Genomic DNA, 72,089 nt, shown 5'->3' with positions numbered 1-72,089 from the left:
AACATTTCCTGGTGCAACTAGGATTTCTTGAGAATGAGAGATTCCTTATCCATTTCGACTTCTCGTAATGACCATATTGCCCCTGGGGTCTCCTAGTGTCACTAGGACTCCTTTCCCTAGTTGGGTTAGGTTTCCTAGTTCAACCAGGATTTCCTGTTTGAATCAGGATTTCACATTTCTGGCTCCGCAATGATGGTTCTAGACTTGATGTTTCCTAGTGTGACTAGGAATCCTCATTTGACTAGGATTTCTGCACTTTTCCTGGTTTGACCAGGATTTCACTCGTTTTCCTGGTTTGACCAGGAAATGTCCCAAAATGGCTCCATTTGCTTCTTTTTCTCATTTTTTCTTCATTTGACCTGAAAACACAAAAACAAGACAAGAAACACAAAATAGCGAGTTCTAACACTCTAGGTTAAGGAATTAGTATCATAAAGTGATGCAAAATGCACACTCATCACACCCCCAAACTTAGATTTTGCTAATCCTCGAGCAAATAAAGGAAAGAAAAGACTCAAGACTGACTCCAACATCCCAACAACTGAATTCATGCGCACAACCATTAATCACATAGGAAAGCAAGGCATATAAATTGTATTCTCCAAATTCTAATAACATTTCAAATAACATACCTCGCTCCTCTATTGTCATATAGGCTATCCTTGACACAAATCCAAGTATTAGACAAACAAAACTAAATCAATACATACATAATAGATTCAACTCCAATCCTCACTATGGCATACTCTCAATGATAAACACTCAAGAATTGGGTTGATATGTGCACTCAAAAGTATATGTGAGAGGAATTATGTAACAAAAACAATTAGCTCACATATGTACATGAAATAAAGGCACATTTTAGAAAGAAATACTGATCTCATGAAAAGAATACAAATGCTTGAAATAGAATCAATAGCCATAGGCTCCCTTCTTAAATAGACTCCACATAAGTATAATACACACTCTTGAGATCAGCTAGGGCTTTAATAGGGTTATAATGAAGGCTTAGGCTAGGATGGGGTATTGAAATGAAAAGGAAACACAAAGAGCTAATTTCATGGAATTGCAAGCATCAATAGAACATTCTGAGGTACACTTTGCTTTTTTGCACTTCATAGCTCAACTTTGACTCTTTTTGCTCATTTTTTTTTTTTTCTTTTCTCTTTTGAGACCGTCCCATCTCTTTTCTTTGATTTCTTTTCTTTTTTCTTTTCTGTGGGCACGGTATACATACTTTTATGACACCTTTTGTATAAGCTATGCATTTTCACTTCTTTTTCACCTCAATCAACATATAAACAACTTGCAACACCATAAAAAGGGTAAAACGGATGAAAGGGGTGGTACACCCCCAAACTTAGGGTTTGGTTTATCCATTTCGACTTCTCGTAATGACCATATTGCCCCTGGGGTCTCCTAGTGTCACTAGGACTCCTTTCCCTAGTTGGGTTAGGTTTCCTAGTTCAACCAGGATTTCCTGTTTGAATCAGGATTTCACATTTCTGGCTCCGCAATGATGGTTCTAGACTTGATGTTTCCTAGTGTGACTAGGAATCCTCATTTGACTAGGATTTCTGCACTTTTCCTGGTTTGACCAGGATTTCACTCGTTTTCCTGGTTTGACCAGGAAATGTCCCAAAATGGCTCCATTTGCTTCTTTTTCTCATTTCTGCTTCATTTGACCTGAAAACACAAAAACAAGACAAGAAACACAAAATAGCGAGTTCTAACACTCTAGGTTAAGGAATTAGTATCATAAAGTGATGCAAAATGCACACTCATCACATATTCCAAGCAAATGACCAAATGAAAGAAAATGAGATCAAAGCAACGACTTATATGACAACAATAGAATTAGAGTGGTGCGCAACACTCAAGAATTTAAGAACAGGGCTCAAAAGCTCACTTAGGTCATGCAAGTCTACTCTATTATGCATATAATCATTAGTAATGCAAATCACCACCTAAATTCCTATCAACAAGGCAAAATGACATAGAATTGCAAGATATGTTACGGAACACTATTAGAATGAAAATAAAACCATTTATACACACAATACTAAACATGCTTATAACAATCTTGCACAATCAAATTAATTAGTTGGGGACTCAAAACTACCCAAAACAAACAAAAAGACTCAAAAAGTTTGTTTTTAAAACAATGTCGCACACTTCTAAATATTCAAATTCATCACTAATGTAGATGAAATCTAAAGAAAAAGTGCATTTTGATGTGGGTTTGACACCATAAGTTTAAAAACAAAAGTAAAAATATTTCCTAACCTAAAAACACCAAATAAACGAAAATATTATTATTATTATTATTATTATTTTTTTTTTATCCTAAACACACTTAAAACACTTGTTCTAACCTAAAAACACTAACAAATGACAAATGCCTTTCCCCCACACTTAAATGATACATTGCCCTCCATGTATAAGAAATAAATGCATGAATGCTCAAATTAAGCGAAATGGGAAATTGCAACTATCCAAAACCAAATAAACACACCAAAATGAAAATTGTCTTATGAGGCGAAATAAGGAAACTGTTTACTTGCGGCTGCAAGTGTGGACACTCCAAGGGTAGGCGCGGCCTCCTTGGTCTTCAACGACTCCTTCTAGATTCTTCAAACAAAAACTTGGGTTGCCTATCAACGCTTGTTTTTCTGTCTTCAGCCTAACACTGCCACTCCTCTACTTGCGTCCTTTCCTCTTCTTTTTACCACTGCTACTCTCGACACTCCCCAAAAACAGGCTGAAGAAGTTCTCCATCTCTGATTTCTCATCTCCATAAAAAGTGATCTCCTTGCTCTGCGGAGGCTCGGAAGTGAGACAGTACACCTCTTGCTTGGTGTTGTGACGAATCTTCATTAAGCACTCCATCGCTTTGTCTCCATGTTAGAGGTGCACAAAAATGGTCTCCCAAGAAAGATAGAAACGTCACTCCATCGCAAGGAGAATTCGGCTGGTGCAAGAAGTATGAAGTGAGATCCCTAGGGTTCTGAATTAAGGGGATATATATAGAGGTGCAATCCTTGAGAGGCAAGGAAGAGAAAACATGCGGCTGCTAGGGTTTCTTCTCCTTGTAGCTTGCGGCATCAGCTAGGGTTAGAGCTTGTGGGATTGCGGCAAGGGCTTGGTCCTTTGGGCTTAAGTGGCGCATGCAAGTCAGCTAGGCCTCCCTCCCTTGCGCATGGGCTGCTGGTCTTGGACCTTGATGTGCATTGGGCTCGCATGTGTTGGGCTGAAGTGGCTTGCACAAGATGGGTTAGGGTTTCACTCCATGGGCTTCCACCTTGGGCTTGCATCTTGGGCTTGCGCATGGGACTCCTTGGCTGCGAGGGTTTGCATGGCATGCATGAGCATGCATGGGCTGCCATCTTGCTCCTTACGCATGGACTTTGGGCTGCTAGGGTTTGGGCCCATGCAAGTGCATGCATGGCCCATCTTGGTTCGGCATCCCTAGGGCCCATGGGCCCTTGACTTTTGACTTCCGATTTTGCCCCTCATTTCCATTTGAATTCAAATTCATTTCTTCCCTCCATTCATTTCCATGGATGTCCACCACCTTCTAGAAGCTTCTGGAACCTTGACTTTGTAGAGTTGACTTTGACCAACATTTCCTGGTGCAACTAGGATTCCTTGAAAATGAGAGATTCCTTATCCATTTCGACTTCTCGTAATGACCATATTGCCCCTGGGGTCTCCTAGTGTCATTAGGACTCCTTTCCCTAGTTGGGTTAGGTTTCCTAGTTCAACCAGGATTTCCTATTCGAATCAGGATTTCACATTTCTGGCTCTGCAATGATGGTTCTGAACTTGATGTTTCCTAGTGTGACTAGGAATCCTCATTCGACTAGGATTTCTGCACTTTTCCTGGTTTGACCAGGATTTCACTCGTTTTCTTGGTTTGACCAGGAAATGTCCCAAAATGGCTCCATTTGCTTCTTTTTCTCATTTCTGCTTCATTTGACCTGAAAACACAAAAACAAGACAAGAAACACAAAATATCGAGTTCTAACACTCTAGGTTAAGGAATTAGTATCATAAAGTGATGCAAAATGCACACTCATCACACCCCCAAACTTAGATTTTGCTAGTCCTCGAGCAAATAAAGGAAAGAAAAGACTCAAGACTGACTCCAACATCCCAACAACTGAATTCATGCGCACAACCATTAATCACATAGGAAAGCAAGGCATATAAATTGTATTCTCCAAATTCTCCAAACATTTCAAATAACATACCTCGCTCCTCTATTGTCATATAGGCCATCCTTGACACAAATCCAAGTATTAGACAAACAAAACTAAATGAATACATACATAATAAATTCAACTTCAATCCTCACTATGGCATACTCTCAATGATAAACACTCAAGAATTGGGTTGATATGTGCACTCACAAGTATATGTGAGAGGAAATATGTAACAAAAAACAATTAGCTCACATATGTACATGAAATAAAGGCACATTTTAGAAAGAATACTGATCTCATGAAAGGAATCCAACTGCTTGAAATAGAATCAATGACCATAGGCTATTTTCTCAAATAGACTCCACATAAGTATAATACACACCTCTTGAGATCAGCTAGGGCTTTTAATAGGGTTATAATGAAGGCTTAGGCTAGGATAGGGTATTGAAATGAAAAGGAAACACAAAGGGCTAAATTCATGGAATTGCAAGTATTACTAGAACATTCTGAGGTACACTTGCTTTTTTGCACTTCATAGCTTAATTTGAGCTCTTTTTGCTCACTTTTTCTTTTGAAACTGTCCCATCTCTTTTCTTTGATTTCTTTTCTTTTTCTTTTCTTTGGGCACGGCATACATACTTTTCTGACACATTTTTGTATAAGCTATGCATTTTCACTTCTTTTTCACCTCAATCAACATATAAACAACTTGCAATACCATAAAAAGGGTAAAACGGGTAAAAGGGGTGTAACACTCCCAAACTTAGGGTTTGGTATGGGGTAACAAAGAAAACGGCTTAAAAGGCTCAAAATGGGTAAATAAGGATAAAACATGTAATGGGTAGGCTTTCAGGCTTTGGGGTACACAAACAGGGCCTAAATTCATTTCTCAAGAGTTATGCATATGCCACATGCTTTGTGTACACAAGAAAAGAGTTCTAGCTCATTGATTCAAGATTATGCATATTCCAAGCAAATGACCAAATGAAAGACAATGAGATCAAAACAACGACTTATATGACAGTGATAGAATCAGAGTGGCGCGCAACACTCAAGAATTGAAGAACAGGGCTCAAAAGCTCACTTAGGTCATGCAAGTCTACTCTATTATGCATATAATCATTAGTAATGCTAATCACAACCTAAATTCATATCAACAAGGTCAAATAACATAGAATTGCAAGATATGTTATGGAACACTATTAGAATGAAAAGAACACCAAATATACACACAATACTAAAACATGCTCATAACAATCATGCACACTCAAATCAATTAGTTGGGGACTCAAAATGACCTGAAACAACCAAAATGACTCAAAAACTCTTTGTTTTTAAAAACAATGTCGCACACTTCTAAAGAATCACATCCATCACTAAGGTGAATGAGATCTAATGAAAACGTGCATTTTGATGTGAGTTTTGACACCCTAAGTTTAAAAAGTTTTTTCCTAACCTAAAAACACCTAAAAACACTAAAAAAGAAAATTTTTTTTTTTTCCTTTTCTAAAAACACTCAAAAACACTCTAAACACTTGTTCTAACCTAAAAACATTGACAAATGACAATTGCCCTTCCCCCCACACTTAAATGATACATTGCTCTCAATGTATATGAAATAAATGCATGAATGATCAAATTAAGCGAAATGGGAAATTGCAAATATCCAAAACCAAATAAACACACCAAAATGAAAAATTGCCTTATGAAGCGAAATAAAGAAACTGTTTACTTGCGTACGCAAGCGTGGACACTCCAAGGGTAGGCGCGGCCTCCTAGGTCCTCAATGACTCCTCCTCCATTATTCGAAACAAAAACTTGGGTTGCCTCCCAATAAGCGCTTGTTTTTCTGTCTTCAGCCTGACATTGCCTTCTCCTTTACTTGCGTCCTTTCCTCTTCTTCTTGCCACTGCTACTCTCGCACTCCCTAAGAAGGCACTGAAGAAGCTCTCCATTTCTGACTTCTCCTCTCCATAAAAAAGTGATCTCCTCGCTTTGTGGCATCTCGGAAGTGAGACAATACACCTCTTGCTTGGTGTAGTGCCGAATCTTCATGGTACTCTCCATTGCTTTGTACTCCATGTTAGAGGTGCACAAAAATGGTCTCCCAAGTATAATAGAAACGTCGCCCGGAAGTCTCGGCACATCTTGCACTATGAAATCAGAGGGGATTAGTAATTTACGACATTTAACCAAAACATCCACAAGCATACCACGGGCTTTCTCGACTGAAGAGTTGGCGAAGCGAATGTTCAAATCAAAAGGTTGCAAATCAGCCTCCACAAATCCAAGCCTCTTGATCACAACCAGCAGCATGACATTGATAGCTGAGCCATTGTCAATTAAGGCATTGGCAATCTCATACTCCCCTATGCTGCATGGTATGACCAACGAGCCCGGATCCCTCTTCTTGCTTGGAAAAGATGCAAAGAGATAACCACAAATCTCCCTAGGAACGTTGTGACTATGCCCCTGCTCCTCAACCTTCTTCTCAATAGACTTCAACTCCCTCATGGTTGTTGGAAATTTGGTGATGTCGATGTCCGGAATGAGGGGAATCACACGTGTATCAGCTTTCTCCTCAATCATTTCCGGATCCTCCTCTTCCTCACTATCCATGATCTCAATCACCTCCTTAGTCTTGACCACTCTAACTCTCTTTCTTGGAGTAGTCCTCAAAATAGCATTTACATGCTCCTCATTCTTCGGGTTGACGATGGGCTGACTTGGAAATTTCCCCTTCTCTCTCTAACCCAAAGTAGTGGCAATCTGACCCATTTGACTCTCCAAATGTGCAATAGCCTTCGAATTGGCTTGCATCTGCTGCTCGGTACGGTTCATGAAGGCGTTGGTGCTCTGAGCAAGGGAAGTGGTGCTTTGAGCAATCTGAGCAATCTTGTCCTCCAAACTAGACCTCTCGGCATTAGGGTGCATATATGGCTTGTTGGTGCTCCCACTAGCTTGCTGTCCATTGTTGTTGCTCCACCTGAAATTAGGGTTGTTCTTCCATCCAGGGTTATAAGTGTTAGAAAATGGATCGTATGGCACCCTAGGATAATTCCCAACCTGATTCACGTGTTCCACATCACCTCCTTGTTCTTGCATACCCATCATCTTCTCTTGAGCCAAAGATAACTTCTGCACCATAGTCTTGATTTCCAAAATCTGTCCCTCCATGGTGTTTGGCACATCAGCAACCTCATACAACCCTCTCTTTGGTCCTCCTCTCGAACGATTGGAATCCCACTGTTGAGAACTCAAAGAGAGTGACTCAAACAAATCTGTAGCCTCATCCTCCGTTTTTGACCTGAACGCACCACCACATGCCGAATCCACCTTGGCTTGGTCTCTCTCCAATAATCCCTGATAAAAACAACAAATCACATACCAAGGAGATAAGTTATGGTGTGGGCAGCTAGTAAGTAACTCATTGAAGCTGTCCCAAGTCTCATGGAATGGCTCGTCCGCTTTCTGCACAAATCCAAGGATCTCGTTCCGAATCGAATTCGTCTTGGAAATGGAATAGAACTTGTTCAGGAACTTGCTCGAAAGATCATCCCATGTCGAAATGGAACCACTGGGCAGTGAATACAACCACCTCTTTGCCTTGTCCTTAAGCGCAAAAGGGAACATCCTCAAACGGTACTGATCGGCATTCAGACCCCTCAACTGAGCGGCTTCACAAACCCCGAAAAACTCCTTCAAAAAGTGGATCGGATCCTCCCCATTCAGCCCATGGTAGCTCGGCAACAAGTGAATCTGACCACTCTTGATTTCGAAATCAGTGGCTATGGTTGCATACCGAATGCAAGATGGTTGAGTGGGCAGCGAAGGTGCTGAAATATGGCTCAGGGGCTGCGGCATCATCTCGTTTGGCTCAGCCATGTCGACACTCTCAGTCTCTTCACTACTCAAATCTGATGCACTAGGTTGCGGGCTGACTTGTGATGTACATAAAGTCTCCTTTTTGAGCCTCTCCAACCTTGCAACAAGCTCAGGGTTCATAAACACACCTAATCAAGAGAAAACACACAATCAGTAGAAAGAATGCATATAAAGGCATGGCATTTATTAAAACTAAAAATTAACCAAAAATGAAATCTAGCTAATATAACCTAATTCTAATGACTAATTAAATCAATTCATTGATATTAGACACCATTCCCCGGCAACGGCGCCAAAAACTTGTTGATGTGTTTTCTTAGAACAAAATAAACAATTATCTCATTCTAAGTATACTCGCAAGTGCACGAATCGCATCAGTAGCAAAGCGTACAAGCACGAGGTCGACCCCACAGGGAATGGTTAATAAACAACAAATCAATGCAATTAATCACTAGAATAACTAAATGGGGGGTTTTGGAAGGTGGAAACACACGCACACATCACCACACGCACACACCCTTTATTCTATCTTGCAATGTCTAGTTTTTAGTTTCAAATCAGATAAGCATGCAATAACCATCCAAGGCTAATGATAGTTAATTTGAACACAACATATTAAAGTTTGACTGCTAAAAAGGTTTGGCTAGTTACTTTCTCGCAATTGTTCTCCTAATGCATAAACTAAGAGCTTCTTGGGCCTTCCTTAGCCAGTTAACCTACATGTTCCCTAGTTCAAGCTAAGGCAGCTGTTACCCATGCAGGAGTCATTAAGTTTTATGAGAACGTCAAACATGCACAACATATAAGCTTTGACTATTTCCTTATAGAGGTCGCCCAACCCCACTACCAAGAATAATCCCTTATTCCCTTGTTACTTGTGGTTTAGTGTCTTTGACTATTTCACAGCTAAACCTAACAAATAAACTAGATGCAATTACCCTAAGGTGGCCAGTCAAAGGATGCAAACAACTAGTGACGGGTTCTAATAGATAGTGGAAATTTAATACATGCAAACATCAAACTAACAGACCAAGAGACGGATAAACGATTTGTTAGAACATGCAAATCCATTAATCGACCTACGACTAACATGCAAGATAGAATAACTAACCTACATAATTAAATTAAATAAATAAAAACAGCAACAATAAACAAAGTCCCAATTCATGCTTGCTAAAGAAATCAGAAACGCAAAGTACACAAAACTAAAGGCATAAACTAAACAACTAAATTAAATTGCATAAACTAATTGAAATCAGAACCATGCACTAAAGAAAATCAGAATCATAAATTAAATAAATTCAGAAACCAATATACAATAATAAACTAGAGAACTAGAACGAAAAGTGAAGGAAAACAACAAGAGGAGCTGCAGCAAGACAAGGGAGAGAGGCACCTGCACAAGCAATTGGCTCACGGCTATGGTGAGCTAGGGCTTGCGGCTTAGGGTTGCTCTTCCTTGCAGCCACGCCACTCTTCTCTCTCTCTCGCCCTTCGGCTAACCCTCACAATAATCAAATTAAAAGCTGAAACTAAAAAAAACCTAAAACAGAAAAATAAACTGGAGGCAAGGAGAATTTGGCTGGTGCAAGAAGTATGAAGTGAGGTCCCTAGGGTTCTTAATTAAGGGGATATATATAGAGGTGCAATCCTTGAGAGGCAAGGAAGAGAAAACATGCGGCTGCTAGGGTTTCTTCTCCTTGTAGCTTGCGGCATCAGCTAGGGTTAGAGCTTGTGGGCTTGCGGGAAGGGCTTGGTCCTTTGGGCTTAAGTGGCGCATGCAAGTCAGCTAGGCCTCCCTCCCTTGCGCATGGGCTGCTGGTCTTGGACCTTGATGTGCATTGGGCTCGCATGTGTTGGGCTGAAGTGGCTTGCACAAGATGGGCTAGGGTTTCACTCCATGGGCTTCCACCTTGGGCTTGCATGTTGGGCTTGCGCATGGGACTCCTTGGCTGCTAGGGTTTGCATGGCATGCATGCGCATGCATGGGCTGCCATCTTGCTCCTTACGCATGGACTTTGGGCTGCTAGGGTTTGGGCCCATGCAAGTGCATGCATGGCCCATCTTGGTTCGGCATCCCTAGGGCCCATGGGCCCTTGACTTTTGACTTCCCATTTTGCCCCTCATTTCCATTTGAATTCAAATTCATTTCTTCCCTCCATTCATTTCCATGGATGTCCACCACCTTCTAGAAGCTTCTGGAACCTTGACTTTGTAGAATTGACTTTGAGCAACATTTCCTGGTGCAACTAGGATTCCTTGAAAATGAGAGATTCTTTATCCATTTCGACTTCTCGTAATGACCATATTGCCCCTGTGTTATATGTTTTCCTAGAGCAATTATAATAAACCTTTTTAACAACTCTAGGTTAACTCGCAAGTGAACGAATCGCGGAGTAGCAAAGCTTACAAATACGAGGTCGATCCCACAGGGAATTGTACCAGTGTTATGATCACTAACTTAATTAAACTAGATTAAATCAACTCTGACTCACACACGCAAATGAGGGGTTTTTGATTGGTTTTTGAGACTAGACAAACTAACAGATAAATGACAAAACTTTAAAATAACAACTGAATGAATTTGGATAAAACAATAATAAGGAAACATTAGGGGTCAGAATCCACCACTAGCATACCATTCACTCTACTATGGATATTAACAATCAATAAATAAACATGTTGACAAAGGTCGTCTACTAAAAGGTTTGGCTAGTCACTTTTAGCAATTACTCCCCTTACTGTGCATAAACTAAGAGCTTCTTGGGCCTTCCTTAGCCAGTTAACTTGCATGTTCCCTAGTTCTAAGCTAAGGCAGCTGTTACCCATGCAAGAGTCGTTACGATCTGTGAGAGTGACAAACACATAGCGCATGGCTCCAAATTAATGTACTGTATGTCATCTATGATCTCTTTTCTCATGAATATTATCTTAGGATACCCACTTGTTGCCTATTGAAACTATCATCCTTTCGAGCTTATTTAGTTTCACAACATAATTCTAGATGCATGCAACCTGAGGTGATCAGTCAAAGATGCAAAACAAATAGATTCAATTTAAACAGAGATCCAAGATTTGTCAACATGTAAATAATTAAAAATCAATAATCCATAGTGAGAGTAAGCAGCATTGCTAGGGCTTCATCCTAGCCCTAGCCCAATATTCAGTTACACATAATTAAATCCATAAATAAATAATGCATAATTAAAACAATTAAAATAAAAGAAAGGGAAGAAGAAATCAAGCCGAGGCAGCAAGGTGAAGGCGAGATGACAGCATGAGATGATGCGGCTGCAAGGGTGGTGTCGCAATGGTGCTGCTCGGCCTTGGGCTCCACGGCAAGGTGGCTGAGGTGCTCGGCAAGGTGGCAGCAAGGTGGAGGCGTGACTAGGTGGTGGTGGCTGCAGCAAGACTTGTTCCTCCTCCTTAAGTTCAGCACAAAATAAAAGAAAAACAAAGAAAGGTGGATGTAGCAGAAAAATAAAGAGAAGAGAAGATGGTGGCTGCGGCAAGAGAAGAGAAAGAGATGTGATGGTGGCTGCTAGGGTTTGCTTCAGAAAGATAAAAGGAAGAGAGAAAAAGGACAAGGGGTGTGCGGCAAGGAAGAGGGAGGCTAGCTAGGGTTTCTCAAAATTAAAGAGCAGGAAGCCCTTTCCTTGAGTTATAAAGATGTATTTATAGAGGAGAGTGGGGCTGAGATTTCTCTTTCTCTTTCTCTTCAATGTGGGATAAGTGCATTCCTTGCACACCAAGACTTATAATTTTCGGCCAAGCATGGGCCTTGGGCTGATTTGGGCTCTTTTTGGGCGTAACTCCCTTTTCAGCTCGCGGAACTGCTGCGCTACCTCCATTAAAATGGCCATATCTTGAGTTAGAAAACTTGGAATCGAAATCCGTAAAATTTCCTGCGAAGCTAACATCCGTATCTTTCCAACCATATATGGCATGCTACCTGATTCGTTCTGGAGAATTACAGAATTGCTGTCGAAATTAGTGCTCTATTTTCCAGGGTTTTGACTTCTTTTTTCAGCTAGGATTCCTTGGGAGGCAAGAACAAGAAAGTGCAGCAGCAGCTAGGGTTAGGAGAGCATTGGGCTTGCGGCAAGGGCTTTGGCTTTGGACTTAAGTGACACACGCCAGCCCCTAGGGTTTAGTGCATGCGCATGGCTGCTAGTCTTGGGTTGGCGCATTGGGCTTCCTCTTGGGCTGGCGCATGCATGCATGCATGGCCCCTTCAGATTTCGGCATTGCATAGGCCCATGACCCATTTGACTTGTTGACTTTGTCATAGTTGGCCCTTGACCATTAACTTTGACTTCCCATCTTGCCCCTCATCTCCATTTGAATTTGAATTCATTTCTTCCTTCCATTTATTTCCATGGATGTCCACCACCTTCTAGAAGCTTCTGGAACTTTGACTTTGTAGAGTTGACTTTGACCAACATTTCCTAGTGTGACTAGGATTTCTTGTAAATGAAGGATTCCTTATCCATTTCGACTTCTCGTAATGACCATATTGCCCCTGGGGTCTCCTAGTGTCTTTAGGACTCCTTTCCCTAGTTGGGTTAGGTTTCCTAGTTCAACCAGGATTTCCTGTTCCAATCGGGATTTCTCATTTCTGGATCTGCAATGATGGTTCTGAACTTGATGTTTCCTAGTGTGACTAGGAATCTTCATTCGACTAGGATTTCGGCCCCTTTCCTGGTTTGACCAGGATTTCCCTCGTTTTCCTAGTTTGACCAGGAAATGTCTAAAAATGGTCCTTTTGGCTTCTTTTCTCTTCTTTGCTCATTTTATCCTATAAAAACAAAAACAAACTAACAACACACGAAATATCGAGTTCTTGCACTCTGAGTTAGGGAGTTAGTATCTTAAAATAGTGTAAAATGAGCACTCAACTAGGAATCCTCATTTGACTAGGATTTCTGCACTTTTCCTGGTTTGACCAGGATTTCACTCGTTTTCCTGGTTTGACCAGGAAATGTCCCAAAATGGCTCCATTTGCTTCTTTTTCTCATTTCTGCTTCATTTGACCTAAAAACACAAAAACAAGACAAGAAACACAAAATATCGAGTTCTAACACTCTAGGTTAAGGAATTAGTATCATAAAGTGATGCAAAATGCACACTCATCAACAATGTAATGAAAAGAGGAAGGGGAAAACAACAAATAAAACAAAACTACGTAAATGAGCAAAAAGAGGGTGAAAACGTATCTTGGCTGGTGTGAAAATGGCTTGCCCACGCACATGTACCAAATCACTGTTGGGTCCTTAAATGTTTGCATTTTAGGCCCTCTATCTTCATGTATTTAGTGCTTAGTCCCTATATTTTATGTTATTTATTTGTGTTTTTCTCTTTTGTAGGTGGAAAGCCCATAGGAATTAAATGGATGCAAATCAGCCCATTTTGAGCTTAAATGAATATTTGCTATTTAAAGGGAAGCCCAAGATCAAGAGAGGGTCCAAGAGCATGACGAAATGGAAGCCCAGCCCAAACCACATAGGAAGTGGCGTGTGTACTAAGAGAGAAGGGCTGGTCGCACCTTGCAAGGCTCTCCTTTCCTAATTGGGCTCTAAAAAAATCAGATTTGATATTACCCTAGTTATTTCATTTTAATTCTGTTGAGTGCTCATTTTACACTATTTTATGATACTAACTCCCTAACTCAGAGTGCAAGAACTCGATATATTGTGTGTTGTTAGTTTGTTTTTGTTTTTATAGGATAAAATGAGCAAAGAAGAGAAAAGAAGCCAAAAGGACCATTTTTAGACATTTCCTAGTCAAACTAGGAAAACAAGATTAATCCTGGTCAAACCAGGAAAGGGGCCGAAATCCTAGTCGAATGAGGATTCCTAGTCACACTAGGAAACATCAAGTTCAGAACCATCATTGCGGAGCCAGAAATGAGAAATCCCGATTGGAACAGGAAATCCTGGTTGAACTAGGAAACCTAACCCAACTAGGGAAAGGAGCCCTAGTCACACTAGGAGACCCCAGGGGCATTATGGTCATTACGAGAAGTCGAAATGGATAAGGAATCCTTCATTTACAAGAAATCCTAGTCACACTAGGAAATGTTGGTCAAAGTCAACTCTACAAAGTCAAGGTTCCAGAAGCTTCTAGAAGGTGGTGGACATCCATGGGAATAAATGGAGGGAAGAAATGAATTCGAATTCAAATGGAAATGAGGGGCAAAATGGGAAGTCAAAGTTAATGGTCAAGGGTCAACTATGAAAAGTCAACAAGTCAAATGGGCCATGGGCCTATGCAAATGCCGAAATCTGAGGGACCATGCATGCATGCATGCACCAGCCCAAGATGAAGCCCAATGCGCAAGCTTGAAGGTGGCAGCCATGAAGTGAAACCCTAGGGGGGCTGGCGTGTGGCACTTAAGCCCAAAGCCAAAGCCCTTGCCGCAAGCCCAATGCTCTCCTAACCCTAGCTGCTGCTGCACTTTCTTGTTCTTGCCTCCCAAGGAATCCTAGCTGAAAAAAGAAGTCAAAACCCTGGAAAACAGAGCACCAATTTCGACAGCAATTCTGTACTTCTCCAGAATGAATCGGGTAGCATGCCATATATGGTTGGAAAGATACGGATGTTAGCTTCGCAGGGAATTTTACGGATTTCGATTCCGAGTTTTCTAGCTCAAGATATGGCCATTTTAGTGGAGGTAGCGCAGCAGTTCCGCGAGCTGAAAAAGGAGTTACGCCCAAAAAGAGCCCAAATCAGCCCAAGGCCCATGCTTGGCCGAAAATTATAAGCCTTGGTGTGCAAGGAATGCACTTATCCCACATTGAAGAGAAAGAGAAATCTCAGCCCCACTTCCCTCTATAAATATATCTCTAAAAATCAGAAAAGGGGTTCTGTTCTGAAGTTTTCTTCTATTTCTTTTAATTTTTGTAGCCCTAGCAGCCTCTCTCCTCTCCTCTTGCCGCAAACCCTAGCAGCTTCCCTCTCCCTTGTTTTTCTTGTGCCGCAGCCACCTTCTCTCCCTTCCTTTTTATTCTTCTTCTTTTCTTTTGTGGCCGAACCTAGCAGCCACCCTTTCTTGTGTGCTTTCTTTTATTTTGTGCTGAACTGAAGAAGGAGGATCAAGTGAAGCCGCAGCCACCTCCAGCAGCCAGCCATCACCACCTTGCTGCCACCTTGCCGAGCACCTCAGCCTCCTCGCCGTGGAGCCCAAGGCCGAGCAGCCCCATTGCGCACCACCATTGCAGCCACACCTCCACCTTGCTGCCCCGGCTTGATCTCTTTCCCTTTCTTTTATTTTCATTATTTTAATCATGCATTATTTATTTAGGATTTTAATTATGTGTAGCTGAATATTGGGCTAGGGCTAGGATGAAGCCCTAGCATTGCTGTTCACTTTTACTATGGATTATTAATATTTTGATTGTTGATATGTTGACAAATCTTGGATCTCTGTTTAAATTGAATCTATTTGTTTCGCATCTCTGACTGATCACCTTAGGTTGCATGCATCTAGATATTTGTTGTGAAACTAAATAAGCTCGAAAGGATGATAGTTTCAATAGGCAACAAGTGGGTATCCTAAGATAATATTCATGAGAAAAGAGATCATAGATGACATACAGTACATTAATTTGGAGCCATGCGCTATGTGTTTGTCACTCTCACAGATCGTAACGACTCTTGCATGGGTAACAGCTGCCTTAGCTTAGAACTAGGGAACATGCAAGTTAACTGGCTAAGGAAGGCCCAAGAAGCTTTTAGTTTATGCACAGTAAGGGGAGTAATTGCTAAAAGTGACTAGCCAAACCTTTTAGTAGACGAACTTTGTCAACATGTTTACTTATTGATTGTTAATACCCATAGTGAAGTGAATGGTATGCTAGTGGTGGATTCTGACCCCTAGTGTTTCTTTATTATTGTTTTATCCGAATCTTTCAGTTATCATTTTAAAGTTTGTTATTTCTTTCTCTGTTTAGTTTAGCCGTACAACCAATCAAAACCCCCCATTTGCGTGTGTGAGTCAGAGTTGGGTTAATTGAATTTAATTGAGTTAGTAATCGTACGCTAGTACAATTCCCTGTGGGATCGACCTCGTATTTGTAAGCTTTGCTACTCCGCGATTCGTACACTTGCGAGTTAACCTAGAGTTGTTAAAAAGGTTTATTATAATTGCTCTAGGAAAACATACAACAAGTTTTTGGCGCCATTGCCGGGGAATTGTTATTTGTGTTGATTGCTAGTTTAATTATCTTTAGTTAAGTCATTTTAGTTAGGTTTTATTTTCTGTTTTTATTTTTGGTTCTCACTGATTTCTCTTGTTTCTAAGGTACAATGGAAGAATCAAATTCGAAGATCACTCCTCTTTCACGCGTAGAAGGCCAAAAGGTGTTGAGTGCGTACAAGGGAAGGCCGAGACTCAATCGGACACCATTAAGGATGAGGTCGACTCTTGTGTCGCCGAGAGGGAGTGAATCTGAAGAAGCATACGAAGAAGAGAAATCAGAAGAGGAAGTCGAGGAGACCCTGCAGTCGAAAGCCTCTCAAATGAGAATACCTTTGAGTGATTATTCGTCTCCAACACTTCTAGCTCAACCAACGTGCATTGCTTACTCTCAAGTGGAAGCTGATTTTGAACTTTCAAGTGGGACAATCAAACTTCTTCCATCATTTCATGGGTTAGAAGGAGAGGATCCCTACGTGCATATCAAGGAATTTCATGCAATATGCGAGATTGGCAAGCTGAGGGGGTTGAGCGATGATCAAAGGAAGTTAAGGTTATTTCCATTCTCTCTTAAAGATAAAGCTAAACAGTGGTTGTTTTCCTTGCAGGTCGCTTCAATTACCACATGGGAGGAACTTGCATCTAAGTTTCTTCTGAGGTTCTATCCAGTTAGCAAGACTATCATTATGAGGAAGCAGATCTTAGGGTTTACACAATCAGAGGACGAAGTGTTTCATGAGAGTTGGGAAAGGTATCAAGAGCTTCTGACTTCGTGTCCGCACCATAATCTTGCCCCGTGGATGCAGATTGAGTATTTTTATGAGGGTCTGTTGGATCAAGATCGTAATATGGTGGATATGACATGTGGAGGAGCACTGAAAAAGAAGACTTTTGAGGAAGCATGGACACTCTTTGACACATTGGCGTTGAGTTCACAGCAGTGGAATAGACGGAAAAGAGTGGAAAAGAAATCAGCTATGGAAGCTGAGATGTCTGAGCTTAAGCAGATGATGCAGGTTCTGATGGCAAATCAGGAAGCTAGGCCATCACATGGAGAGTCATGTTTCGAGGTTGAAAGAGTTCAAGCTAGACCGAGTGTACAGTCCCCAGTTAAGCAGCGAAGTACTTATTTGGAGGACATGATGGCTGCATTAGCTCAGAGTACAACTTCGATGTCTAATGATACTAAGACATTTATGAATAAGACTGAGGAGCAGTTGAGTGTCACAGCTAAAGCTATCTCGAATTTGGAAGCCCAATTGGAACAAGTGACTTTGACCTTGGACAAAGTGGTAAAGGGTGCACCAATTCAGGATAAGGCCGAAGCAATCACTACTTTGAGAAGTGGGAAAGTGATTGACAACAAAGTGGGCACTACTCAAGATGATAATGCAGGCAATGAGGATGAAGTTGAGATATTAGAGCCTGAACAAATGGAAAAGTACAAGAGGGATAAAGTTAAGGTTAAGGATGAGGAAGAGGAGGAAAGAAAGAAGCAAGAAAAGCACATTGCTACACGTGCTAGCAAGAAGGCCGAGATTACTTCCTCTATTCCAAGAGCTCCGTTGCCTTTCCCTCAACGTCAAAGGAAGCAGAGTAAGGACGAGCAAGCTAAGCAAATTTTGGAGATGTTTAAGAAAGTGGAAATCAACATTCCTTTGCTTGATGCCATTCAGCAGATTCCTAAGCATGCCAAGTTTTTGAAGGAATTGTGCACACACAAGAGGAAATTTAAAGAACATGAGCAGGTGTGTCTGAGTGAAGAAGTAAGTGCGGTTTTGCAAAGGAAGTTGCCGCTCAAGTTGAAGGACCCTGGCAGTTTTACGATTCCATGTTTGGTTGGAGATCATAAGTTTGAGAAGGCATTGCTGGATTTGGGAGCAAGTATAAATTTGATGCCGTATTCAGTTTTCGCACAGTTGGGCATAGGAGATCTTAAACCTACTAGTGTTACTCTTCAATTGGCAGATCATTCAGTTAAGGTTCCAAAAGGTGTGGTTGAAGATGTGCTGGTCCGGGTTGCAAATTTGATCATGCCCGCTGATTTTATCATTCTTGAAATGGAGGACACCCCAATTAGAGGGAATGAGCTACCGATCATATTGGGAAGACCGTTCATGGCCACAGCGAACACCAAGATTGATGTGAGTAATGGGAAGTTGACAATGTCTGTACGTGGTGAAACAGTTGAGTTTGATGTTTTTGGTGCAATGAAGTATCCAAAGGAGGAGGATGATTGCCTAAGGATTGATAGTTTGGACCCATTGGTTGAGGAAGTGGGCGAAACTAATCTTGCAGAAGATACATTGGAGGTTGCTTTGGGAGCACTCGAGTCTAGTGAGCTGGATGAAAACGTGGAAACAACTCATACACGTTTGGAGGGCACCCGACCTCTCAGAAATAAGTGGTTTAACCAGTTTGAAATGCTAGTACCCACTAATCAGAAGACACTTCCATCTATTGGGCAAGCACCTAAGTTGGAGCTGAAACCGTTACCAGAGCATTTGAAATATGCATTTTTGGGAGAAAATGAGTCTTTGCCTGTGATTATTGCAGCTAATTTGAGTGCAGGCGAGGAAGAAAGACTCCTGAGAGTTTTGAAGGAAAATCGGTTAGCATTGGGGTGGACCATAGCCGATATCAAGGGAATCTCACCCACAGTGTGTATGCATAGAATTTTACTTGAGGAGGAATCTAGGCCTACTCGTGATGCTCAAAGAAGACTGAATCCAACTCTGAAGGAAGTTGTGCGTAATGAGGTCATCAAATTGTTGGATGTTGGTATTATTTATCCTATCAGTGATTCGAAGTGGGTTAGTCCTGTTCAAGTGGTGCCGAAGAAAAGTGGTATTACTGTGGTGAAGAATGAGCATAATGAGTTGGTTCCACAAAGGACGCAAATCGGTTGGCGTGTCTGTATTGATTATCGAAAGCTTAACACCGCAACAAGGAAGGATCATTTCCCTTTGCCATTTATCGACCAGATGTTGGAAAGGTTGGCCGGCCATAGTCACTATTGTTTTTTGGATGGGTACAGTGGGTACAATCAGATTGCTATTGCGCCCGAGGATCAAGAGAAGACCACGTTCACATGTCCATTTGGTACATTTGCTTATAGGAGGATGCCATTCGGATTGTGCAATGCGCCTGCAACATTTCAGAGATGCATGATGTCTATCTTCTCCGACATGGTGGAACGAATCATTGAGGTATTTATGGATGATTTTTCTGTTTTTGGTTCGTCTTTTGATGCATGTCTGGATAATTTGTCTTTAGTTCTGAAAAGATGTCAAGAAGCCAATCTAGTGCTTAATTGGGAGAAATGTCACTTCATGGTTCAACAAGGGATAGTATTGGGTCATGTGATTTCAAAGGAGGGCATACAAGTTGATAAGGCCAAGATTGATGTGATACAGAGATTGCCGCCTCCATCAAGCGTTAAGGAAGTAAGAAGTTTCCTAGGCCATGCTGGGTTTTATAGGAGATTCATCAAGGATTTTTCCAAGATTTCCAGGCCTTTGTGTACCTTATTGCAAAAAGAGGTGAATTTCGAGTTTAATGAGGATTGCTTGGTTGCCTTTAACAAATTGAAGAAGCTACTCACTTCCGCTCCGATCATCATGCCACCCGATTGGAACTTGTCGTTTGAGCTTATGTGTGATGCAAGTGATTATGCTGTTGGAGCTATTTTGGGTCAGAGAGTTGAGAAGCTGCCACATGTGATTTATTATGCAAGCAGGACTCTGAATGATGCACAGTTGAACTATTCTACTACAGAGAAGGAGTTGCTTGCTGTGATCTTTGCCTTGGAGAAATTTAGAAGTTATTTGATTGGGTCTAAGATCACCATCTACACGGATCATGCCGCTCTCAAGTATCTGCTGAATAAGAAAGATGCCAAGCCGAGATTGATTAGATGGACTCTGTTGCTACAGGAATTTGATATTGAGATCAAGGATAAGAAAGGGTGTGAGAATGTGGTAGCAGACCATTTGAGTAGACTCGTCAATGAGGAACAGTCTGAGGAGGACACACTACCGTTACGAGAGTCATTCCCGGATGAGCAGCTCTTTGCCATCTTGACTACTCCATGGTATGCTGACATAGCTAATTATTTAGCAAGTGGAGTGTTGCCTAATGATCTGACACACTACCAAAGGAAGAAGTTTTTGCATGATGTCAGACAATATGTGTGGGATGATCCTTATTTGTTCAAATATGGGTCAGATCAGTTGATAAGACGATGTGTACCGGAAATGGAGCAGAGGAATGTCATTGAGATGTCCCATTCTAAAGAATGTGGAGGCCATGGTGGAGGAACTAAGACCGCTTACAAGATTCTTCAAGCAGGTTTCTTTTGGCCCACTATTTTTCATGATTGTCATCAGTTTTATCTCACATGTGACAGATGTCAGAAGATGGGAAATATTTCTGCTCGTGATCAGATGCCGCTAAACTTTATGTTGGAAGTTGAGATCTTTGATGTTTGGGGTATAGATTTCATGGGACCATTTCCTTTTGGATATGAGTACATTCTGGTAGGAGTTGATTATGTGTCTAAGTGGGTGGAAGCTGTCGCTTGTAGGACTAAAGATGCTCGAGTGGTCTTGAATTTCCTTAAGACCAATATCTTTGCACGATTTGGTACCCCAAGAGCAATCATTAGTGATGGGGGGTCGCATTTTTGCAACAAGCTGTTTGAGGCCGTGATGAAGAAATATGGAATAAGGCATAAAATGGCTACTCCCTACCATCCTCAGACGAGTGGGCAAGTGGAAATTTCGAATCGTGAGATTAAGTTCATTTTGGAAAGAACGGTGCTCGCCAATAGGAAGGATTGGTCTACTAAGCTTAATGATGCATTGTGGGCTTATCGCACCGCTTACAAGACACCCATTGGAATGTCTCCGTTTCGACTGATCTATGGGAAAGCTTGTCATTTACCAGTTGAGCTTGAGCATAAGGCATATTGGGCGATTAAGAAGTTCAATTTTGATATTCATGCCGCTGGTGAGAAAAGGAAGTTGCAACTTAGTGAGCTGGAGGAAATACGACATTTCGCATATGAGAATGCTAAGTTGTACAAGGAAAGGACCAAGAGGTACCATGATAAGAAGCTACGTCCAAGAGAATTCTTTGTTGGCGGGAAGGTGTTATTATATGATACAAGATTACGTCTCTTCCCGGGCAAGTTGCGTTCAAGATGGACCGGACCTTATGAGGTGGTTAGAGTGTTTCCCTATGGTACAGTTGAAATCAAGAATCCGAAGAATGGGAACATATTTAAGGTCAATGGTCATCGTGTGAAGCCTTTCCTTGAACCTGATTTTGAGCTGAACCAAGAGAAAATTGATTTCTAGTACAAGACTAGGTCTGGCTGAAGACGTGAAACTTAGCGCTTCTTGGGAGGCAACCCAAGGGATGGATGACGACGAGGAGGTGATTTTGTACATATGTGTGGGCAAGCCATTTTCACATCAGCCAAGGTACGTTTTCACCCTCTCTTTGCTCCGTTCATTAGTTTTGTTTTATTTGTTGTTTTTCCCTTCCTCTTTTCATTACATTGTGCATTACATTTGTCATTCATCTAAACATTGAGGACAATGTTTCTTTTAAGTTTGGGAGTGGGGAATGCAACGCATTTTTAGTTTTTAGTGTAAAAAATAAAAAAATAAAAAATAAAAAATTTGAGTGTTTTTGTTTGTTTTGAGTTTTGAGTCCCCAACTAATTGATTTCATTATGTATGGTTATTTTGAGCTCTAGCTTGTATATATAGTATGTATTCTTCTTTATCTAGTATTGTTTCGTAACATACTTTACAACTCTATGGACTTGTAGCCTTGTTTTCATGAGCTTAAGTGATGACTTGCATGCTTAGAGATGCATATACTTAATAGAGTAGACTTGTATGACCTAAGTGAGCTTTTGAGCCCTGTACTTCAATTCTTGAGTGTTGAAATTACTCTAATATTTTTTTTTTTTGTCATATAAAGTCGTTGTGATCTCATTATTCTTTCTTTTGATTAAGTACTTGGAATATAATTGTGAATCAAAAAAGCTAGAACTTCTCTCTTATTCTATTCAAAGCATGGATATAACTACATGAATCCTAGGAGATGATATTAGGCCTTGTTTGTTTTTAACCCATAGCCTAAAGCCTACCCTGTGTTATAACCCTAGTCAAACATTTTGAGCCTAATGACCTTTTCTTTGTTCACCCCTATACCAAACCCTAAGTTTGGGGGAGTTTCACTCCTCTACCCGTTTACCTTACCTATGAATTTGCATGGAGTTAGTGAAAATGTGAGGTTGAAAAGAAATGTCTATGCGTAGCTTGATGTAAAAGGAAAATGAATTGTGCTTAAGAGTGTTTGTCGTTCCCTTTCAAAAAAAAAAAAAAAAAAAAATCAAGAATCAAAAATCAAAGGGAAGGGACGATTTCAAAAGATGGAAGTGGAAAGGTGTTCGAATTTGAGCTATGAGTGCAAATTATGCAAGGAATACCTCTATTGTTTTCTTTGTGCAAATCCATAGTCTGTAGCCCTTGGTTATCCCTTTCATTTCAATACCCTATCCTAACCTAAGCCTCCATTACAACCCACATAAAAGTCCTATTTGATCTTTGGAGAAATGTGGTTCATTATGTAGAGTCTAGTTAAAAGGGAAGCTTATGGTTACTGATTCTGTTCCAAGTATTTTAATTCCTTCTATTGAGATCAGTATTTCTATTCCATTGTGCCTTTCTTTCATGATTAATATGTGAGCTTTTTGTATTTGTTTATCATATCATCTCTCACATATACTTGAGTGCACATATTGACCCAATATCTGAGCGTTTTATTGTTGAGAGTATGCCTTAGTGAGAATTGGAGTTGAATCTATTTTGTGTATGCTGATTTAGTCTTGTTTGTCTAACCACTTGAGTTTGTGTCAAGGATGGTCTATATATCTCATGGAGGTGTAAGGTATGTTAATTGAAGCATTATTAGAGATTGAGGAATAAATTCTATATGTATCTTGCTTGACTATGCTATTTATGGCTGTGCTTATGAAGTCATGTGTTGGGATGTTTTGAGTCTGTTTTGAGTCTTTTCTTTGTTCTTTTTGCTCGAGGACTAGCAAAATCTAAGTTTGGGAGTGTGTTGAGTGCTCATTTTACACTATTTTATGATACTAACTCCCTAACTCAGAGTGCAAGAACTCGATATATTGTGTGTTAGTTTGTTTTTGTTTTTATAGGATAAAATGAGCAAAGAAGAGAAAAGAAGCCAAAAGGACCATTTTTAGACATTTCCTAGTCAAACTAGGAAAACAAGAGAAATCCTGGTCAAACCAGGAAAGGGGCCGAAATCCTAGTCGAATGAGGATTCCTAGTCACACTAGGAAACATCAAGTTCAGAACCATCATTGCGGAGCCAGAAATGAGAAATCCCGATTGGAACAGGAAATCCTGGTTGAACTAGGAAACCTAACCCAACTAGGGAAAGGAGCCCTAGTCACACTAGGAGACCCCAGGGGCATTATGGTCATTACGAGAAGTCGAAATGGATAAGGAATCCTTCATTTACAAGAAATCCTAGTCACACTAGGAAATGTTGGTCAAAGTCAACTCTACAAAGTCAAGGTTCCAGAAGCTTCTAGAAGGTGGTGGACATCCATGGGAATAAATGGAGGGAAGAAATGAATTCGAATTCAAATGGAAATGAGGGGCAAAATGGGAAGTCAAAGTTAATGGTCAAGGGTCAACTATGAAAAGTCAACAAGTCAAATGGGCCATGGGCCTATGCAAATGCCGAAATCTGAGGGGCCATGCATGCATGCATGCACCAGCCCAAGATGAAGCCCAATGCGCAAGCTTGAAGGTGGCAGCCATGAAGTGAAACCCTAGGGGGGCTGGCGTGTGGCACTTAAGCCCAAAGCCAAAGCCCTTGCCGCAAGCCCAATGCTCTCCTAACCCTAGCTGCTGCTGCACTTTCTTGTTCTTGCCTCCCAAGGAATCCTAGCTGAAAAAAGAAGTCAAAACCCTGGAAAACAGAGCACCAATTTCGACAGCAATTCTGTACTTCTCCAGAATGAATCAGGTAGCATGTCATATATGGTTGGAAAGATACGGATGTTAGCTTCGCAGGGAATTTTACGGATTTCGATTCCGAGTTTTCTAGCTCAAGATATGGCCATTTTAGTGGAGGTAGCGCAGCAGTTCCGCGAGCTAAAAAAGGAGTTACGCCCAAAAAGAGCCCAAATCAGCCCAAGGCCCATGCTTGGCCGAAAATTATAAGCCTTGGTGTGCAAGGAATGCACTTATCCCACATTGAAGAGAAAGAGAAATCTCAGCCCCACTTCCCTCTATAAATATATCTCTAAAAATCAGAAAAGGGGTTCTGTTCTGAAGTTCTCTTCTATTTCTTTTAATTTTTGTAGCCCTAGCAGCCTCTCTCCTCTCCTCTTGCCGCAAACCCTAGCAGCTTCCCTCTCCCTTGTTTTTCTTGTGCCGCAGCCACCTTCTTTCCCTTCCTTTTTATTCTTCTTCTTTTCTTTTGTGGCCGAACCTAGCAGCCACCCTTTCTTGTGTGCTTTCTTTTATTTTGTGCTGAACTGAAGAAGGAGGATCAAGTGAAGCCGCAGCCACCTCCAGCAGCCAGCCATCACCACCTTGCTGCCACCTTGCCGAGCACCTCAGCCTCCTCGCCGTGGAGCCCAAGGCCGAGCAGCCCCATTGCGCACCACCATTGCAGCCGCACCTCCACCTTGCTGCCCCGGCTTGATCTCTTTCCCTTTCTTTTATTTTCATTATTTTAATCATGCATTATTTATTTAGGATTTTAATTATGTGTAGCTGAATATTGGGCTAGGGCTAGGATGAAGCCCTAGCATTGCTGTTCACTTTTACTATGGATTATTAATATTTTGATTGTTGATATGTTGACAAATCTTGGATCTCTGTTTAAATTGAATCTATTTGTTTCGCATCTCTGACTGATCACCTTAGGTTGCATGCATCTAGATATTTGTTGTGAAACTAAATAAGCTCGAAAGGATGATAGTTTCAATAGGCAACAAGTGGGTATCCTAAGATAATATTCATGAGAAAAGAGATCATAGATGACATACAGTACATTAATTTGGAGCCATGCGCTATGTGTTTGTCACTCTCACAGATCATAACGACTCTTGCATGGGTAACAGCTGCCTTAGCTTAGAACTAGGGAACATGCAAGTTAACTGGCTGAGGAAGGCCCAAGAAGCTTTTAGTTTATGCACAGTAAGGGGAGTAATTGCTAAAAGTGACTAGCCAAACCTTTTAGTAGACGAACTTTGTCAACATGTTTACTTATTGATTGTTAATACCCATAGTGAAGTGAATGGTATGCTAGTGGTGGATTCTGACCCCTAGTGTTTCTTTATTATTGTTTTATCAGAATCTTTCAGTTATCATTTTAAAGTTTGTTATTTCTTTCTCTGTTTAGTTTAGCCGTACAACCAATCAAAACCCCCCATTTGCGTGTGTGAGTCAGAGTTGGGTTAATTGAATTTAATTGAGTTAGTAATCGTACGCTAGTACAATTCCCTGTGGGATCGACCTCGTATTTGTAAGCTTTGCTACTCCGCGATTCGTACACTTGCGAGTTAACCTAGAGTTGTTAAAAAGGTTTATTATAATTGCTCTAGGAAAACATACAACAAATTCCTGATTTATTGGAGGCTCATTAAGGGGAGGAGATCAGCTACATGGAAGCCCATCAGGACCAGCTACACCTTGCGCAAGAGAGGGAAGCCCTAGGGCCTTGCGCACACAACTTAAGCCCAAAACCCTAGCAGCCGCATTTTCCTAGCCTTGGAAACCCTAGCTGCCGCACATCCTTCCTTCCCATAACCCTAGCTGCCGCACACCCTTATATATACATCTCTTTCTATCATTTTGGGGGTTCAGACACTTGGAGGAAATCAGAAAATAGAGGGAGAGGGGCTGCTGGAGGCGTGAGCTCTCCTTGGGGTGTTTTATCTTCTTCTTTTCTTTTCTTGTAATTGTTAGATGAAAAACATGATTTCGTGGCTGTTCTTGTTTTCTAGCATGAACTAATCACGTTTTCTAGGGCCTAGGATTCAGCCCTAGGCCGAATATTCAATGGTTTGGTGATGTAGTTACTGCTTATTTCTTTAATTCCATGGATTGATGATTTTGATTTCATTGTTATCATTGTTCTCTAGTTGTTTCTAATCCTTGATTGATCACCTAGGATTATTGCATCTAGAATTTAATCAATTTAGGGTGAGGACAACCAATCAATCCCTAATGTGAGTGATAAACAATCTAGGGCTTAGTAATTGGCTAAAATCTGATTGTGTGAAATCAATTTTAGATCACCTAGGGTAGACGCCATGCACTAGGGATTTAATTGCATTTATTTTCTCATATAAGCTTAATGAATTCTGTTTGTGCATTCCTATGTAGACGCCATGCATAGGTCACATGTAGAGTACAAGATCTAGGGTAGACGCCATGCACTAGTTTATACATTTGGGGAATCATGCATTTCATGCTATGCCATAGGTGAATATGCGAATGCATTCATCAATAGGAATTAAAGGTTTCAGAAATTGCACCATGACATTGGATATGAGGTCGAGTGGTAAAGTCCTAGAGTCCTAGTATCATCTACCAATCTATTTTCACAAGATAACTTGCTGTTTCATACTCTTTGCTAGTCGCGCATCTTAGTTTTTGTTTTAGGGTTAATTTGCTGTTTTCAAGTCATACAAACTCCCTCCCATTCGTGTGTGTGTGCGTGCGTTTCATTTCAAGTGAGCAGCTGCCCTAGGCGTGACAACTTGGGCAGCCACTCGTGTCTTGTTTTCTTGTTTCTTTTTAGCACTCGGATTATCATTTAAAGATCAACAATAGTCCTCGTGGGATCGACCTTGCTTGCCAACTATATTATATATAGATTCGTGCACTGCGAGTATTAAAATTTAAAACGAACAATCACCTCCTTGTTGTCATTGATGAGTGTGCATTTTGCATCACTTTATGATACTAATTCCTTAACCTAGAGTGTTAGAACTCGCTATTTTGTGTTTCTTGTCTTGTTTTTGTGTTTTCAGGTCAAATGAAGCAGAAATGAGAAAAAGAAGCAAATGGAGCCATTTTGGGACAATTCCTGGTCAAACCAGGAAAACGAGTGAAATCCTGGTCAAACCAGGAAAAGTGCAGAAATCCTAGTCAAATGAGGATTCCTAGTCACACTAGGAAACATCAAGTCCAGAACCATCATTGCGGAGCCAGAAATGTGAAATCCTGATTCGAACAGGAATTCCTGGTTGAACTAGGAAACCTAACCCAACTAGGGAAAGGAGTCCTAGTGACACTAGGAGACCCCAGGGGCAATATGGTCATTACGAGAAGTCGAAATGGATAAGGAATCTCTCATTTCCAAGAAATCCTAGTTGCACCAGGAAATGTTTTTCAAGGTTCCAGAAGCTTCCAGAAGATGGTGGACATCCATGGAAATGAATGGAGGGAAGAAATGAATTTGAATTCAAATGGAAATGAGGGGCAAAATGGGAAGTCAAAAGTGGAGGGCCCATGGGCCTTAGGGATGCCGAACCAAGTGGGCCATGCATGCACATGCATGGGCCCAAACCCTAGCAGCCCAAAAGCCACACGCAAGGAGGAAGATGGCAGCCCATGCATGCGCATGCATGCCATGCAAACCCTAGCAAGGAAGAGGCCATGCGCAAGCCCAAAGGTGACAAGCCCAAGATGGAAGCCCATGGAGTGAAACCCTAGCCCATCTTGTGCAAGCTACTGAAGCCCAACATGGAAGCCCAACATGCAAGTCCAAAGCCCAAGACCACCAGCCCATGCGCCAAGGAGGGACCCTAGCTAGGCTAGGCGTGAGCCACTCAAGCCCAAACCCAAGCAGCCCAACACGCAAGGGCCTAGTCCAGCAAGCCCTAGCTGAACACGCAAGGCACTAGGAGAGCTAACCCTAGCCAGCCGCAACTTGCTTTTCCTTGCCTCTCAAGGAAAGCTTCTCCTATTTAAACCCCCTCCATTCAGACTTTGAGACATCATTCATTCTCTCCTCCTCCAGCCGAATTCTCTCTTCTCTCTCCCTTAGTTTTATTTTGCTGATTTAGGTTTTTAGTTTCAGATTTTCATTCTTGTAAGGTGAGCCAATTTCAGAGAGTGGTTTAGAAAGAGGGTGGCGTGACATTGAGAGGGGAGGATCACCTGCTGCCGCAAGCCCAAGCTCACCTTGCCGTGAGCCAATTGCTTGTGCTGGTGCTTCCTTCTTCTCCCTCCTTGCCGCAGCCCCCATGCACTCGCACCTCTGATTTTTGTTTTCCTTTTCATTCTAATTTCAGATTTGATGTTGGATATTGGTTTCTGATTTTATTTAATTTAAGTTTCTGAATTTAATTAGTTTATAGTTTGGGTTCTGATTTTAGTTAGTTGTTATTTAATCTTGCAATCTGATTTTATTTAGTTGTCTCTTTATTGCTTTTAATCCATGTTGCTGATTTCCATTTGTTTATGCTTTTAATTTCTTTAATGTTGCGTTTCTGATTTCATTTAGTTTATGCACTTTAAACTAGTCGTTTAGTTTATGTTCTTAGGTTTATTTAAGTTGCGTTTCTGATTTCCTTTTGCAATCATGAATTGGGATTTCATTTATTTGTTGCTGTTTTGTTTCTTTTATTTATTGTATTTAATTATGTAGGTTAGTTATTCTATCTTGCATGTTAGTCGTAGGTTGATTAATGGATTCGTATGCTTTAACAAATCGTTTATCCGTCTCTTGGTCTGTTAGTTTGATGTTTGCACATATTAAATTTCCACTATCTATTAAAACCCCCGTCACTAGTTGTTTGCATCCTTTGACTGGCCACCTTAGGGTAATTGCATCTAGTTTATCTGTTAGGTTTAGCTGTGAAATAGTCAAAGACACTAAACCACAAGTAACAAGGGAATAAGGGATTATTCTTGGTAGTGGGGTTGGGCGACCTCTATAAGGAAATAGTCAAAGCTTATATGTTGTGCATGTTTGACGTTCTCATAAAACTTAATGACTCCTGCATGGGTAACAGCTGCCCTAGCTTGAACTAGGGAACATGTAGGTTAACTAGCTAAGGAAGGCCCAAGAAGCTCTTAGTTTATGCATTAGGAGAACAATGGCGAGAAAGTAACTAGCCAAACCTTTTTAGCTGTCAAACTTTAATATGTTGTGTTCAGATTAACTGTCATTAGCCTTGGATGGTTATTGCATGCTTATCTGATTTGAAACTGAAAATTAACATTGCAAGATAGAATAAAGTGTGTGTGCGTGTGGTGATGTGTGTGTGTGTTTCCATCTTTCAAAACCCCCCATTTAGTTATTCTAGTGATTATTTGCACTGATTTGTTGTATATTAACCATTCCCTGTGGGATCGACCTCGTGCTTGTACGCTTTGCTACTGATGCGATTCGTGCACTTGCGAGTAAACTTAGAATGAGGTAATTGTTTATTTTATTCTAAGAAAACACATCAACAAGTTTTTGGCGCCGTTGCCGGGGAATGGTGTCTAATATCAATGAATTGGTGTAATTAGTCATTAGAATTAGGTTATATTAGTTAGATTTCAGTTTTTGCTAATTTTTAGTTTTTAATAAATGCCATGCCTTTATATGCATTCTTTCTACTGATTGTGTGTTCTTCTCTTAATTAGGTGTGTTTATGAACCCTGATCTTGTTGCTAGGTTGGAGAGGCTCAAGAACGAAGCTTTAGGTGCATCACAAGTCAGCCCGCAACCTAGTGCATCAGATTCGAGTAGTGAAGAGACTGAGAGTGTCGACATGGCTGAAGCAAATGAGATTGTGCCGCAGCCCCTGAGCCATTTTTCAGCACCTTCGCTACCCACTCAACCATCGTGCATTCGGTATGCCACCATAGCCACTGATTTCGAAATCAAGAGTGGTCAGATTCACTTGTTGCCGAGCTACCATGGGCTGAATGGGGAGGATCCGATCCACTTTTTGAAGGAGTTTTCCGGGGTTTGTGAAGCCGCACAATTGAGGGGCCTGAACGCCGATCAGTACCGTTTGAGGATGTTCCCTTTTGCGCCTAAGGACAAGGCAAAGAGGTGGTTGTATTCGCTGCCCAGTGGTTCCATTTCGACATGGGATGATCTTTCGAGCAAGTTTTTGGACAAGTTCTATTCCATTTCCAAGACTAATTCGATTCGGAAGGAGATCCTTGGATTTGTGCAAAAGGCGGACGAACCATTCCATGAGACTTGGGACAGATTCAATGAGTTACTTACTAGCTGCCCACACCATAACCTATCTCCTTGGTATGTGATTTGTTGTTTTTATCAGGGATTATTGGAGAGAGACCAAGCCAAGGTGGATTCGGCATGTGGTGGTGCATTCATGTCCAAAACGGAGGATGAGGCTACAGAATTGTTTGAGTCGCTTTCTTTGAGTTCTCAACAATGGGATTCCAATCGTGCAAGAGGAGGACCAAAGAGAGGGTTGTATGAGGTAGCTGATGTGCCAAACACCATGGAGGGACAGATTATGGAAATTAAGACTATGGTGCAGAAGTTATCTATGGCTCAAGAGAAGATGATGAGTGCGCAAGGACAAGGGGGTGACGTCGAACAAGTGAACCAGGTTGGGAATTATCCTAGGGTGCCATATGATCCATTTTCTAACACTTATAACCCTGGATGGAAGAACAACCCTAATTTCAGGTGGAGCAACAACAATGGACAGCAAGCTAGTGGGAGCACCAACAAGCCGTATGTGCACCCTAATGCCGAGAGGTCTAGTTTGGAGGACAAGATTGCTCAGATTGCTCAAAGCACCACCTCCCTTGCCCAAAGCACCAATGCCTTCATGAACCGTACCGAGCAGCAGATGCAAGCCAATTCGAAGGCTATTGCACACTTGGAGAGTCAAATGGGTCAGATTGCCACTACTTTGGGTCAGAGAGAGAAGGGGAAGTTGCCAAGTCAGCCCATCGTCAACCCGAAGAATGAGGAGCATGTAAATGCTATTTTGAGGACTACTCCAAGAAAAAGAGTTAGAATGGTCAAAACTAAGGTGGTGAAGGAAGTGATTGAGATCAGTGATAGTGAGGAAGAGGAGGACCCAGAGATGACTGAAGAGCATAAGGATACACGTGTGATTCCCCTCATTCCGGACATCGACATTACCAAATTTCCAGCAACCATGAGGGAGTTGAAATCTATTGAGAAGAAGGTTGAGAAGCAAGGGCATAGTCACAATGTTCCTAGGGAGATTCGTGGTTATCTCTTTGCGTCTTTTCCAAGCAAGAAGAAGGATCCGGGCTCGTTGGTCATATCATGCAGCATAGGGGAACATAAGATCACCAATGCCTTAATTGACAGTGGTGCAGCTATCAATGTCATGCCGCTGGTTGTGTTCGAGAGGCTTGGATTTAAAGAGGCTGATTTGCAACCAGCTGATGTGAACATTCGCTTCGCCAACTCTTCAGCCCAAGAAGCTTGTGGTATGCTTGTGGATGTTTTGGTTAAATGTCGTAAATTACTAATCCCCTCTGATTTCATAGTGCTAGATGTGCCGACAATTCCGGGCGATGTCTCTATTATCCTTGGGAGACCATTTTTGTGCACCTCTAACATGGAGTACAAAGCGTTGGAGAGCGCCATGACAATTCGGCACTACGCCAAGCGAGAGTTGTATGTGCTCACTTCCGAGATGCCAGAAAACGAGGAGGTCACTTTTTATGGAGAGGAGAAGTCCGAGATGGAGAGCTTCCTTAGTTCGATCCTAGGGAATGCCGAGAGCAGCAATGGCAAGAGGAAGAGGGAAGGACGCAAGTAAAGGAGATGGCAATGTCAGGCTGAAGACAGAAAAACAAGCGCTTATTGGGAGGCAACCCAAGTTTTTGTTTCGAATAATGGAGGAGAAGTCATTGAGGACCAAGGAGGCCGCGCCTACCCTTGGAGTGTCCACGCTTGCGTATGCAAGTAAACAGTTTCTTTATTTCGCTTCATGAGACAATTTTTCATTTTGGTGTGTTTATTTGGTTTTGGATGTTTGCAATTTCCCGTTTCGCTTAATTTGATCATTTTTGCATTTATTTCATATACATTGAGGGCAATGTATCATTTAAGTGTGGGGGGAAAGGCAATTGTCAATTGTTAGTGTTTTTAGGTTAGAACAAGTGTTTAGGGTGTTTTAAGTGTTTTTGAGCGTTTTTAGAAAAAGAAGAAAAAATTTTCGTTTTTAGTGTTTTTAGGTGTTTTTAGGTTAGGAAAAAACTTTTTCTTTTGTTTTTAAACTTAGGGTGTCAAAACCCACATCAAAATGCACGTTTTCATTAGATCTCATTCACCTTAGTGATGGATGTGATTCTTTTGAAGTGTGCGACATCGTTTTAAAAAACAAAAAGTTTTTGAGTCATTTTGGTTGTTTCAGGTCGTTTTGAGTCCCCAACTAATTGATTTGAGTGTGCATGATTGTTATGAGCATGTTTTAGTATTGTGTGTATATTTGGTGTTCTTTTCATTCTAATAGTGTTCCATAACATATCTTGCAATTCTATGTCATTTGGCCTTGTTGATATGAATTTAGGTTGTGATTAGCATTACTAATGATTATATGCATAATAGAGTAGACTTGCATGACCTAAGTGAGCTTTTGAGCCCTGTTCTTCAATTCTTGAGTGTTGCGCGCCACTCTGATTCTAGCATTGTCATATAAGTCGTTGTTTTGATCTCATTGTCTTTCATTTGGTCATTTGCTTGGAATATGCATAATCTTGAATCAATGAGCTAGAACTCTCTTCTTGTGTACACAAAGCATGCCGTATTTGCATAACTCTTGAGAAATGAATTTAGGCCCTGTTTGTGTACCCCATAGCCTGAAAGCCTACCTATTACATGTTTTATCCTTAGTTACCCATTTTGAGCCTTTTAAGCCGTTTCCTTTGTTACCCCATACCAAACCCTAAGTTTGGGGGTGTACCACCCCTTTCATCCGTTTTACCCTTTTTATGGTGTTGCAAGTTGTCTATATGTTGATTGAGGTGAAAAAGAAGTGAAAATGCATAGCTTGTACAAAAAAGTGTTAGAAAAGTATGTATGCCGTGCCCAAAGAAAAGAAAAAGAAAAGAAATCAAAGAGATGGGACGGTTCCAAAAGAAAAAAAAAAAAAAAAAAAAAAAAAAAAAAAAGAGCAAAAAGAGTTCAAAGTGAGCTATGAAGTGCAAAGAAGCAAAATGTACCTCAGAATGTTCTATTGGTGCTTGCAATTCCATGAATTTAGCCTTTGTGTTTCCTTTTCATTTCAATACCCTATCCTAGCCTAAGCCTTCATTATAACCCTATTAAAGCCCTAGCTGATCTCAAGAGTGTGTATTTTACTGATGTGGAGTCTATTTAAGAAGGGAGCCTATGGTTATTGATTCTATTTCAAGCATTTGTATTCCTTTCATGAGATCAGTATTTCTTTCTAAATGTGCCTTTATTTCATGTACATATGTGAGCTAATTGCTTTTGTTACATATTTCCTCTCACATATACTTTTGAGTGCACATATCAACCCAATTCTTGAGTGTTTATCATTGAGAGTATGCCAGAGTGAGGATTGGAGTTGAATCTATTATGTATGTATTGATTTAGTCTTGTTTGTCTAATACTTGGATTTGTGTCAAGGATGGCCTATATGACAATAGAGGAGCGAGGTATGTTATTTGAAATGTTATTAGAATTTGAAGAATACCATTTATATGCCTTGCTTTCTTATGTGATTAATGGTTGTGCGCATGAATTCAGTTGTTGGGATGTTGGAGTCAGTCTTGAGTCTTTTCTTTCTTTTATTTGCTCGAGGACTAGCAAAATCTAAGTTTGGGGGTGTGATGAGTGTGCATTTTGCATCACTTTATGATACTAATTCCTTAACCTAGAGTGTTAGAACTCGCTATTTTGTGTTTCTTGTCTTGTTTTTGTGTTTTCAGGTCAAATGAAGCAGAAATGAGAAAAAGAAGCAAATGGAGCCATTTTGGGACAATTCCTGGTCAAACCAGGAAAACGAGTGAAATCCTGGTCAAACCAGGAAAAGTGCAGAAATCCTAGTCAAATGAGGATTCCTAGTCACACTAGGAAACATCAAGTCCAGAACCATCATTGCGGAGCCAGAAATGTGAAATCCTGATTCGAACAGGAATTCCTGGTTGAACTAGGAAACCTAACCCAACTAGGGAAAGGAGTCCTAGTGACACTAGGAGACCCCAGGGGCAATATGGTCATTACGAGAAGTCGAAATGGATAAGGAATCTCTCATTTCCAAGAAATCCTAGTTGCACCAGGAAATGTTTTTCAAGGTTCCAGAAGCTTCCAGAAGATGGTGGACATCCATGGAAATGAATGGAGGGAAGAAATGAATTTGAATTCAAATGGAAATGAGGGGCAAAATGGGAAGTCAAAAGTGGAGGGCCCATGGGCCTTAGGGATGCCGAACCAAGTGGGCCATGCATGCACATGCATGGGCCCAAACCCTAGCAGCCCAAAAGCCACACGCAAGGAGGAAGATGGCAGCCCATGCATGCGCATGCATGCCATGCAAACCCTAGCAAGGAAGAGGCCATGCGCAAGCCCAAAGGTGACAAGCCCAAGATGGAAGCCCATGGAGTGAAACCCTAGCCCATCTTGTGCAAGCTACTGAAGCCCAACATGGAAGCCCAACATGCAAGTCCAAAGCCCAAGACCACCAGCCCATGCGCCAAGGAGGGACCCTAGCTAGGCTAGGCGTGAGCCACTCAAGCCCAAACCCAAGCAGCCCAACACGCAAGGGCCTAGTCCAGCAAGCCCTAGCTGAACACGCAAGGCACTAGGAGAGCTAACCCTAGCCAGCCGCAACTTGCTTTTCCTTGCCTCTCAAGGAAAGCTTCTCCTATTTAAACCCCCTCCATTCAGACTTTGAGACATCATTCATTCTCTCCTCCTCCAGCCGAATTCTCTCTTCTCTCTCCCTTAGTTTTATTTTGTTGATTTAGGTTTTTAGTTTCAGATTTTCATTCTTGTAAGGTGAGCCAATTTCAGAGAGTGGTTTAGAAAGAGGGTGGCGTGACATTGAGAGGGGAGGATCACCTGCTGCCGCAAGCCCAAGCTCACCTTGCCGTGAGCCAATTGCTTGTGCTGGTGCTTCCTTCTTCTCCCTCCTTGCCGCAGCCCCCATGCACTCGCACCTCTGATTTTTGTTTTCCTTTTCATTCTAATTTCAGATTTGATGTTGGATATTGGTTTCTGATTTTATTTAATTTAAGTTTCTGAATTTAATTAGTTTATAGTTTGGGTTCTGATTTTAGTTAGTTGTTATTTAATCTTGCAATCTGATTTTATTTAGTTGTCTCTTTATTGCTTTTAATCCATGTTGCTGATTTCCATTTGTTTATGCTTTTAATTTCTTTAATGTTGCGTTTCTGATTTCATTTAGTTTATGCACTTTAAACTAGTCGTTTAGTTTATGTTCTTAGGTTTATTTAAGTTGCGTTTCTGATTTCCTTTTGCAATCATGAATTGGGATTTCATTTATTTGTTGCTGTTTTGTTTCTTTTATTTATTGTATTTAATTATGTAGGTTAGTTATTCTATCTTGCATGTTAGTCGTAGGTTGATTAATGGATTCGTATGCTTTAACAAATCGTTTATCCGTCTCTTGGTCTGTTAGTTTGATGTTTGCACATATTAAATTTCCACTATCTATTAAAACCCCCGTCACTAGTTGTTTGCATCCTTTGACTGGCCACCTTAGGGTAATTGCATCTAGTTTATCTGTTAGGTTTAGCTGTGAAATAGTCAAAGACACTAAACCACAAGTAACAAGGGAATAAGGGATTATTCTTGGTAGTGGGGTTGGGCGACCTCTATAAGGAAATAGTCAAAGCTTATATGTTGTGCATGTTTGACGTTCTCATAAAACTTAATGACTCCTGCATGGGTAACAGCTGCCCTAGCTTGAACTAGGGAACATGTAGGTTAACTAGCTAAGGAAGGCCCAAGAAGCTCTTAGTTTATGCATTAGGAGAACAATGGCGAGAAAGTAACTAGCCAAACCTTTTTAGCTGTCAAACTTTAATATGTTGTGTTCAGATTAACTGTCATTAGCCTTGGATGGTTATTGCATGCTTATCTGATTTGAAACTGAAAATTAACATTGCAAGATAGAATAAAGTGTGTGTGCGTGTGGTGATGTGTGTGTGTGTTTCCATCTTTCAAAACCCCCCATTTAGTTATTCTAGTGATTATTTGCACTGATTTGTTGTATATTAACCATTCCCTGTGGGATCGACCTCGTGCTTGTATGCTTTGCTACTGATGCGATTCGTGCACTTGCGAGTAAACTTAGAATGAGGTAATTGTTTATTTTATTCTAAGAAAACACATCAACAGTCATCCATCCCTTGGGTTGCCTCCCAAGAAGTGCTGAGTTTCACGTCTTCAGCCAGACCTAGTCTTGTACTAGAAATCAATTTTTTCTTGGTTCAGCTCAAAATCAAGTTCAAGGAAAGGCTTCACACGATGACTATTGACCTTAAATATGTTCCCATTCTTCGGGTTCTTGATTTCAATTGTGCCATAAGGAAACACTCTAAGCACCTCATAAGGTCCGATCCATCTTGAACGCAACTTGCTTGGGAAGAGACGTAATTTTGTATCATATAATAACACCTTCCCTCCAACAAAGAATTCTCTCAGACGTAGCTTCTTATCATGGTACCTCTTGGTCCTTTCCTTGTACAACTTAGCGTTCTCATATGCGAAATGTCGTATTTCCTCTAGCTCACTAAGTTGCAACTTCCTTTTCTCACCAGCGGCATGAATATCGAAATTGAACTTCTTAATTGCCCAATATGCCTTATCCTCAAGCTCAACTGGTAAATGACAAGCTTTCCCATAGATTAGTCGAAACGGAGACATTCAAATGGGTGTCTTGTAAGCGGTATTAACAATCAATAAATGACAAGCTTTCCCATAATGCATCATTGAGCTTGCTAGACCAATCCTTACTATTGGCGAGCACCGTTCTTTCCAAAATGAACTTAATCTCACGATTTGAAATTTCCACTTGCCCACTCGTCTGCGGATGATAGGGAGTAGCCACTTTATGCCTTATTCCATATTTCTTCATCACAGCCTCAAACAGCTTATTGCAAAAATTCGACCCCCCGTCACTAATGATTGCTCTCGGGGTACTAAATCATGCAAATTAATTGGTCTTAAGGAAATTCAAGACCACTCGAGCATCATTCCTACATGCGACAACTTCCACCCACTTAGACACATAATCAACTCCTACCAGAATGTACTCGAATCCAAAAGAAGATGGAAATGGTCCCATGAAATCTATACCCCAAACATCAAAGATCTCAACTTCCAACATGAAGTTCAGTGGCATCTGATCACGAGCAGAAATATTTCTCATCTTCTGACATTTATCGCATGTGAGGTAAAACTGATGACAGTCATGAAAAATAGTGGGCCAAAAGAAACCTGCTTGAAGAATCTTGTAAGCAGTCTTAGTTCCTCCACCATGGCCTCCACACTTCTTAGAATGGCACATCTCAATGACATTCCTCTGCTCCATTTCCGGTACACATCATCTTATCCATTGATCTGACCAATATTTGAACAAAGAAGGATCATCCCACACATATTGTCTGACATCATGCAAAAACTTCTTCCTTTGGTAGTGTGTCAGATCATTGGGCAACACTCCACTTGTTAAATAATTTGCTATGTCAGCATACCATCAAGTAGTCAAGATGGCAAAAAGCTGCTCGTCCGGGAATGACTCTCGTAACGGTAGTGTATCCTCTTTAGATTGTTCCTCATTGACGAGTCTACTCAAATGGTCTGCTACCACATTTTCACAACCTTTCTTGTCTTTGATCTCAATATCAAATTCTTGTAGCAACAGAGTCCATCTAATCAATCTCGGCTTTGCATCTTTCTTATTCAGCAAATACTTGAGAGCAGCATGATCCGTGTAAATGGTGATCTTAGACCCAATCAAATAACTTCTGAATTTCTCCAAAGCAAAGATCACAGCAAGCAACTCCTTCTCGGTAGTAGAATAATTCAATTGAGCATCATTCAGAGTCCTACTTGCATAATAAATCACATGCGGCAACTTCTCAACTCTCTGACCCAAAACAGCTCCAACAGCATAATCACTGGCATCACACATAAGCTCAAACGGCAAATTCCAATCAGGTGGCATAATGTTCGGAGCAGAGGTGAGTAGCTTCTTCAACTTGTTAAATGCAACCAAGCAATCCTCATTAAACTCAAAATTCACCTCTTTTTACAATAAGGTGCACAAAGGCCTAGAAATCTTAGAAAAGTCCTTAATGAACCTCCTATAAAACCCAGCATGGCCTAGAAAACTTCTTACTTCTTTAACACTCGACGGAGGCGGCAATCTTTGTATCACATCAATCTTGGCCTTATCAACTTGTATGCCCTCCTTTGAAATCACATGACCCAATACTATCCCTTGTTGGACCATGAAGTGACATTTCTCCCAATTAAGCACTAGATTGGCTTCTTGACATCTTTTCAGAACTAAAGACAGATTATCCAGACATGCATCAAAAGACGAACCAAAAAGAAAAAAATCATCCATAAATACCTCAATGATTCGTTCCACTATATCAGAGAAAATAGACATCATGCATTTCTGAAATGTCAGAGAAAATAGACATCATGCATTTCAGAAATGTTGCGGGCGCATTGCACAATCCGAATGACATCCTCCTACAAGCAAATGTACCAAATAGACATGTGAACGTGGTTTTTTCTTGATTCTCGGGTGCAATAGCAATCTGATTGTACCCACTATAACCATCCAAAAAGAAATAGTGACTTTGGCCAGCCAACCTTTCCAACATCTAGTCAATAAATGGCAAAGGAAAATGATCCTTCCTTGTCACGGTGTTAAGCTTCCGATAGTCAATACAAACACGCCAACCGGTTTGTGTCCTTTGGGGAACCAACTCATTATTCTCATTCTTCACCACAGTAATACCACTTTTCTTTGGCACCACTTGAACAGGACTAACCCACTTCGAATCACTGATAGGATAAATAATACCAACATCCAACAGTTTGATTACCTCATTACGCACAACTTCTTTCAGAGTTGGATTCAGTCTTCTTTGGGCATCACGAGTAGGCCTAGATTCCTCCTCAAGTAAAATTCTATGCATACACATTATGGGTGAGATCCCCTTGATATCGGCTATGGTCCATCCCAATGCCAACCGATTTTCCTTCAGAACTCTCAAGAGTCTTTCTTCCTCGCTTGCACTCAAATTAGCTGCAATAATCACAGGCAAGGTCTAATTTTCTCCCTAAAATGGATATTTCAAGTGCTCCGGTAACGGTTTCAACTCCAACTTAGGTGCTTACTCAATAGAAGGAAGCGTCTTATGATTAGTGGATACTAACATTTCAAACTGGTTGAACCACTTATTTCTGAGAGGTCAGGTGCCTTCCAAACGTGTAGGAGTTGTCTCCACATTTTCATAAATGACTTGGTATCATTAGACATCGAAGTTGTACTCTGAGCTAATGCGGCAATCTTGTCCTCCAAATAAGTACTTCGTTGCTCAATAGGGGACTGTACACTCTGCCTAGCTTGAACTTTTTCAACCTCGAAACATGACTCTCCTTGTGCTGGCCTAGCTTCTTGATTTGCCATCAAAACCTGCATCATATGCTTAAGCTCAGACATCTCAGCTTCCATAGTTGATTCTTTTCCACTCTTTTCCGTCTATTCCACTGCTGTGAACTCAATGCCAATGTGTCAAAGAGTGTCCAGGGTTTGCCATCAGAACCTGTATCATCTGCTTAAGTTCAGACATCTCAGCTTCCATAGCTGATTTCTTTTCTACTCTTTTCCGTCTATTCCACTGTTGCGAATTCAGCGCCAATGTATCAAAGAGTGTCCATGCTTCTTCAAAAGTCTTCTTCTTCAGTACTCCTCCACATGTCATGTCCACCATATTGCGATCTTGATCCAACAAACCCTCATAAAAGTACTCAATCTGCATCCATGGGGCAAAATTATGATGTGGACAAGAAGTCAGAAGCTCTTGGTACCTTTCCCAACTCTCATGAAGTACTTCATCCTCTGATTGTGTAAACCCTAAGATTTGCTTCTTCACAATGGTAGTCTTGCTAACTGGATAGAATCTCAACAAAAACTTGGATGCCAGTTCTTCCCATGTTTTAATAGAAGCGGCCTGCAAGGAAAACAACCAATGTTTAGCTTAATCTTTAAGAGAGAATGGAAATAACCTTAACTTCCTTTGATCATCGCTCAACCCTCTCAGCTTGCCAATCTCGCATATCGCATGAAATTCTTTAATATGCACGTAGGGATCTTCTCCTTCTAAACCATGAAATGATGGAAGAAGTTTGATTGTCCCACTTGAAAGTTCAAAATCAGCTTCCACTTGAGAGTAAGCAATGCATGTAGGTTGAGCTAGAAGCGTTGGAGACAAATAATCACTCAAAGGTACTCTCATTTGAGAGGCATTCGGCTGCAAGGTCTCCTCGACTTCCTCTTCTGATTTCTCTTCTTCGTATGCTTCTTAAGATTCACTTCCTCTCGACAACACAAGAGTTGACCTCATCCTTAATGGTGTCCAATTGAGTTTCGGCCTGCCCTTGTATGCACTCAACACCTTTTGGCCTTCTGCAAGTGAAAGAGGAGTGTTGAGTGCTCATTTTACACTATTTTAAGATACTAACTCCCTAACTCAGAGTGCAAGAACTCGATATTTTGTGTGTTGTTAGTTTGTTTTTGTTTTTATAGGATAAAATGTGCAAAGAAGAGAAAAGAAGCCAAAAGGACCATTTTTAGACATTTCCTAGTCAAACTAGGAAAACAAGAGAAATCCTGGTCAAACCAGGAAAGGGGCCGAAATCCTAGTCGAATAAGGATTCCTAGTCACACTAGGAAACATCAAGTTCAGAACCATCATTGCGGAGCCAGAAATGAGAAATCCCGATTGGAACAGGAAATCCTGGTTGAACTAGGAAACCTAACCCAACTAGGGAAAGGAGTCCTAATGACACTAGGAGACCCCAGGGGCAATATGGTCATTATGAGAAGTCGAAATGGATAAGGAATCCTTCATTTACAAGAAATCCTAGTCACACTAGGAAATGTTGGTCAAAGTCAACTCTACAAAGTCAAGGTTCCAGAAGCTTCTAGAAGGTGGTGGACATCCATGGAAATAAATGGAGGGAAGAAATGAATTCAAATTCAAATGGAGATGAGGGGCAAAATGGGAAGACAAAGTCAACAAGTCAAATGGGTCATGGGCCTATGCAATGCCGAAATCTGAAGGGACCATGCATGCTTGCATGCGCCAGCCCAAGAGGAAGCCCAATGCGCCAACCTGTTCGTTTTAAATTTAAATACTCGCAGTGCACGAATCTATATATAATATAGATGGCAAGCAAGGTCGATCCCACGAGGACTATTATTGATCTTTAAATGATAATCCATATGCTAAAAAGAAACAAGGAAACAAGACACGAGTGGCTGCCCAAGTCGTCACGCCTAGGGCAGCTGCTCACTTGAACTGAAACACACGCACACACACACGAATGAGAGGGAGTTTGTATGTCTTGAAAACAGCAATTTAAACCTAACTTTAAAGACTAAAATGCGCAACTAGCAAAGAGTATGAAAACAGCAAATTATCTTGTGAAAATAGATTGATAGATGATACTAGGACTCTAGGACTTTACCACTAGACCTCATATCCAATGTCATGGTGCAATTTCTGAAACCTTTAATTCCTATTGATGAATGCATTCACATATTCACCTATGGCATAGCATGAAATGCATGATTCCCCAAATGTACAAACTAGTGCATGGCGTCTACCCTAGTTCTTGTACTCTATATGTGACCTATGCATGGCATCTACATAGGAACACACAAACAGAATTCATTAAGCTTATATGAGAAAATAAATGCAATTAAACCCCTAGTGCATGGCGTCTACCCTAGGTGATTTAAAATTGATTTCACACAATTAGTATTCAGCCAATTACTAAATCCTAAGTTGTTTATCACTTGTATTAGGGGCTGATTGGTTGTCCTCACCCTAAATTGATTAAATTCTAGATGCAATAATCCTAGGTGATCAATCAAGGATTAGAAACAACTAGAGAACAATGATAACAATGAAATCAAAATCATCAATCCATGAAATTAAAGAAACAGCAACTACATCACCAATCCATTGAAAATTCGGCCTAGGGCTGAATCCTAGGCCCTAGAAAACGTGATTAGTTCATGCTAGAGAACAAGAACAGCCACGAAATCATGTTTTTCATCTAACAATTACAAGAAAAGAAAAGAAGAAGAGAAAACACCCCAAAGGAGAGCTCACGCCTCCAGCAGCCTCTCTCCCTCTATTTTCTGATTTTTTCCAAGTGTCTGAACCCCTAAAATGATAGAAAGAGATGTATATATAAGGATGTGCAGCAGCTAGGGTTTTGGGGAGCAAGGATGTGCGGCCAGCTAGGGTTTCCAAGCTAGGAAAATGCGGCATGGGCTTGGCTTCTTGGGCTTAAGTGACTTGCGCAAGGCCCTAGGGTTTCCCTCTCTTGCACATGGTGTAGCTGACCCCTATGGGCTTGCATGTAGCTGATTTCCTCCCCTAATGGGCCTCCAATAAATCAGGAATTAAAATGAAATAAATCAGGTTATATCAAATCTGATTTTTAGAGCCCAATTAGGAAAGGAAAGCCTTGCAAGGTGCGGCCAGCCCTTCTCTCTTAGCACACACGCCACTTCCTATGTGGTTTGGGTTGGGCTTTCATTTCTTCATGCTCTTGGAGCCTCTCTTGATCTTGGGCTTCCATTTAAACAGCAAATATTCATTTAAGCTCAAAATGGGCTGATTTGCATCCATTTAATTCCTATGGGCTTTCCACCTACAAAAGAGAAAAACACAAATAAATAACATAAAATATAGGGACTAAGTACTAAATACATGAAGATAGAGGGCCTAAAATGTAAACATTTAAGGACCCAACAAATTCCCCCAAACTTAACATTTGCTAGTCCCTAGCAAAACAAAACAAAACTACACTAAGACTCCAAAAACAACCTAACCGTCCACCAAAAATCTCAGGTATGCTTGATCATTCATAACTCAGTCAAATAGATTTCACACTAGTTCCAGAGATTACCAAATGCCAACACTAACTCACAGTCAACAAGATTAAAGCATCATGTGCGTAAGACAATATCAACATAGTTTTCAATCTGAACTTTCAAGCAACTTGAGTAATCATAAGCAGCTAGTGTCACTTCAATTCTCACAAAGATAGTCACTCTCAAATAAAGCACTGAGATATTGGTTAAATAGTGATTCACTCAAAAAGCATATGTGAGCGAGTTTATGCATACAAATTCAAATTACTCACATATATGTAAGAACGAAAGCACAAGTGAAAGAATAATGATCTCATGAAAGATACCAAATACCCGAAATCAAATCAAAATACAATATGCTTCCATCCCATCTAATCTCCACATTAAGACTACACTTCACCTAAGATCATATAGGACTTTTACATATGGGTTGTAATGAGGCTAACGGTGAAGGGTTTTAACAAGAAAGGTATGGAAAACACAAAGACTTAAGGGAACCATAGAGAATCAGGTTTTACGTTGTCATTTCATTCTTATACACTTTGGCAACAAGGCTTGCATTCTTGAATTTGCACACTTGTGATACACATGCCTACCCTTTTCACTTTCTTTTCTTTTTTTTTTTTTTTTTTTTTTTTTTTTTTTTTTTCTTTTTCTATTTTCTTTTGGGCACGGCAACATATTCAATTCTTTTTCTTTTCTTTTCCACATTATTCCCAAGCCTTGCACACAAATGAACAATTATCATAAACCAGTTCTCCACAATCCCTTAAGTTTGGGTAGATACGCACAATGGAAGGGTACTTCCCCCAAACTAGGGGTTGGCACGGGTAACATGGTTAAGAAACAAAAAAGGCTGACAAGGCTCAACAAGGCAACTAGGGGTATAAATGAACACAAAAAGGATGGCTAGAATGGCACAAACGAGACAAAGAAGGCCTACATCATTTCCTAGGTTCCATGTAGTTACAACATGCTTCAATTAAATTGAGATGGAAGTTCTATCATTTGATTTAAAATGATGCACATTTCAAGCATTTGATCAAGTGAAAGATAATGAGATCATGCAAACTCTAGATATTCAATGAACGTATGGAGTATTAGCATATAACCCTCAAAACAGAAGAATTAAAGCTCGAATCTCACAAGGGGTATATAAGTTCACTAGAAGCCTAGATCATACAAGCATGCAATCATTTTCAGTCTAAACTATGCCAGCATTTGTAATCCACACAAAGATAGCTCAAACATGCTCAAAATGAGTTAAATGTCAAAAGAATAATCAAAAGAACTAGTTTCACCAATTCGACCAAAGTATGCAAGATCAAAGCATTTGCAATTCATCATAGTGGTGGACAGGAACCTAAAGGCCATAAAAACAAAAAAATATTTTTGGTATTTTTCAAAAATTTGAACGAAAATCTCAAAACTTAAACCTAAAACTCTTCCCCCAAACTTAAATGAAACATTGTCCTCAATGTTTCGAACTAAGCATGCAATGAATCATTCAAGCTAGGAAGACAAAAACTCTAATGGCCTAAAAACAGACCACAACTAAAGGAAAGCACAAGGTTAAGAACTCCCTGATATCCATGCAAACAGCCATAGGGCAATGTTTCTTCTCTCCAAATGTTGGGTTGCCTCCCAATCAGCGCTAAGTTTAGAGTCTTCAGCCAGACTTGGCAGGACATCACGCTAATGGAACAGGATCCTCCAAGAGCATGTTCTCCTCCGAACGCTCCATATTAGCCTCCAAGTAAGGCTTAAGTCGATGGCCATTCACCTTGAATGTATTCTTTGTCTTTGTATTGCAGACCTCGACTGCACCATGAGGGTAAACATTAGTAACAGTAAATGGACCATACCATCGAGAACGAAGTTTACCTGGAAAGAGTCTGAGGCGAGAATTGTAAAGCAAGACTTTCTGACCCACTTCGAAATGTTTCCTCAAAATGGCCTTGTCATGGTAGGCCTTAGTCTTGTCTTTGTAAATCCTAGAACTCTCATAAGCCTCATTCCTGAGTTCTTCCAACTCACTCAATTGTAGCTTCCTATGGTCACCTGCCTCGTTCATCTTAAAATTGAAATGTTTAATAGCCCAATATGCTTTATGCTCTAATTCAACAGGTAAATGACATGGCTTACCAAAAACCAACCTGTACGGGGACATACCAATGGGAGTCTTATACGCTGTACGATAAGCCCATAGAGCATCTAAGAGGCGATCTGACCAATCTTTCAGGGAGGGGCTCACAGTCTTCTCCAAAATTTGCTTAATTTCCCTATTACAGATCTCAGCCTGTCCACTTGTCTGGGGGTGATAAGGTGTAGAAACCTTATGCTTGATACCATATTTGCTCAGCAAGGCCGCAAATAACCTGTTGTTGAAGTGAGATCCTCCATCACTAATAATAGCTCTGGGAGCGCCAAATCTTGCAAAAATGTGATCCTTAAGAAATCTGAGGACAACTCTAGAATCATTAGTCTTGGATGGAATTGCTTCCACCCATTTCGACACATAATCAACCGCAAGCAAGATATACAAATAACCCTTGGAAGACGGAAATGGGCCCATGAAATCAATGCCCCAGACATCAAAAATCTCAACAATAAGAATGGGGTTAAGAGGCATTTGATTTCGTGAAGAAATGTTACCCAACTTTTGGCACCTATCACAAGTGGTGCAGAATGTATAAGCATCCTTGAACAAACTAGGCCAGTAAAAGCCACACTGCAACACTTTTAGGGCCGTCTTCTTTGCTCCACCATGTCCTCCACATGCATCAGAATGGCAAAAAGTTAGTATAGACTGAAACTCAGATTCTGGCACACACCTTCTGATGATCTGGTCGGGGCACCACTTAAATAGATATGGATCATCCCATATATAATACTTAGCCGTGCTAATGAGCTTCTCCTTCTGAGCTCTCTGTATATCACCTGGAAGTTCTCCTGTAACAATATAATTAACAATATCAGAGTACCAAGGAACATAAACAGACAATGAGAACAACTGCTCATCTGGGAATCGCTCATTCAGAGGGAGGATGTCCTCCTCTGCAGTAGAACTGTGCACCAATCGACTAAGGTGATCCGCCACCACATTCTCTGAGCCCTTCTTATCTTTGATCTCCAGGTCAAACTCCTGGAGCAACAAAATCCATCTAATCAGCCTGGGCTTCGCATCTTTCTTCTGTAGAAGGTACCTAAGCGCTGCATGATCAGAAAACACAATCACTTTAGTTCCAATCAGATATGACCTGAATTTTTCTAAAGCAAAAATGACAGCCAAAAGCTCCTTCTCTGTGGTGGAATAATTCAGCTGGGCATCGTTGAGAGTCCGACTGGCATAGTAGATAACATGTGGTATCTTGTTCACTCTCTGCCCTAACACAGCTCCCACAGCATAATCAGAAGCATCGCACATCAGCTCAAATGGCAAACTCCAATCAGGAGGCATAATGACTGGAGCTGATGTGAGAAGAGTCTTCAATCTATTAAATGCGGCTAGACATTCCTCATTGAATTCAAACGGCACCTCCTTGGCCAACAATCTACTCAACGGCCGAGCTATCTGGGAAAAATCCTTAATGAACCGCCTGTAAAAACCTGCATGACCAAGAAACGATCTCACATCCTTAACTGTCAAAGGTGGTGGAAGATTACTTACCAGATCAACCTTGGCCTTATCCACCTCTATCCCTCTACTGGATATGACATGGCCAAGAACAATACCCTGTTGTACCATAAAATGGCACTTCTCCCAATTCAAAACCAAATTGCATTCCTGGCATCTTTCTAAAACCAAAGCAAGATTATGTAGGCATTTATCATAAGAAGAACCAAATACACTGAAGTCATCCATAAATACCTCTATTATATGCTCCACCATATCCGAAAAGATGCTCATCATGCATCGCTGAAAAGTACCTGGAGCATTGCACAAGCCAAAGGGCATGCGCCTGTAGGCAAAAGTGCCATAGGGACAGGTAAATGTCGTCTTCTCCTGGTCCTCTGGGGCTATAGCTATCTGGTTGTAGCCTGAATACCCATCTAGAAAGCAATAATGGCTATGACCTGCAAGACGTTCCAACATCTGATCAATAAAAGGTAATGGGAAATGGTCTTTCCGAGTACCTGAGTTAAGTTTCCTGTAGTCTATGCAGACACGCCACCCTGTCTGTACTCGAGTTGGCACCAGCTCATTTGCATCATTTCTGACCACTGTAACACCAGACTTCTTAGGAACCACTTGCACCGGACTCACCCATTTGCTATCTGATATGGGATAAATAATACCCACATCTAGCAACTTCAGCACCTCCTTCAGCACAACTTCCTTCATCACTGGGTTGAGTCTACGCTGAGCCTCTCTAGTCGGCTTAGCTCCATCCTCCAACAATATCCTGTGCATACACCTCGAGGGACTGATTCCCTTGATATCTGCAATACTCCACCCAATTGCTGTTTTGTGCTCTCTTAGCACTCTCAACAATTTCTCTTCTTCCTCTGCATTGAGGTTGGAAGCAATGATCACAGGTAATGTGCTTCCCTCACCCAAATAGGCATACTTCAGATGCTCGGGCAAATCCTTCAACTCTAGCTTAGGTGCCTGCAACACAGAGGGTACAAGTTTTGTATCAGAAACAGGTAAAGGCTCAAAAGCAGAAATATACATACCTGAACAGCGGGGTACGGCCTCTAAGTGAGCCAAAATGCTCGCAACCTGCTCATCCTCATGCACAGCCATAGGGCTATGAATCAAAGCTCTATCCAACGGATCACTGCTACAAGTCACATTAAACACCTGTTGACAAACCAAATCCATAACATCCACCCTAAAGCACTCGTGCTCATCACTGGGTAGTTTGAGTGCCTCAAACACTCTGAACTCAATGGTCTGTCCCTGCACATTCATAGTTAGTGTACCCTGTTGAACATCAATTTTTGTACCTGCAGTGGCCATAAAGGGACGACCAAGTATCAAGGGTAATTGTGCCTCATACATAGGTACGGCCTCCATTTCCAAAACTAGGAAATCAGCCGGCAATATCAATCCATCTACTCGCACAAGTACATCTTCCAAAATTCCTCTGGGGTACTTAACTGATCTATCAGCTAACTGGATACTCACAGAGGTCGCCTTCAGCTCACCTAAATTCAGAGTCTCATACACAGAAAATGGCATTAAATTCACAGAAGCACCTAAATCAAGGAGAGCTTTCTCAAACCTACAATCCCCAATGATACAAGGGATAGTGAAGCTGCCTGGGTCCTTGAGCTTGGGAGGTAGCTTCCTCTGAAGCACTGCTGAAACCTCCTCTGAGACCTTCACTGTCTCGAACTCTTTGAACCTTCTCTTATTCGTGCACAAGTCCTTGAGGAACTTTGCATACCTTGGCACTTGCTTAATCGCATCTAGAAGGGGAATATTGATCTCCACCTTCCTGAATATCTCCATAACACCCTTCAGAGGGTCCTCTTTCTTAGCCTTCTGCAACCTGCTAGGAAAAGGAGCATGTATAGAAATTAACTTAGAGGGGTCAGATTGTACCTGAGGTAAGGGAAAACCCTTGGGAACTACCACATGGTTGCCTGAAGATGGCACAGAAGAGTCTAAGGTACCCTTAACAGGTTCGGCTATGATCTCAGGTGCATCTTCTGACTCGACACCTTCCTGAATAACTTCTTTCTCCTCTTTCCCAACTATCTTACCCCCTCTGAGAGTAATTGCATTCACCTGCTCATTGTTCTTGGGGTTAATGATCACTTGCCCTGGAAGTCTCCCTGGCTCTCTTTGATTCAGTGCGGTAGCTAACTGGCCCATTTGTTGCTCAAGATTTGCAATGGCCCTATCAGTCTTCTGCATATGTGTCTCTGACTTCTGAATGAAAGACTGTGTGCTCTGAGCCATGGATGCAATCAAATCTTCCAAGGACTTCTTCTGAGGCTGTTGTTGTTGATAGCCCTGATGTGCCTGTTGTTGTGGAAATGAACCTTGAGGCTGCTGCTGATTCTGGTTATTACTCCACCTGAAATTGGGATGATTCCGCCACCCCGGATTGTAAGTAGGAGAGAATGGATCATTCCTGGGCCTCTGATTATATGAGTTGAGCATGTTGGCCTGTTCTTGCACAAACTCAGGGAAATCGGCACCATGAGGGCAAGAAATCGTTTCATGTCCAGGTGTAGCACAAATGGCGCAAACCTCCAATGATGGAGCTTTCTGATTTAGGGCAAGTATGACATCCATCTTACGTTCCAGCCGAGCGATCTGCGCATTAGATGCAAGATTATTAGAAGTATTGACCTCATTAACACCAGCGCACTTACCTCGAGTATCTGAATGCATTGTTTCTCTTGCCATCTCTTCATAGAGGTCAGAGGCTTCCTGGGCTGTCTTATTCCTGATAGAACCACCTGAAAAATTAATCACAGCATTCCTACTCGCAAGGGTTAGTCCTTTATAAAATATGCGCATCAATAAGTTCAAAGGAAGTCCATGATGTGGACATTGAAGTAGCAATGTATTAAAACGCTCCCAAGCCTCTGAGAATGACTCATCTTGTTGAGAAAACTGCATAATCTTATCTCGCAGCATATCCGTCTTTTGAGATGAAAAGAACTTTTCTAGGAACTTCTTCTCAATTTCATCCCAAGTCCTCAATGATCCAGGTTTCAAAGAATTCAGCCAAAACTTAGCTTTATCCTTCAAAGTGTAAGGAAACACCCTCATCTTGAGTTGATTCTCATTCACACCTGTCAAGGGCAAAAAGCTCACAGCATTAAATATATCTTTAAGGTGAGTTAGCGGATCTTCACTAGGTAAACCATGAAAAGAGGGTAGCATATTAAAGTGAGAAGATTTGAGCTCATAATTTCTTGCAGCAGGTGGCAAGGCAATGCTTGAAGGGGAAGCAGGGATGGTCGGGATGTCTAGATCCCCCATGTGTTCCACGTTGTCTTCCTCGGCCATAACTTTTTCAAATTGGTGAGAGCTTGATGAAGATGTAAGAGACGGTGTAGGGGATGGCAAAGGTAGACGTGTTGCTGCTCGAACTAACTCCGCCTTACTCCTTTCACAAAACAACCTGATTTCGGCTAATCTCTCATCCAAATAAGTGTCCTCAATTGACTTGTTAGGATCTGGCTGGGACATGCACAAGTACCTACAAAATAAGAGACAAACACGTTAGAACCACAATTAAACAATAAGAAAGAAAAGTAATTTTTTTCAGATTTTTTTTTTTTTTTTGAAATAAATAAACTATGTAATTAAATAAATATGAAAACCAGAAAACTAAAACAAGTTAAAAACGAAAAACTAAACACAATCCTACAACTATGACTCACGGCACACGAACAAGGACAAAGGGAAAACAAATTAAAAAAAAGAAAACAGCAAATAATCACTAAATAAAAACACTAAAAGAACGCACTAAGATTGTCACAAAGATCAAATCTAGTCCCCGGCAACGGCGCCAAAAACTGTTCGTTTTAAATTTAAATACTCGCAGTGCACGAATCTATATATAATATAGATGGCAAGCAAGGTCGATCCCACGAGGACTATTATTGATCTTTAAATGATAATCCATATGCTAAAAAGAAACAAGGAAACAAGACACGAGTGGCTGCCCAAGTTGTCACGCCTAGGGCAGCTGCTCACTTGAACTGAAACACACGCACACACACACGAATGAGAGGGAGTTTGTATGTCTTGAAAACAGCAATTTAAACCTAACTTTAAAGACTAAAATGCGCAACTAGCAAAGAGTATGAAAACAGCAAATTATCTTGTGAAAATAGATTGATAGATGATACTAGGACTCTAGGACTTTACCACTAGACCTCATATCCAATGTCATGGTGCAATTTCTGAAACCTTTAATTCCTATTGATGAATGCATTCACATATTCACCTATGGCATAGCATGAAATGCATGATTCCCCAAATGTACAAACTAGTGCATGGCGTCTACCCTAGTTCTTGTACTCTATATGTGACCTATGCATGGCATCTACATAGGAACACACAAACAGAATTCATTAAGCTTATATGAGAAAATAAATGCAATTAAACCCCTAGTGCATGGCGTCTACCCTAGGTGATTTAAAATTGATTTCACACAATTAGTATTCAGCCAATTACTAAATCCTAAGTTGTTTATCACTTGTATTAGGGGCTGATTGGTTGTCCTCACCCTAAATTGATTAAATTCTAGATGCAATAATCCTAGGTGATCAATCAAGGATTAGAAACAACTAGAGAACAATGATAACAATGAAATCAAAATCATCAATCCATGAAATTAAAGAAACAGCAACTACATCACCAATCCATTGAAAATTCGGCCTAGGGCTGAATCCTAGGCCCTAGAAAACGTGATTAGTTCATGCTAGAGAACAAGAACAGCCACGAAATCATGTTTTTCATCTAACAATTACAAGAAAAGAAAAGAAGAAGAGAAAACACCCCAAAGGAGAGCTCACGCCTCCAGCAGCCTCTCTCCCTCTATTTTCTGATTTTTTCCAAGTGTCTGAACCCCTAAAATGATAGAAAGAGATGTATATATAAGGATGTGCAGCAGCTAGGGTTTTGGGGAGCAAGGATGTGCGGCCAGCTAGGGTTTCCAAGCTAGGAAAATGCGGCATGGGCTTGGCTTCTTGGGCTTAAGTGACTTGCGCAAGGCCCTAGGGTTTCCCTCTCTTGCACATGGTGTAGCTGACCCCTATGGGCTTGCATGTAGCTGATTTCCTCCCCTAATGGGCCTCCAATAAATCAGGAATTAAAATGAAATAAATCAGGTTATATCAAATCTGATTTTTAGAGCCCAATTAGGAAAGGAAAGCCTTGCAAGGTGCGGCCAGCCCTTCTCTCTTAGCACACACGCCACTTCCTATGTGGTTTGGGTTGGGCTTTCATTTCTTCATGCTCTTGGAGCCTCTCTTGATCTTGGGCTTCCATTTAAACAGCAAATATTCATTTAAGCTCAAAATGGGCTGATTTGCATCCATTTAATTCCTATGGGCTTTCCACCTACAAAAGAGAAAAACACAAATAAATAACATAAAATATAGGGACTAAGTACTAAATACATGAAGATAGAGGGCCTAAAATGTAAACATTTAAGGACCCAACACAACCCAAGACTAGCAGCCATGCACTAAACCCTAGGGGCTGGCGTGTGTCACTTAAGCCCAAAGCCAAAGCCCTTGCCGCAAGCCCAATGCTCTCCTAACCCTAGCTGCTGCTGCACTTTCTTGTTCTTGCCTCCCAAGGAATCCTAGCTGAAAAAAGAAGTCAAAACCCTGGAAAATAGAGCACCAATTTCGACAGCAATTTTGTAATTCTCCAGAATGAATCAGGTAGTATGCCATATATGGTTGGAAAGATACGGATGTTAGCTTCGCAAGGAAGTTTACAGATTTCAATTCCGAGTTTTCTAGCTCAAGATATGGCCATTTTAGTGGAGGTAGCGCAGCAGTTCCGCGAGCTGAAAAGGGAGTTACGCCCAAAAAGAGCCCAAATCAGCCCATGCTTGGTCGAAAATTATAAGTCTTGGTATGCAAGGAATGCACTTATCCCACATGGAAGAGAAAGAGAAATCTCAGCCCCAATCTCCTCTATAAATACATCTTTATAACTCAAGGAGGGGGTTCTCTCCTCTTTAATTTTCAGAAACCCTAGCTAGCCTCCTTCTTTCTGGCCGCACACCCTTCTCTTCTCTCTCTCTTTCTTTTATTTTTCTGAAGCAAACCCTAGCAGCCACCATCTCTTTCTTTTCTCTTGCCGCAGCCCCCATCACCTCCTTCTCTTCTCTTTATTTTTCTGCTACAGCCACCTATCTTTGTGTTCATTTAATTTTGGGCTGAACAGAAGAAGGAGGAGGAAGTCACGCCGCAGCCACCACCACCTAGCCGTGCCACCTTCTTGCTGCCACCACTTTGCCGAGCACCCCAGCAGCCTTGCCGTGGAGCCCAAGCCGAGCAGCAGCCATCACGCCACCTTGCAGCCACACCGTCCAACGGTGGAGCCGCCTCCACCTCGTCATCCGTGGCTTGATTTCTTCTTCCCTTTCTTTTATTTTAATTGTTTTAATTATGCATTATTTATTTATGGATTTAATTATGTGTAACTGAATATTGGGCTAGGGCTAGGATGAAGCCCTAGCGATGCTACTTACTCTCACTATGGATTATTGATTTTTAATTATTTACATGTTGACCAATCTTGGATCTCTGTTTAAATTGACTCTATTTGTTTTGCATCTTTGACTGATCACCTTAGGTTGCATGCATCTAGATTTATGTTGTGAAACTAAACAAGCTCGAAAGGATGATAGTTTCAATAGGCAACAAGTGGGTATCCTAAGATAATATTCATGAGAAAAGAGATCATAGATGACATACAGTACATTAATTTGGAGCCATGCGCTATGTGTTTGTCACTCTCACAGATCGTAACGACTCTTGCATGGGTAACAGCTGCCTTAGCTTAGAACTAGGGAACATGCAAGTTAACTGGCTAAGGAAGGCCCAAGAAGCTCTTAGTTTATGCACAGTAAGGGGAGTAATTGCTAAAAGTGACTAGCCAAACCTTTTAGTAGACGAACTTTGTCAACATGTTTATTTATTGACTGTTATTATCCATAGTAGAGTGAATGGTATGCTAGCGGTGGATTCTGACCCCTAGTGTTCTTTTTTATTGTTTTATCCAAATTCATTCAGTTGTTATTTTAAAGTTTTGTCATTTATCTGTTAGTTTGTCTAGTCTCAAAAACCAATCAAAACCCCCCATTTGCGTGTGTGAGTTAGAGTTGATTTAATCGAATTTAATTAAGTTAGTGAACATAACACTAGTACAATTCCCTGTGGGATCGACCTCGTATTTGTAAGCTTTGCTACTTAGCGATTCGTGCACTTGCGAGTTAACCTAGAGCTCAGGAAAGGTTACTTAATTTGCTCTAGGAAAACATACAACAAATTTTTGGCGCCGTTGCCTTTCCCTCAACGTCAAAGGAAGCAGAGTAAAGATGAGCAAGCTAAGGAAATTTTGGAGATGTTTAAGAAAGTTGAAATCAACATTCCTTTGCCCTATGCTATTCAGCAGATTCCTAAGTATGCCAAGTTTTTGAAGGAATTGTGCACACACAAGAGGAAATTCAAAGAACATGAGCAGGTGTGTCTGAGTGAAGAAGTAAGTGCGGTTTTGCAGAGGAAGCTGCCACCAAAGTTGAAAGACCCTGGCAGTTTTACGATTCCATGTTTGGTTGGGGATCACAAGTTTGAGAAGGCATTGCTGGATTTGGGAGCAAGTATTAATTTGATGCCGTATTCAGTTTTCGCACAGTTGGGCATAGGAGATCTTAAACCTACTAGTGTTACTCTTCAATTGGCAGATCGTTCAGTAAAGGTTCCAAAAGGTGTGGTTGAAGATGTGATGGTCCGGGTTGCAGATTTGATCATGCCCGCTGATTTTATCATTCTTGAAATGGAGGATACCCCAATTAGAGGGAATGAGTTACCGATCATATTGGGAAGACCGTTCATGGCCACAGCGAACACCAAGATTGATGTGAGTAATGGAAAGTTGACAATGTCTGTACTTGGTGAAACGGTTGAGTTTGATGTTTTTGGTGCAATGAAGTATCCAAAGGAGGAGGATGATTGCCTAAGGATTGATAGTTTGGACCCATTAGTTGAGGAAGTGGGCGAAACTACTCTTGCAGAAGATACATTGGAGGTTGCTTTGGGAGCACTCGAGTCTAGTGAGTTGGAAGAAAACGTGGAAACAACTCCTACACGTTTGGAGGGCAACCGACCTCTCAGGAATAAGTGGTTCAACCAGTTTGAAATGCTAGTACCCACTAATCAGAAAACGCTTCCTTCTATTGAGCAAGCACCTAAGTTGGAGCTGAAACCGTTACCGGAGCACTTGAAATATGCATTTTTAGGAGAAAATGAGACTTTGCCTGTGATTATTGCAGCTAATTTGAGTGCAGGCGAGGAAGAAAGACTTTTGAGAGTTCTGAAGGAAAATCGGTTAGCATTGGGGTGGACCATAGCCGATATCAAGGGAATCTCACCAACAGTGTGTATGCACAGAATTTTACTTGAGGAGGAATCTAGGCCTACTCGTGATGCCCAAAGAAGACTGAATCCAACTCTGAAGGAAGTTGTGCGTAATGAGGTAATCAAATTGTTGGATGTTGGTATTATTTATCCTATCAGTGATTCGAAGTGGGTTAGTCCTGTTCAAGTGGTGCCGAAGAAAAGTGGTATTACTGTGGTGAAGAATGAGCATAATGAGTTGGTTCCCCAAAGGACGCAAACCGGTTGGCGTGTCTGTATTGACTATCGGAAGCTTAACACCGCAACAAGGAAGGATCATTTTCCTTTGCCATTTATCGACCAGATGTTGGAAAGGTTGGCCGGCCATAGTCACTATTGTTTTTTGGATGGGTACAGTGGGTACAATCAGATTGCTATTGCACCCGAGGATCAAGAGAAGACCACTTTCACATGTCCATTTGGTACGTTTGCTTATAGGAGGATGCCATTCGGATTGTGCAATGCGCCTGCAACATTTCAGAGATGCATGATGTCTATTTTCTCTGACATGGTGGAACGAATCATTGAGGTATTTATGGATGATTTTTCTGTTTTTGGTTCGTCTTTTGATGCATGTCTGGATAACTTGTCTTTAGTTCTGAAAAGATGTCAAGAAGCCAATCTAGTGCTTAATTGGGAGAAATGTCAATTCATGGTTCAACAAGGGATAGTATTGGGTCATGTGATTTCAAAGGAGGGCATACAAGTTGATAAGGCCAAGATTGATGTGATTCAGAGATTGCCGCCTCCATCGAGTGTTAAGGAAGTAAGAAGTTTTCTAGGCCATGCTGGGTTTTATAGGAGATTCATCAAGGATTTTTCGAAGATCTCCAGGCCTTTGTGCACCTTATTGCAAAAAGAGGTGAATTTCAAGTTTAATGAGGATTTCTTGGTTGCCTTTAACAAATTGAAGAAGCTACTAACTTCCGCTCCGATCATCATGCCACCTGATTGGAACCTGCCGTTTGAGCTTATGTGTGATGCAAGTGACTATGCTGTTGGAGCAGTTTTGGGTCAGAGAGTTGATAAGCTGCCACATGTGATCTATTATGCAAGCAGGACTCTGAATGATGCGCAGTTGAACTATTCTTCTACAGAGAAGGAGTTGCTTGCTGTGATCTTTGCCTTGGAGAAATTTAAAAGTTATTTGATTGGGTCTAAGATCATCATCTACACGGATCATGCCGCTCTCAAGTATCTGCTGAATAAGAAAGACGCCAAGCCGAGGTTGATTAGATGGACTATGTTGCTACAGGAATTTGATATTGAGATCAAGGATAAGAAAGGTTGTGAGAATGTGGTAGCAGACCATTTGAGTAGACTCGTCAATGAGGAACAGTCTGAAGAGGACACACTACCGTTACGAGAGTCATTCCCGAACGAGCAGCTTTTTGCCATCTTGACTACTCCATGGTATGCTGACATAGCTAATTATTTAGCAAGTGGAGTGTTGCCCAATGATCTGACACACTACCAAAGGAAGAAGTTTTTGCATGATGTCAGACAGTATGTGTGGGTTGATCCTTATTTGTTCAAATATGGGTCAGATCAGTTGATAAGACGATGTGTACCGGAATTGGAACAGAGGAATGTCATTGAGATTTGCCATTCTAAAGAATGTGGAGGCCATGGTGGAGGAACTAAGACCGCTTACAAGATTCTTCAAGCAGGTTTCTTTTGGCCCACTATTTTTCATGATTGTCATCAGTTTTATCTCACATGTGACAGATGTCAGAAGATGGGAAATATTTCTGCTCGTGATCAGATGCCACTGAACTTCATGTTGGAAGTCGAAATCTTTGATGTTTGGGGTATAGATTTCATGGGACCATTTCCATCTTCTTTTGGATACGAGTACATTCTGGTGGGAGTTGATTATGTGTCTAAGTGGGTGGAAGCGGTCGCTTGTAGGACTAATGATGCTCGAGTGGTCTTGAATATCCTTAAGACCAATATCTTTGCACAATTTGGTACCCCAAGAGCAATCATTAGTGATGGGGGGTCGCATTTTTGCAATAAGCTGTTTGAGGCCGTGATGAAAAAGTATGGAATAAGGCATAAAGTGGCCACTCCCTATCATCCGCAGACGAGTGGGCAAGTAGTAATATCAAATCGTGAGATCAAGTTCATTTTGGAAAGAACGGTGCTCGCCAATAGGAAGGATTGGTCTACCAAGCTTAATGATGCATTATGGGCTTATCGCACTGCGTACAAGACGCCCATTGGAATGTCTCCATTTCGACTGATCTATGGGGAAGCTTGTCATTTACCAGTTGAGCTGGAGCATAAGGCATATTGGGCGATTAAGAAGTTCAATTTTGATATTCATGCCGCTGGTGAGAAAAGGAAGTTGCAACTTAGTGAGCTGGAAGAAATACGACATTTCGCATATGAGAATGCTAAGTTGTACAAGGAAAGGACCAAGAGGTACCATGATAAGAAGCTACGTCCAAGAGAATTCTTTGTCGGAGGGAAGGTGTTATTATATGATACAAGATTACGTCTCTTCCCGGGCAAGTTGCGTTCAAGATGGACCGGACCTTATGAGGTGGTTCGAGTGTTTGCCTATGGTACAGTTGAACTCAAGAATCCGAAGAATGGGAACACATTTAAGGTTAACGGTCATCGTGTGAAGCCTTTCCTTGAACCTGATTTTGAGCTGAACCAAGAGAAAATTGATTTCTAGTTGTTGATGTGTTTTCTTAGAACAAAATAAACAATTATCTCATTCTAAGTTTACTCGCAAGTGCACGAATCGCATCAGTAGCAAAGCGTACAAGCACGAGGTCGATCCTACAGGGAATGGTTAATATACAACAAATCAGTGCAAATAATCACTAGAATAACTAAATGGGGGGGTTTTGAAAGATGGAAACACACGCACACATCACCACACGCACACACACTTTATTCTATCTTGCAATGTTAATTTTCAGTTTCAAATCAGATAAGCATGCAATAACCATCCAAGGCTAATGACAGTTAATTTGAACACAACATATTAAAGTTTGACAACTAAAAAGGTTTGGCTAGTTACTTTCTCGCCATTGTTCTCCTAATGCATAAACTAAGAGCTTCTTGGGCCTTCCTTAGCTAGTTAACCTACATGTTCCCTAGTTCAAGCTAAGGCAGCTGTTACCCATGCAGGAGTCATTAAGTTTTATGAGAACGTCAAACATGCACAACATATAAGCTTTGACTATTTCCTTATAGAGGTCGCCCAACCCCACTACCAAGAATAATCCCTTATTCCCTTGTTACTTGTGGTTTAGTGTCTTTAACTATTTCACAGCTAAACCTAACAGATAAACTAGATGCAATTACCCTAAGGTGGCTGTTGAGTGCTCATTTTACACTATTTTATGATACTAACTCCCTAACTCAGAGTGCAAGAACTCGATATTTTGTGTGTTGTTAGTTTGTTTTTGTTCTTATAGGATAAAATGAGCAAAGAAGAGAAAAGGAGCCAAAAGGACCATTTTTAGACATTTCCTAGTCAAACTAGGAAAACAAGAGAAATCCTGGTCAAACCAGGAAAGGGGCCGAAATCCTAGTCGAATGAGGATTCCTAGTCACACTAGGAAACATCAAGTTCAGAACCATCATTGCGGAGCCAGAAATGAGAAATCCCGATTAGAACATGAAATCCTGGTTGAACTAGGAAACCTAACCCAACTAGGGAAAGGAGTCCTAATGACACTAGGAGACCCCAGGGGCAATATGGTCATTACGAGAAGTCAAAATGGATAAGGAATCCTTCATTCACAAGAAATCCTAGTCACACTAGGAAATGTTGGTCAAAGTCAACTCTACAAAGTCAAGGTTCCAGAAGCTTCTAGAAGGTGGTGGGCATCCATGGGAATAAATGGAGGGAAGAAATGAATTCGAATTCAAATGGAAATGAGGGGCAAAATGGGAAGTCAAAGTTAATGGTCAAGGGTCAACTATGAAAAGTCAACAAGTCAAGTGGGCCATGGGCCTATGCAAATGCCGAAATCTGAGGGGCCATACATGCATGCATGCACCAGCCCAATATGAAGCCCAATGCGCAAGCTAGAAGGTGGCAGCCATGAAGCAAAACCCTAGGGGGCTGGTGTGTGTCACTTAAGCCCAAGTCATGCAGCCCACAAGCCAAAGCCCAAGAAATCCTAGCTGAAAAAGAAGTCAAAACCCTGGAAAAAAGAGCACCAATTTCGACAGCAATTCTGTAATTCTCCAGAACGAATCAGGTAGCATGCCATATATGGTTGGAAAGATACGGATGTTAGCTTCGCAGGGAATTTTACGGATTTCAATTCCGAGTTTTCTAGCTCAAGATATGGCCATTTTAGTGGAGGTAGTGCAGCAGTTCCGCGAGCTGAAAAAGGAGTTACGCCCAAAAAGAGCCCAAATCAGCCCAAGGCCCATGCTTGGCCGAAAATTATAAGCCTTGGTGTGCAAGGAATGCACTTATCCCACATTGAAGAGAAAGAGAAATCTCAGCCCCACTTCCCTCTATAAATATATCTCTAAAAATCAGAAAAGGGGTCTGTTCTGAAGTTCTCTTCTATTTCTTTTAATTTTCGTAGCCCTAGCAGCCTCTCTCCTCTCCTCTTGCCGCAAACCCTAGCAGCTTCCCTCTACCCTGTTTTTCTTGTGCCGCAGCCACCTTCTCTCCCTTCCTTTTTATTCTTCTTCTTTTCTTTTGAGGCCGAACCTAGCAGCCACCTTTTCTTGTGTGCTTTCTTTTATTTTATGCTGAACTGAAGAAGGAGGATCAAGTGAAGCCGCAGCCACCACCACCAAGTTGCGCCACCAAGCCGCAGCCACCTCCAGCAGCCACGCCATCACCACCTTGCTGCCACCTTGCCGAGCACCTCAGCCTCCTCGCCGTGGAGCCCAAGGCCGAGCAGCCCCATTACGCACCACCATTGCAGCCGCACCTCCACCTTGCTGCCCCGGCTTGATTTCTTCTTCCCTTTCTTTTATTTTTATTTCCATTATTTTAATTATGCATTATTTATTTGTGAATTTAATTATGTGTAGCTGAATATTGGGCTAGGGCTAGGATGAAGCCCTAGCATTGCTGTTCACTTTTACTATGGATTATTAATATTTTGATTGTTTATATGTTGACAAATCTTGGATCTCTGTTTAAATTGAATCTATTTGTTTCGCATCTTTGACTGATCACCTTAGGTTGCATGCATCTAGATATATGTTGTGAAACTAAATAAGCTCGAAAGGATGATAGTTTCAATAGGCAACAAGTGGGTATCCTAAGATAATATTCATGAGAAAAGAGATCATAGATGACATACAGTACATTAATTTGGAGCCATGCGCTATGTGTTTGTCACTCTCACAGATCGTAACGACTCTTGCATGGGTAACAGCTGCCTTAGCTTAGAACTAGGGAACATGCAAGTTAACTGGCTAAGGAAGGCCCAAGAAGCTCTTAGTTTATGCACAGTAAGGGGAGTAATTGCTAAAAGTGACTAGCCAAACCTTTTAGTAGACGAACTTTGTCAACATGTTTATCTATTGATTGTTAATATCCATAGTAGAGTGAATGGTATGCTAGTGGTGGATTCTGACCCCTAGTGTTTCTTTATTATTGTTTTATCCAAATTCAGTCAGTTGTTATTTTAAAGTTTGTCATTTATCTGTTAGTTTGTCTAGTCTCAAAATCCAATCAAAACCCCCCATTTGCGTGTGTGAGTCAGAGTTGGGTTAATTGAATTTAATTGAGTTAGTAATCGTACACTAGTACAATTCCCTGTGGGATCGACCTCGTATTTGTAAGCTTTGCTACTCCGCGATTCGTGCACTTGCGAGTTAACCTAGAGCTCAGAAAAAGTTATTTAATTTGCTCTAGGAAAACATATAACAAGTTTTTGGCGCCGTTGCCGGGTAATTGTTATTTGTGTTGATTGCTAGTTTAATTAACTTTAGTTAAGTCATTTTAGTTAGGTTTTATTTCCTGTTTTTATTTTCTTTGGTTCTTGCTGATTTCTCTTGTTTCTAAGGTACAATGGAAGAATCAAATTCAAAGATCACTCCTCTTTCACGCGTAGAAGGCCAAAAGGTGTTGAGTGCATACAAGGGAAGACCGAGACTCAATTGGACACCATTAAGGATGAGGTCGACTCTTGTGTCGCCGAAAGGAAGTGAATCTGAAGAAGCATACGAAGAGGAGAAATCAGAAGAGGAGGCCGAGGAGACCTTGCAGCCGAATGCATCTCAGATGAGAATACCTTTGAGTGATTATTCGTCTCCAACACTTCTAGCTCAACCAACGTGCATTGCTTACTCTCAAGTGGAAGCTGATTTTGAACTTTCAAGTGGGACAATCAAACTTCTTCCATCATTTCATGGGTTAGAAGGAGAGGATCCCTACGTGCATCTTAAGGAATTTCATGCGATATGCGAGATTGGCAAGCTGAGGGGGTTGAGCGATGATCAAAGAAAGTTAAGGTTATTTCCATTCTCTCTTAAAGATAAAGCTAAACATTGGTTGTTTTCCTTGCAGGTCGCTTCTATTAGAACATGGGAGGAACTGGCATCTAAGTTTCTTCTGAGGTTCTATCCAGTTAGCAAGACTATCATCATGAGGAAGCAGATCTTAGGGTTTACACAATCAGAGGACGAAGTGTTTCATGAGAGTTGGGAAAGGTACCAAGAGCTTCTGACTTCGTGTCCACACCATAATTTTGCCCCATGGATGCAGATTGAGTACTTTTATGAGGGTCTGTTGGATCAAGATCGTAATATGGTGGATATGACATGTGGAGGAGCACTGAGAAAGAAGACTTTTGAGGAAGCATGGACACTCTTTGATACATTGGCGTTGAATTCACAACAGTGGAATAGACGGAAAAGAGTGGAAAAGAAATCAGCTATGGAAGCTGAGATGTCTGAACTTAAGCAAATGATGCAGGTTCTGATGGCAAATCAGGAAGCTAGGCCATCACATGGAGAGTCATGTTTTGAGGTTGAAAAAGTTCAAGTTAGACCGAGTGTACAGTCCCCTGTTAAGCAACGAAGTACTTATTTGGAGGACATGATGGCTACATTAGCCCAGAGTACAGCTTCGATGTCTAATGATACTAAGACGTTTATGAATAAGACTGAGGAGCAGTTGAGTGTCACAGCTAAAGCTATCTCGAATTTGGAAGCCCAATTGGAACAAGTGACTTTGACCTTGGACAAAGTGGTAAAGGGTGCACCAATTCAGGATAAGGCCGAAGCAATCACTACTTTGAGAAGTGGGAAAGTGATTGACAACAAAGTGGGCACTACTCGAGGTGATAATCCAGGCAATAAGGATGAAGTTGAGGTGCTAGATCCTGAACAAGTGGAAAAGTACAAGAGGGATAAAGTTAAGGTTAAGGATGAGGAAGAGGAGGAAAGAAAGAAACAAGAAAAGCACGTTGCTACGCGTGCTAGCAAGAAGGCCGAGATTACTTCCTCTATTCCAAGAGCTCCGTTGCCTTTCCCTCAACGTCAATGGAAGCAGAATAAGGATGAGCAAGCCAAGGAAATTTTGGAGATGTTTAAGAAAGTGGAAATCAACATTCCTTTGCTTGACGCTATTCAGCAGATTCCTAAGTATGCCAAGTTTTTGAAGGAATTGTGCACACACAAGAGGAAGTTCAAAGAACATGAGCAGGTGTGTCTAAGTGAAGAAGTCAGTGCTGTTTTGCAAAGGAAGCTGCCACCAAAGTTGAAAGACCCTGGCAGTTTTACGATCCCATGTTTGGTTGGGGATCACAAGTTTGAGAAGGCATTGCTGGATTTGGGAGCAAGTATAAATTTGATGCCGTATTCAGTTTTCGCACAGTTGGGCATAGGAGATCTTAAACCAACTAGTGTTACTCTTCAATTGGCAGATCGTTCAGTAAAGGTTCCGAAAGGTGTGGTTGAAGATGTGCTGGTTCGGGTTGCAGATTTAATCATGCCCGCTGATTTTATCATTCTTGAAATGGAGGATACCCCAATTAGAGGTAATGAGCTACCGATCATATTGGGAAGACCGTTCATGGCCACAGCGAACACCAAGATTGATGTGAGTAATGGGAAGTTGACAATGTCTGTACTTGGTGAAACAGTTGAGTTTGATGTTTTTGGTGCAATGAGGTATCCAAAGGAGGAGGATGATTGCTTGAGGATTGATAGTTTGGATCCATTGGTTGAGGAAGTGTGCGACACTAGCCTTGCAGAAGATACATTGGAGGTTGCTTTGGGAACACCAGAGTCTAATGAGTTGGAAGAAAATGTGGAAGCAACTCCTACACGTTTGGAAGGCACCCGACCTCTCAGAAATAAGTGGTTCAACCAGTTTGAAATGTTAGTACCCACTAATCAGAAAACGCTTCCCTCTATTGAGCAAGCACCTAAGTTGGAGCTGAAACCGTTACCGGAGCATTTGAAATATGCATTTTTGGGAGAGAATGAGACCTTGCCTGTGATTATTGCAGCTAATTTGAGTGCAAGCGAGGAAGAAAGACTCTTGAGAATTCTGAAGGAAAATCGGTTAGCATTGGGATGGACCATAGCCGATATCAAGGGAATCTCACCCACAGTGTGTATGCACAGAATTTTACTTGAGGAGGAATCTAAGCCTACTCGTGATGCCCAAAGAAGACTGAATCCAACTCTGAAGGAAGTTGTGCGTAATGAGGTAATCAAATTGTTGGATGTTGGTATTATTTATCCTATCAGTGATTCGAAGTGGGTTAGTCCTGTTCAAGTGGTGCCGAAGAAAAGTGGTATTACTGTGGTGAAGAATGAGCATAATGAGTTGGTTCCCCAAAGGACACAAACCGGTTGGCGTGTTTGTATTGATTATCGAAAGCTTAACACCGCAACAAGGAAGGATCATTTTCCTTTGCCATTTATTGACCAGATGTTGGAAAGGTTGGCCGGCCATAGTCACTATTGTTTTTTGGATGGGTATAGTGGGTACAATCAGATTGCTATTGCACCCGAGGATCAAGAGAAGACCACGTTCACATGTCCATTTGGTACGTTTGCTTATAGGAGGATGCCATTCGGATTGTGCAATGCGCCTGCAACGTTTCAGAGATGCATGATGTCTATTTTCTCTGACATGGTGGAACGAATCATTGAGGTATTTATGGATGATTTCTCTGTTTTTGGTTCATCTTTTGATGCATGTCTGGATAATTTGTCTTTAGTTCTGAAAAGATGTCAAGAAGCCAATCTAGTGCTTAATTGGGAAAAATGTCATTTTATGGTCCAACAAGGGATAGTATTGGGTCATGTGATTTCGAAAGAGGGCATACAAGTTGATAAAGCCAAGATTGATGTGATACAGAGATTGCCGCCTCCATCGAGTGTTAAAGAAGTAAGAAGTTTCCTAGGCCATGCTGGGTTTTATAGGAGGTTCATCAAGGATTTTTCCAAGATCTCCAGGCCTTTGTGTACCTTATTGCAAAAAGAGGTGAATTTCGAGTTTAATGAGGATTGCTTGATTGCCTTTAACAAATTGAAGAAGCTACTCACTTCTGCTCCGATCATTATGCCACCTGATTGGAACCTGCCGTTTGAGCTCATGTGTGATGCAAGTGACTATGCTGTTGGAGCAGTTTTGGGTCAGAGAGTTGATAAGCTGCCACATGTGATTTATTATGCAAGCAGGACTCTGAATGATGCACAGTTGAACTATTCTACTACAGAGAAGGAGTTGCTTGCTGTGATCTTTGCCTTGGAGAAATTTAGAAGTTATTTGATTGGGTCTAAGATCACCATCTACACGGATCATGCCGCTCTCAAGTATTTGCTGAACAAGAAAGATGCAAAGCCGAGGTTGATTAGATGGACTCTGTTGCTACAGGAATTTGATATTGAGATCAAGGATAAGAAAGGTTATGAGAATGTGGTAGCAGACCATTTGAGTAGACTCGTCAATGAGGAACAGTCTGAAGAGGACACACTACCGTTACGAGAGTCATTCCCGGACGAGCAGCTTTTTGCCATCTTGACTACTCCATGGTATGCTGACATAGCTAATTATTTAGCAAGTGGAGTGTTGCCCAATGATCTGACACACTACCAAAGGAAGAAGTTTTTGCATGATGTCAGACAGTATGTGTGGGATGATCCTTATTTGTTCAAATATGGGTCAGATCAGTTGATTAGACGATGTGTACCGGAATTGGAGCAGAGGAATATCATTGAGATGTGTCATTCTAAAGAATGTGGAGGCCATGGTGGAGGGACTAAGACCGCTTACAAGATTCTTCAGGCAGGTTTCTTTTGGCCCACTATTTTTCATGACTGTCATCAGTTTTACCTCACATGCGATAGATGTCAGAAGATGGGAAATATTTCTGCTCGTGATCAAATGCCGCTGAACTTTATGTTGGAAGTTGAGATCTTTGATGTTTGGGGTATAGATTTCATGGGACCATTTCCATCTTCTTTTGGATACGAGTACATTCTGGTTGGAGTTGATTATGTGTCTAAGTGGGTGGAAGCTGTCGCTTGTAGGACTAATGATGCTCGAGTGGTCTTGAATTTCCTTAAGACCAATATCTTTGCCCGATTTGGTACCCCGAGAGCAATCATTAGTGATGGGGGGTCGCATTTTTGCAATAAGCTGTTTGAGGCCGTGATGAAGAAGTATGGAATAAGGCATAAAGTGGCTACTCCCTATCATCCTCAGACGAGTGGGCAAGTGGAAATATCGAATCGTGAGATCAAGTTCATTCTGGAAAGAACAGTGCTCGCCAATAGGAAGGATTGGTCTACCAAGCTTAATGATGCATTATGGGCTTATCGCACTGCTTACAAGACGCCCATTGGAATGTCTCCGTTTCGACTGATCTATGGGAAAGCTTGTCATTTACCAGTTGAGCTTGAGCATAAGGCATATTGGGCGATTAAGAAGTTCAATTTTGATATTCATGCCGCTGGTGAGAAAAGAAAGTTGCAACTTAGCGAGCTGGAGGAAATACGACATTTCGCATATGAGAATGCTAAGTTGTACAAGGAAAGGACCAAGAGGTACCATGATAAGAAGCTACGTCCGCGAGAATTCTTTGTTGGAGGGAAGGTGTTATTATATGATACAAGATTACGTCTCTTCCCAGGCAAGTTGCGTTCGAGATGGACCGGACCTTATGAGGTGATTAGAGTGTTTCCCTATGGTACAGTTGAAATCAAGAATCCGAAGAATGGGAACATATTTAAGGTCAATGGTCATCGTGTGAAGCCTTTCCTTGAACCTGATTTTGAGCTGAACCAAGAAAAAATTGATTTCTAGTACAAGACTAGGTCTGGCTGAAGACGTGAAACTTAGCGCTTCTTGGGAGGCAACCCAAGGGATGGATGACGAGGAGGAGGTGATTTTGTACATATGCGTGGGCGAGCCATTTTCATATCAGCCAAGGTACGTTTTCACCCTCTCTTTGCTCAGTTCAGTAGTTTTTTTATTTGTTGTTTTTCCCTTCCTCTTTTCATTATAATGTGCATTACATCTGTCTTTCATTTAAACATTGAGGACAATGTTTCTTTTAAGTTTGGGGGTGGGGAATGCAACGCATTTTTCGTTTTTAGTGTGTAAAAAAAAAAAAAAAAAATTTTTTTTGAGTGTTTTTGTTTGTTTTGAGTCTTGAGTCCCCAACTAATTGATTTCATTATGTATGGTTATTTTGAGCATGTCTAGCTTGTATATATAGTATGTATTCTTCTTTATCTAGTATTGTTTCGTAACATGCTTTACAACTCTATGGACTTGTGGCCTTGTTTTCATGAGCTTAAGTGATGACTTGCATGCTTAGAGATGCATATACTTAATAGAGTAGACTTGTATGACCTAAGTGAGCTTTTGAGCCCTGTACTTCAATTCTTGAGTGTTAACATTACTCTAATATTTTCTTGTCATATAAAGTCGTTGTGATCTCATTATTCTTTCTTTTGATTAAGTACTTGGAATATAATTGTGAATCAAAAAGCTAGAACTTCTCTCTTATTCTATTCAAAGCATGGATATAACTACATGAATCTTAGGAGATGATATTAGGCCTTGTTTGTTTTTAACCCATAGCCTAAAGCCTACCCTGTGTTATAACCCTAGTCAAACATTTTGAGCCTAATGACCTTTTCTTTGTTCACCCTTATACCAAACCCTAAGTTTGGGGGAGTTTCACTCCTCAACCTGTTTACCTTACTGATGGATTTGCATTGAGCTAATGAAGCTGTGAGGTTAAAATGAAATGTGTGTGCATAGCTTGGAAGAGAATGAATTGTGCTTAAGAGTGTTTGTCGTTCCCTTTCCACACAAAAAAAAAAAAAAAAAAAAAAAAAAAAAAAAAAAATCAATCAAGAATCAAAAATCAAAGGGAAGGGACGATTTCAAAAGATGGAAGTGGAAAGGTGTTCGAATTCGAGCTATGAGTGCAAAATTATGAAGGAATGCCTCCATTATTGTTTGGTGCAAATCCATAGTCTGTAGCCCTTTGTTATCCGTTTCATTTAAATACCTTATCCTAACCTAAGCCTCCATTACAACCCACATAAAAGTCCTATTTGATCTTGGGAGAAATGTGGTTCATTATGTGGAGTCTAGATAAAAGGGAAGCTTATGGTTATTGATTCTGTTCCAAGTATTTTAATTCCTTCTATTGAGATCAATGTTTTTGTTTCTTTTTGCCTTTCTTTCATGATTAATATGTGAGCTTTTTGTATTTGTTTATCATATCATCTCTCACATATACTTGAGTGCACGTATTGACCCAATATCTGAGCGTTTTATTGTTGAGAGTATGCCTTAGTGAGAATTGAAGTTGAATCTATTTTGTGTATGCTGATTTAGTCTTGTTTGTCTAACCACTTGAGGTTGTGTCAAGGATGGTCTATATATTTCATGGAGGAATAAGGTATGTTAATTGGAGCATTATTAGAGATTGAGGAATAAATTCTATATATATCTTGCTTGATTATGCTATTTATGGCTGTGCTAATGAAGTCATGTGTTGGGATGTTTTGAGTCTGTCTTGAGTCTTTTCTTTGTTCTCTTTGCTCGAGGACTAGCAAAATCTAAGTTTGGGGGTGTGTTGAGTGCTCATTTTACACTATTTTATGATACTAACTCCCTAACTCAGAGTGCAAGAACTCGATATTTTGTGTGTTGTTAGTTTGTTTTTGTTCTTATAGGATAAAATGAGCAAAGAAGAGAAAAGGAGCCAAAAGGACCATTTTTAGACATTTCCTAGTCAAACTAGGAAAACAAGAGAAATCCTGGTCAAACCAGGAAAGGGGCCGAAATCCTAGTCGAATGAGGATTCCTAGTCACACTAGGAAACATCAAGTTCAGAACCATCATTGCGGAGCCAGAAATGAGAAATCCCGATTAGAACATGAAATCCTGGTTGAACTAGGAAACCTAACCCAACTAGGGAAAGGAGTCCTAATGACACTAGGAGACCCCAGGGGCAATATGGTCATTACGAGAAGTCAAAATGGATAAGGAATCCTTCATTCACAAGAAATCCTAGTCACACTAGGAAATGTTGGTCAAAGTCAACTCTACAAAGTCAAGGTTCCAGAAGCTTCTAGAAGGTGGTGGGCATCCATGGGAATAAATGGAGGGAAGAAATGAATTCGAATTCAAATGGAAATGAGGGGCAAAATGGGAAGTCAAAGTTAATGGTCAAGGGTCAACTATGAAAAGTCAACAAGTCAAGTGGGCCATGGGCCTATGCAAATGCCGAAATCTGAGGGGCCATACATGCATGCATGCACCAGCCCAATATGAAGCCCAATGCGCAAGCTAGAAGGTGGCAGCCATGAAGCAAAACCCTAGGGGGCTGGTGTGTGTCACTTAAGCCCAAGTCATGCAGCCCACAAGCCAAAGCCCAAGAAATCCTAGCTGAAAAAGAAGTCAAAACCCTGGAAAAAAGAGCACCAATTTCGACAGCAATTCTGTAATTCTCCAGAACGAATCAGGTAGCATGCCATATATGGTTGGAAAGATACGGATGTTAGCTTCGCAGGGAATTTTACGGATTTCAATTCCGAGTTTTCTAGCTCAAGATATGGCCATTTTAGTGGAGGTAGTGCAGCAGTTCCGCGAGCTGAAAAAGGAGTTACGCCCAAAAAGAGCCCAAATCAGCCCAAGGCCCATGCTTGGCCGAAAATTATAAGCCTTGGTGTGCAAGGAATGCACTTATCCCACATTGAAGAGAAAGAGAAATCTCAGCCCCACTTCCCTCTATAAATATATCTCTAAAAATCAGAAAAGGGGTCTGTTCTGAAGTTCTCTTCTATTTCTTTTAATTTTCGTAGCCCTAGCAGCCTCTCTCCTCTCCTCTTGCCGCAAACCCTAGCAGCTTCCCTCTACCCTGTTTTTCTTGTGCCGCAGCCACCTTCTCTCCCTTCCTTTTTATTCTTCTTCTTTTCTTTTGAGGCCGAACCTAGCAGCCACCTTTTCTTGTGTGCTTTCTTTTATTTTATGCTGAACTGAAGAAGGAGGATCAAGTGAAGCCGCAGCCACCACCACCAAGTTGCGCCACCAAGCCGCAGCCACCTCCAGCAGCCACGCCATCACCACCTTGCTGCCACCTTGCCGAGCACCTCAGCCTCCTCGCCGTGGAGCCCAAGGCCGAGCAGCCCCATTACGCACCACCATTGCAGCCGCACCTCCACCTTGCTGCCCCGGCTTGATTTCTTCTTCCCTTTCTTTTATTTTTATTTCCATTATTTTAATTATGCATTATTTATTTGTGAATTTAATTATGTGTAGCTGAATATTGGGCTAGGGCTAGGATGAAGCCCTAGCATTGCTGTTCACTTTTACTATGGATTATTAATATTTTGATTGTTTATATGTTGACAAATCTTGGATCTCTGTTTAAATTGAATCTATTTGTTTCGCATCTTTGACTGATCACCTTAGGTTGCATGCATCTAGATATATGTTGTGAAACTAAATAAGCTCGAAAGGATGATAGTTTCAATAGGCAACAAGTGGGTATCCTAAGATAATATTCATGAGAAAAGAGATCATAGATGACATACAGTACATTAATTTGGAGCCATGCGCTATGTGTTTGTCACTCTCACAGATCGTAACGACTCTTGCATGGGTAACAGCTGCCTTAGCTTAGAACTAGGGAACATGCAAGTTAACTGGCTAAGGAAGGCCCAAGAAGCTCTTAGTTTATGCACAGTAAGGGGAGTAATTGCTAAAAGTGACTAGCCAAACCTTTTAGTAGACGAACTTTGTCAACATGTTTATCTATTGATTGTTAATATCCATAGTAGAGTGAATGGTATGCTAGTGGTGGATTCTGACCCCTAGTGTTTCTTTATTATTGTTTTATCCAAATTCAGTCAGTTGTTATTTTAAAGTTTGTCATTTATCTGTTAGTTTGTCTAGTCTCAAAATCCAATCAAAACCCCCCATTTGCGTGTGTGAGTCAGAGTTGGGTTAATTGAATTTAATTGAGTTAGTAATCGTACACTAGTACAATTCCCTGTGGGATCGACCTCGTATTTGTAAGCTTTGCTACTCCGCGATTCGTGCACTTGCGAGTTAACCTAGAGCTCAGAAAAAGTTATTTAATTTGCTCTAGGAAAAAATATAACAGTGGCCAGTCAAAGGATGCAAACAACTAGTGACGGGGGTTCTAATAGATAGTGGAAATTTAATATGCGCAAACATCAAACTAACAGACCAAGAGACGGATAAACGATTTGTTAAAGCATACGAATCCATTAATCAACCTACGACTAACACGCAAGATAGAATAACTAACCTACATAATTAAATAAAACAAATAAAAGAAACAAAACAGCAACAAATAAATAAAATCTCAATTCATGCTTGTTAACGGAAATCAGAAACGCAAGATTAAAGAAATTAAAAGCATAAACAAACGGAACTCAGCAACATGAATTGAAAGCAATAAAGAGATAACTAAATAAAATCAGATTGCATAGATTAAATAACAACTAATTAAAATCAGAACCAAAGCTATAAACTAATTAAATTCAGAAACTTAATTTAAATAAATTCAGAAACCAATATCCAACATTAAATCTGAAACTAGAATGAAAAAGAAAACAAAAATCAGAGGTGCAACCAATGGGGGCTGCGGCAAGGAGAGAGGAAGAAAGAGGCACCTAACACAAGCAATTGGCTCACGGCAAGGTGAGCTTGGGCTTGCGGCAGCAGGTGGTCCTTCCCTCTCACTTGTCACGCCACCCTCTCTCTAAGTCTCTCTCTGAATTCGGCTCACCTTACAAGAGAAATAAAAGTTGAAACTAAAACCCTAAAACAGAAAAATAAAACTAGAAGGGGGAGAGAGTGATTTCGGCTGGAGGAGGAGAGAAAATAATGTTCTCTAAAAGTCTGAATGAGGGGATTTAAATAGGAGAAGCCTTCCTTGAGAGGCAAGGAAGAGCAAGTTGCGGCTGGCTAGGGTTTGCTCTCCTAGTGCCTTGCGGCTTCATCTAG

General features: G+C 41.0%; 2 protein-coding genes and 1 non-coding gene across 3 annotated transcripts; 2 read left to right on the top strand and 1 right to left on the bottom strand.

Annotated features, from left to right (window-relative positions):
• Window positions 1-7,602: 7,602 nt before the first annotated feature.
• On the top strand, window positions 7,603-7,709 carry LOC147283538 (small nucleolar RNA R71). Its single transcript, XR_015122719.1, has one exon. It is a non-coding gene; the product is annotated as a small nucleolar RNA R71 (small nucleolar RNA).
• Window positions 7,710-45,200: 37,491 nt separating this feature from the next.
• LOC147283537 (uncharacterized) lies at window positions 45,201-53,565 on the bottom strand. Its single transcript, XM_086244004.1, has 4 exons — window positions 53,441-53,565; window positions 48,828-50,679; window positions 46,321-47,903; window positions 45,201-45,816 (listed from the first exon to the last, which is right to left on the bottom strand). The coding sequence occupies exons 1-4, from the start codon at window positions 53,563-53,565 to the stop codon at window positions 45,201-45,203; spliced, it is 4,176 nt and encodes a 1,391-aa protein (XP_086100130.1).
• An 8,285-nt stretch (window positions 53,566-61,850) lies between these two features.
• Window positions 61,851-65,767, top strand: LOC147283536 (uncharacterized). The gene is made up of 3 exons (XM_086244000.1): window positions 61,851-62,688; window positions 63,805-63,952; window positions 65,755-65,767. The coding sequence occupies exons 1-3, from the start codon at window positions 61,851-61,853 to the stop codon at window positions 65,765-65,767; spliced, it is 999 nt and encodes a 332-aa protein (XP_086100126.1).
• Window positions 65,768-72,089: the final 6,322 nt, after the last annotated feature.

Source organism: Dryas octopetala, chromosome 5 (assembly GCF_963921425.1).
Source record: "Dryas octopetala chromosome 5, drDryOcto1.1, whole genome shotgun sequence".
In the NCBI taxonomy this organism is placed as follows: Eukaryota; Viridiplantae; Streptophyta; class Magnoliopsida; order Rosales; family Rosaceae; genus Dryas; species Dryas octopetala.
The sequence above is the reverse complement of the archived record's forward strand: the minus strand, read 5'-3'. Positions and strand labels throughout refer to the sequence as shown.

Coding starts and splice junctions, on each gene's coding strand:
- LOC147283537 (XM_086244004.1), bottom strand. CDS start 53,565: ATGACGAGGTGGAGGCGGCTCCACCGTTGGACGGTGTGGCTGCAAGGT. Junction 50,680..53,440: donor AAAGTGGTGGCAGCAAGAAG/GTGGCACGGCTA, acceptor CTTATTTTGTAG/GTACTTGTGCATGTCCCAGC. Junction 47,904..48,827: donor CAGTGAAGGTCTCAGAGGAG/GTTTCAGCAGTG, acceptor ATATTGTTGGAG/GATGGAGCTAAGCCGACTAG.
- LOC147283536 (XM_086244000.1), top strand. CDS start 61,851: ATGAGAATACCTTTGAGTGATTATTCGTCTCCAACACTTCTAGCTCAA. Junction 62,689..63,804: donor GATGGCTACATTAGCCCAGA/GTACAGCTTCGA, acceptor TGGTTGAGGAAG/TGTGCGACACTAGCCTTGCA.